Raw genomic sequence first — 72,089 nt, forward strand, 5'->3', positions numbered from 1 at the left:
TTCTTGAGCCCAGGAGTTTGAGGGTGCTGTAAGTTAGGCTGATGCCATGGCATTCTAGCCCTGGTGACAGAGTGAGACTCTGCCTCAAAAAATAATAATAAAAAAATTTTTTAAAAAAGGAGAGAGGCCTGGGGCCCCATGCTCTCCACATGGTGACTGCCACTCGAGCTGAGTGGGGGCCCCACCACCACTGCGGGCCTCTGTACTGACCAGGGAACTGCTTGGAAACTGAATAGTAAAGTTGCATGGGATAGCAGGCTCAGCAGGGACCCACTAGCCTCGGTTCCAGGGTTGCCACAGCTGACACTGCTCTGAGCGCTCAGGTCTGTAGCTCCCAGTCTACACAGGGATCAGCTTCACTGAAACTGCCCCAACAACACCCCTTGCCAAGACAGGGAGGGAACAGGGAGAGCAGATGCTCTCACATGTCTGTAACTGGGTGCCAGGTGCCCCCTCCACCCCCCACCCCACGCCAATCAGGGAACTCAAATAAAGCTTGAGATGTCCCATGGTAGCAGCCTCAGCAGGACCTATGTGAAGAGACAGCCATAACTATCCAGCAGCCCAGCCCCCATGGCTCCATGCCTTGACCAGTGGAACAAGCCCCCTGACCCCGTGTGCTGCTGCACCAAGACCCACACCCCTGCAGACCTGCACACCAACTAGAAGAACAAGCCTCCCCACCCTACCCACCACATGAAGTTCCATGCTCCTAGGACCCTATGCTACCGGCAGGCTATGCCATCCCACCCTGTGGGCCAAGTAGCAGGTCACACCCCTGCAGACCCACATGCCATGCAGTGGGCCATGCCCCCACTGAGCACTGACCGGCACAAAAAGTCTACCAGCCCTGCATGCTGGCTGGTGGGCCACACCCCCAGAGCACCACATCAGGTCATGCCTGGGGTCCAGCTTTCCACCACAGACCTGCTAGCCACAAGCCACCCCCTGCCATGAACCACCATTACACGTAGACCTAGATAGAGAGAACACCCGTAGCCCTGACACCTCTAGCCACTGACTAGACAGCCTCCCCAAACATCCACTGTCACCAACGTGGGGAGACCTGGGCAAAGCAATCTCCTGCAATGCCCATATCAGTGGAGAAGGAATCATCCAGCCACTACAGTGAGGTACCACCTTACCCCTATCAGAATGATCATTATTAAAAAATAAAAAAAACAATAGATGCTGACATAGATACACAGAGACAGGAATGCTCATGCACTGTTGGTGGGACTGGAAAGTAGTACAACCATTATGGAAAATAGTATGGAAGTTCCTCAAAGAAATAAATGTAGACCTACTATTTGATACAGCAATCCCACTTCTGGGTATCTACGCAAAGGAAATGAAGTCCTTCTATCAAAAAAAATAACTGCACTTGAATGTTTATTGCAATCATTCCACAATTGCAAATATGTGGAATCAACCTAAGTGCTCATCAATTCATGAGTGAATAAAGAAAATGTGTTTATATATATAGACACACACACACACACACACACACACACACACCCCTCTACCATGGAGTACTATTCAACCACAAAAAGGCACTCCTAATGTTTGCAGCCACTTGGATGGAACTGGAGACCATTATCCTAAATGAAGTATTTCAGCAATGGAAAACCAAACACCATATGTTCTCACTAATTAGTGGGAGCTAAATGATAGGTACCCACGGGCACAAAGCAATACAAAGGACATGAGAAACCATAAAATGTGGAGGGTTGGGTGTGGGATAAACACTTATCTTTTGGTACAGTGAACACTATTCTGGTGATGGGTATACAGAAAGTCATGACTTAAGCATTTTACAAGGTATCTATGTCACAAAAACACTGTATATCCTTAATAAAATAACTAAAATTAATATTTCTGTAAAAAAAATTAGCACGAGGCTGTTATCCTGAGGCTGTTCCCATACTGTAAGTGCCTACATAATGAACTGCAAGCTAACTTAGTATCTAAACAAACTAAACCTAACTTAGGAGTAAAATTGGCAGCCAAGTTTCAGCCAATCACAGGCAGCCAACTGAGCAGACCATTCCCAAACAAGGCATATGCCTCATCACACCATGCCCAAATAAGGCAGATGCCTAACTATAGCTAATCAGAGGGTTTCTCTACTTTGCTTTTGCTTCTGTGTTTGGCCTATAAAAAAATCTTAGCTATCCCCAATTGCTGGTTGGAGCTCTCTGAACCTCTTCTGGGTTTGAGTACTGCCTGATTCCTTAATTGTTTCTTTCTCAAATAAACTCAGCTATATTTAATTTGCTTAAAGTTTTTCTTTTAACAATACAAGATTTGAAGTTGAAGAAGCTGGCAACTCAAAATGCCAACAGATACAGGCCAAAAAAACTCCCAAGAAAAGCTTGCTCTTTCTAGTTAAATATCCAAGAATGGAGCATCCCAGCATGATTGAAAAATTGTACACATTAACGGTTCTACTCCAGCCAAACACCACAGAAAAAAATCGTGACCTCTCCCCTCCACCCAAGCCAGCAAAAGCTGAGCGAAGAGCCTAGACTTTCATGCTTGTGGGGCTACAACAAAGCACCCCAACTCCCCTACTGGAGTGGTATCAGTGGAGGCCAAGTGGGGAGCTGAGATTTTCATTGCCCAGTTAGCAGTAAACAGGCACTGGCTTGGAGTCAGAGGAAGCTTAGTGAGTAGTCATAGTGTTCACCATCGCCCATTTATAATAAGGCTACCCCACTGTGGTGTCAATGGAGATCATATGAGAAGCCAGAACTTCCACCCCCACCCAGCAATAATGAAGAGCATGACGATTGTGTCAATGGAGGCTGACTGGGGAAGGTAGGCTTCTGTTCTCACTGGGCAATAATAATACAGTCCCACTCACCCCACCATTTTCCGAGAAGTGTCAAAGAAAGTCAGGTTTCCATTAAAAATTACTTGTCATACCAGGAAGATCTTAAAACAGAATGAAAGAAGACAATCAATAGATGTCAACACCAAGATGGCAGGGATGTTAGCATTATCTAACAAAGATTTCTAAATCATCCATGATAAAAATGCTTAAAAGAGCAATTATAAACACATCTTAAACAAGTGAAAAACAGGGAGGCTCAGCAAAAAAACAGAAAGTGTCAGTAATGAAATAGAAGCTATAAAGAAGAGCCAAATGAAAACTTTAGAAAAGAAAAACACAATAATTGAAATTATTAATAAAAGCTCAATGGATGGGCTCAAAGGCAGAATGGGAGAGACGGAAGAAAGAATCAATGAACTGGAAAACAGAACAATAAAAATTACCCAATCTGAGTAACAGAAAGACAAGAGGCTAGAAAAAGAATGAACAGAGCCTCAAGAACCTGTGGGACAATAACAAAAGATATAACTTGTGTCACTGGAGTCACAGAAGCGGAGGGCAGTGCTAAAAAAGTTCACAAAGAAACAATGACTAAAAATTTCCCAAATTTGACAAGAGATATAACTATAGATTTAAGAAGCTGAACAAGTCCCAAACAGAATAAATCCAAAGAAATTTACATGAAAACACATCATATTTAAATTTTTGAAAACTAATGACAAAGAAAAAATTTTGAAAGCAGCCAGCAGAAAAGCAACACTGTACCTATAAGGGAAAAAAAATTCAAATGGCATCAGATTTTTCATCAGAAACCATGGACACTCAAAGGAAGTGGCACAATATTTTTCGAGTGATAAAAGAAAAGCATTATCAACCTAGAATTCTTTACCCAGTGAAAATATCCTTCAGGAATAAAAAGGAAATCAAGACATTCTCAGATAAAGGAAAATTAAGAGAATTTATCTCCAGCAGACTTACCCTAAAAGAATGGTTAAAGAAAGTTCTCTAAACAGAAAGAAAATGATTTCTTAAAGGGGATTTTGGAACATCAGGAAAAAAGAAAGACTATAGTAAGCAAAAAGAAACAAAAAAGGAAATAAAGAAAAAAAGTAAATATAATACACTTCTTTCTTCTGTTGAGCTTTATAAATTATATTTGATGGTTGAATCAAAAACAAAAACACTGAGATGGTTATAAATGTATGTAGAAGAAATATTTAAGATCATTATAAACAGAAGACAGTAAAGGGATATAAAAGGAGATACGGTTTCAAACTGGAAAGAGACTGTGGTAAATTATGTATAAATAATGTAATACTAAGAGCAACCACTAAAAATACTATAAAAATACTCAACAAAACAATACATAAATTAAAATCGAATTCTACAAAATGTTTCACTAAACCTATATAAAGGGAAGATGATTCAAAGCTCAAAGTAGATAAAGGATTTAAATGTAACAGAATATGAAAAGTTCATTAATATAGCTTCAGATTCTACATCACAACAGACTTTTAAGAAACTACCACTTGAACTTTGGAGTGGTATCAAAAAATATTCAAAATTATCTGAAAGACTATTGAAATATTCTTGCTTTTTCTAATTACATATCTGTATTTGTATTTATAAACTTTAACCAACACAACATATATATGCACACATATATAAATTAAATGCAGAAGCATATGAGAGAATTTGGGTGTCTCCTATTAAGACAAATATTAACGAGATTTTCAAAATGTAAAACAATGCTGATATTCCCACTATTTTCTATAAAATACAGAATTTTTCTCAAAAAATGTTATTCATGTTTGCAAGTAATGAGCTTATTATTGTTGTTTCTAATACATTAATAAATATTTTTAGAATTTTTCAGTTTTCATTTCTAATATAGTAAATAGCAATATGTACAAAAAGTGCTATGCTAGTAAATATATAACAACCAGCACTCTAGGAAAAAAAATGTTTATATACACACACATATTAGTTTATCATGTTTCACTGATATGAAGAATATATAACACAAAATTTACAAATGATAATAAAATATGTGTGCTTTATATTGTAAATTCCATATAGCTAATTGATTTTCATAGAATTCTTTCATTGACTTTTGCCTAACTCTTGAATTTCTAGACAAACTATTTTTGCAATTCAACTATGACTTAATAAATAGAATTTCATCCCAATCTACTAACTTTTTTCTCAACATCTTTATTGTCATTAAATCTGATATGTGGTCTACTATTAGACCATTTCTCAATCTTGTATAAATTGTATTCATTAAACTAAAATTTTCAGCTTCATTGCTAGACACAAAACACTTAAGTTTAATCTGCTTTATTTTCTAATTTTCTTAAGTCTAGAAAATCAACAAAACAATAAATCAATCTCTGATATGAAGTATTTGCCAATTATAAATACTACCACCATGGGTCCATTTTAAGCCACCACATGTTGTCTGTAAGACCTGTGCAATAGCATACCATTATATAATATTTCTACCATATAGATCTAATGGATACAAATGACAGCAAAAATATAGACAATAGTAAAATAATTAGGAAGTAATTAGTTTTGAGTATTTATTATATTTGTATTAATAGAATCTGTTTAATTGCAAGTTTATAGAATGTAATTTGTGAACTCATTGTTAAGCAACCATCTAACAAAATTCTTGAAATTTTAACAAGGAGCTCTTGTGAGCCAGTACAAAGTCAGCTCCAGCACAAAACTGTATAATTCACAAAGCAAAAGCTCTTTGGGGTCCTCTCAATAATTGTAAAGAGCCTGAAGTTGTCCTGAGATCCAAAGTTTGAGAACCACGGTTCTAAGAATGATCTGTAAACTGATAGCTGATTAAAGGAAAATAATCAAAACTGGAGGCTGAATGAGAGAAGAGGTTTCAGAGGAAGAAAAGTGCAGAGAAATGAGAAAGGAAGCAGCAGCCAGAGAGAGAGGGTTTTGTTAATGAGCAGTAATGGCATGGCCCAATGTTTTCCCTTTCTCTTTTCTTTTATTCCAACTCATCCCTGCTTCTTATCCTCTGACCTATGATATTTAGATTCCAGATCTCCTTGCTATATTTCCATGCCAATACCTACACCATTACCACACAAGCACTGATGTCAGATGAAATTTGGAGACCAGGAATGAAGGAAACCAGATAGGGCAAGAGAAGGGAAGGGCAGATAGTAAGATGCTGCATTAACTTCTGCACTTCCAGCAAGTTTTCAAAGTCCCAGCGGAGGAGGGGAAAGAAAAAGAGAGCTCTATGATGGTTTGGCTATTCATTCCTGAGTGTACATTATGAGCACTCATTAAGAGCTGCAAATTTATTAAATGGAGAAGGTTTTATGAAAGACTTGAAAATTTGGGAATCAATTGAAAGAAGTATAGTTTAGTGAATTGCCAAGGTATAGGAAAGAAAATTAGGAAAAATTGCAAAGGTAGCAATATAATAATTGAATCAAAAAGGAAATTTAGGGGGATGGGGTGGGGGTAGGTGTAGCCTCTTTGCCTCATTGTCCCTTAGTGCCGCCCGGACATCGCACAGGTCGCCCGCACCATGAAGATCTGAACTTCTGAGTATGTCTTTGACCACCCATGGGAAACTGTTACCACAGCTGCAATGTAGAAATACCCAAACCCTATGAACCCGAGTGTGGTTGGAGTTGATGTATTGGACAGACATATAGATCCCTCCGGAAAGGTGCACAGCCATAGACTTCTTAGCACAGAATGGGGACTGCCTTCCATTGTGAAGTCTCTTATTGGTGCAGCAAGAACCAAAACATATGTGCAAGAACATTCTGTAGTTGATCCTGTAGCGAAAACAATGGAACTTAAATCTACTAATATTTCATTTACAAATATGGTTTCAGTAGTTGAGAGACTTATATACAAACCACATCCTCAGGACCCAGAAAAAACTATTTTGACTCAGGAAGCCATAATCACTGTGAAAGGAGTCAGCCTTAGCAGTTACCTTGAAGGACTGATGGCAAGTACCATATCTTCAAATGCTAATAAAGGCCGAGAAGCAATGGAATGGGTAATACATAAACTAAATGCCGAGATTGAAGAACTGACAGCTTCAGCAAGAAGAAGCATAAGGACTCCAATGGCAGCAGCAGCATTTGTAGAAAAATGATAATACAAGTTGGTAGACAACGTTGCGTCCCCCAGGTCTCTCCAAGCTGACAATATATTTATTTGTTATTTAAAAAATACAACTATATTTTAGGTAGAATTTTTTTTAATAAGCTCATTTAAGGCTATGTGACTTTTGATCAAAACAGAGATACAGGGCTTCTAAATAAAAGGGATCATCTGAAATTAGTTTTGTTTGAAATGGCTGTCTAATTTTAAGGTTTCCAGTATTTATATGAAAATTTAACAGTTTTCTTAAAAGTACTTGGAAATTGGTATTGACATTGAATCTCCTTAAGGTAGAATTTTAAAGCTTTTCATGCATTGGAACTCTACCTGGCTTTGGACCAACCCCAGAACAAAGCAGAGCCACCTCTTACACACGATTGCCCTGCTGCTGTAACTTCAACAGCTTGCATGAGAGAACTCACTTTAAAAGGAGAAATTATGTACTTCTAAAAGATATTAATTTGTATAAAATAACTTGCTCTGCTATAAACCACCATTAAAAACCAGTGTTTTGGTTTTGTACTTAAGTATTTTTGGAGTGAAAATTACCTCTGAAGTAATATATAACTCCAACAAAAATAAAGTTTTATTGTATTAAAAAGTAAAAAAAAAGGAAATTTAATATTCTTGATTATTTATACATGATTTAAATTGATATTATGTAAATACACTGAAATATATAATTTAAGCTTTATTAAAATTAAATTTAAGAAAAAATCTAACTGAATTATTTTTTAAGTTTTCATTTTTATAGTCCAAATTAGTGCTGAGACTGAGAGTACTGGAAGACAACTGGGGCCTTGAAATGGGCATTTTAAATATAAACTTATTAGCAGATGTAGTATCTTGTGCATTTTTTACTCTAGGCTTTTTGGATTCTCAATAAATACCTTTGGATAATATTTGCTAATGTTAAAATCAACACTATAAAACTCAGAAACCATATTATCTGACTTGTACGCAACATCAATGCCTTTTATTTTTCTATGCAATGGATTTATTTTAGACCTGCTTATAATTTTTCCTTTAAAAATATATAATGTTAAATGCTAAATTTTGCCACAAGGTGGCAAATCTCTTCCTAGATTCTAAATCAACTGTATCATGTAAGCAGCTCTAAAAAAAAACAATTTCCATAGAGAATATATTATCTCTTAATTGTTCTTTTAAAGTGAGTATTACTGAAATAAAACCACTTTAGGGAAAGGAGAAAAAAATCTTAGATATACACATAGATAGACTCATTTAATGATTTGTGTGTTGTGTGTGTGTGTGTGTGTATGTGTGTGTATGATAAAGAAACAGAGAGAAAGAGACTGTTATCATAATGTATTTATTTAGAAAATATCCAGGCTCCTGAGTAACTGTAATAGAACATGGTACCTAAGACAGCTACTAAATGTAAGGTACCCTGAATAGGTCCATCCATCACTTTCATAGAAATCTATGATTGCTCCTTCTTCACTTGTACAGGAGCATATCTCCCATTCAATGTCCAGTGCAGGGTGGCATACGAAGTCATTCACTTAAGGAATGGCATTATAGAGAATCCCAAAATACAAAACATTCATTCATTCAACAAATATATATTTGTCCAGATTATATTCTAGACAGTACAATAGACAATAGAGCATAGTGGTTAAGAACATACACGCCCTCCTGCCACCCCCCAGAGCCAGATTGTCCAGGCTTTAATAGTGATGACACTTCTTATTACTTGTACAGTCTTAGGTAAAAACTTAGCTTATTGCACCTAGATTTCTTCATATGTGAAATGGATATAATAATATAAGACTGTCAAAGGATTAAATGACTCAATATATGTAAAGGTTATAGAAGAATGCTTGCTATATTTAAGTGCTTTTGAAGTATTACCTATTATTATTAGGCAGTGTAGTGGATTTAAATCATGTTGGCAAATCCCTTGACACTCCTCCTATCAAAAGTCTAATTCCCTTTTACTCAGATCTGAGTTGGCCTTAGTGAGTCATTCTTAATAAATAGAATGTAGTGACTTCCCAGGCTAGTTAGAAAAAGTGATACAACTTCAGTGTGGTCTTCCCTCTCCCGCAGGATGCCCATCCTTGGAATTCCAACCCTTGGAATCCAAGTGTTGTGAGGAAAGAAGGGACAGCACAAAAGGAAAGGCCACATGGAGGTGCTTTGGCCAAAAGCCCCAGCTAAAGTTCCAGGCAACCATGAGCATCAGCTGTTAATGAGCATGTGAATGAGCTCACAGGTGATCCAAATCCCCAGCCTTCAAACCACCCAGGTGTTGCTGAGGCGAGCAGGACTGAGCTCTGATTATATAGCAGATGCTGGAGTGAAATAAATATTGGTATTGTTTTAAGTCACTGAGTTTTGTGATAGTTAAGAATCAATAGATAACCAGAACAGGTACTGTAGCCCAAAAATAAAAAGACCAAACTTCTTTCAAAGACTAGTACAGCATAGTACAAAGGGAAGTATTATTCTACTAAGAAAAAGGTTGGGCTTTAGATCCTGACAGTCCAAAGTCCCAATCTTCTGTGTTTACTGCCAAACACCTCCCTGAATTTCTGCTTCTTTTTCCAGAAATTCAAGATCATAATAAAGTCATGCCTCACTTAACAACAGGGATACCTTCTAAGAAATGCATTGCTGGACGATTTTGACAATGTGTGAACATCATAGAGTGTACTTACTTACACAAGTGTGTATAGACTAGATGGTCCAGCCTACTGCACCTAGGGTATATAGTATAGTCTATTGCTCCTGGCCTACAAACCTGTGCAGCATGTTACTGTACAGAATATTGTAGGCAACTATAACACAACCGTAAGTATCTCTATTCAGTGCCTGACCAAACATCTCTAAGGATCGCTACAGATCCTCACAAATCATCTCCCTGCCTTCAGTCTTGCCTCCCTCATATTTACTCTGGACACCAGGAACAGAGTAATCTGTCTGAAATGACAATCTGCTTCTGGATCCCTTTCCCTGTGTTCCCATTGCCCATTCCCAACAGTTACTTTCTAAGCTCCTCAATCTTGCTTTCAGGGCCCTTTATGACCTGGTCAGTCCTCTTTTACCTCTTCTTCTCCATCCTGAGCCTACACAGCTCTACACTCTGTGGTATGGACTCTATGAACTTTTTCTATTTCTCTTCTTACATTCCCTTCTGAAATGCAAATAATTCCCGGGACCCCACAGAATCCAGTCTCTATGTGGTATTCCAACCACAGGTACATGAGCCTTAACTCTAAAAATCTGAAGGATAGAGTAGAACTTACCTATGGGGTTCTTAAAGAAGTGGCATAGGAGTTTTACAAAGAATTCCATGGAAAGCTACCTAAGCATCTCTTTTACCTAACTCTTCTTCCCCAGAAGGTTTCCCATTCTGATCAGCTGGTAAAAAGTCTCTCTCTCTCTCTCTCTCTCTCCAGTCAGGTAGCTAAAGAGCCAAGTTAATCTACTGTAGAAAGGTCTAGGACAGCCAGACAGACAGAGAACCCAGCAGTTTCAGGCCTCTAGACATCCTTCATTTTCTCAGAAGGGAAGCACATAGGGAACTTCCTGGGTAAGACAATCTCCTCTCTGTGTGTGTGTGTCTCTCTCTCTTTCTCTCTCTCACTTTCCTTACTTTTTTTAAAAGCAGCCCATTACTAGGTTGTGCAAAAGACCTAATAACCATTATTAACTCCTCTACCTTAAAAGTCAAGTGTACATATTCATATATTCATAATGTTTTGCCCTAATACACTTAATTCTACTGTGCTGTTTCTCACCTCCAGACCTTGGGAAATACTATGCTACCTAGAACAATCTACAACCCACCCCTATCTCTATCCATTTCACCTTCCTAACTCATACTCATCCTTCAGTTGTGAATTTAGATGCTCTTACCTCCAGGAAGTTTTCGCTGCCTACCCTCCCTGAAGCCTGGGTTGGCATACTTCCTTGGTGTGAGAACACCTATTTTACCCAATTATGATGCTTACTGCACCGTATGATTAGTCTATCTGTTTGGTCTATCTCCTCCCAACTATACTGGGTATACCATGAGGGCAACAACTAATTCGGTTTTGGTCAGCACTGTATCTCTTAGTTCATAGTGTGGCACCCATTAGTATGAAATATATACGTATCTGTGTTGGTGAAAAGAATAAATGAGATAACATACATAAAGTGACTAGCACTGAATCTGACATGTAATTGCCAACTCCAAGTAAAATTGCCTCTTTCTTCTTTATACTTCTTTATGATTAGATACCCTCTTGAGAGATCCATCGAAGCACTTAGAATATTTTCATTTAGAATATTTTTTATTGATGTAAATGCCTATCTCTACCTAACTGCTGACTGAAGTCAGTAAATATATTTATGTTTTATGTGGCCAGAACCCGGAATTATTCTTCATACATACAAGGTGCTCAAGAAATGTGGGCTGACTGAATGAATGGGAAACAAATACGGAAACAATTTCAACACAGTGTGATAAAGGCCAAAATCTATACAAAAGACAAACAGCAGCATAGAAGAAAAAATGCCAGGTAACCTTGGAAAACTTATGAAAAACCACACGGAGGATTTAAAGTGTGAGCTTCATGAATAGAGATTTTCATAGGAGAGGGAAGAAACAGCGGGAACCAAGGAAACAAAGCATTTCACATTTATGACAAGTGATTCATTCAGCACCTGGACAAGAGGGAGAGAAACGGAAAATAAGGAATGATGAAGCTAGAGTCATAGGCAAGGGCCACATCATAAAGGTCCTTGGGTGCCAGCTGCCAGGCTAAAGGATTTTACATTTTATTAATATCTCATAAGTGACTTAAATAATAAAGGATTTTGAGGTGAATTATAATGCATGTAGATTTGTGTTCTTGAAAGCTCACTCTAATAGCAAAGTAGAGAATGGATGTCCAGTGTCAGGGATACCAATCTGGAGCTGATTGTATCAGTCCAAAGCAATATATGTAAATGCCTTAGGTATGTATTTGCAGTGATGATGGAAGAGAAAAGTTTTAGAAGATACTTAGAAAAACAATTGACAGGGTTTGCTTCTGACAAGGGGTAAAGTATGGAGGAGGGGAAATATAGGACAAATCCCAAGTTTTTGGCTTTGAGTGACTAGTAGGTTGCAATATCATCACAAACCAAAATAGAAAGCGGGAGGAATAGCTAGGTAGAAAGGAGACAGGCACTGAAGAAATGATGATTTTGAAGTGCTGATTCAGAGAGAAACATTCAACTAGCTTTTGTAAATAAGCCTAAGTGGTGTACTCCTTCCTTTTCTGTTCCACAGAGTGTATCTCTTCATTTCTAGGGAAGGGAAAACTGGAGGTGAAGGTCAACATTACCATTTCTCCAGCTGGACTGTGGTCAGAGGGCAGATGCTCCTCATTGCTAAGCAGCCACAATAAAGTCAGTGCTTCTACCAATGGGTCACTACAGGGAGGTACCCTTCCTCAACTTGTTCTAGACACCACCTAACATGGCTTTCCACAAATGAATACAGATCCCAATGAAAGTATAATATAAGAGGATCTTTACTGAGTAAGAATTCTTCAAAGCTATCCCAAAGTTTCTCTAGAAGCTGTACATCTTTACCTATTAATTGGGATACAATGCAAGTTCTTCTGCCTTTTATCTAGGGTTTGCATATATCCGCATTATTGATCACCTCTCTAGGTCATTAACCTCTCCTTAGATAAAACATCATTGGTTGTTTTTCAGCATCCATGCTCTATTCTCCCTTCCTAACAGTTTTCTGGTTTTCATTCAGATATCCATCTCCAAGCCCCATGCAACCCATATATTTTATATAAAGCTGAGTCAAAGTTCCCAACTTCAAGGTTAAACCCTGGTTGACTTAGAACAGTAAACATATTCTATTTCCCTGACCACAGTCATTGGTGTATTGTTGGGCATGTGACTTAAACAGTTAAATCAGGATAAATCTCACGACTCTTGGTTGGAATATTCAGACAAAAGTTCTCTCTCCCACTAGACCAAATAGGGAAACACATATAGCTGAATACTCCTAGCAGCCCTCCTACATTCATGAGGCTAATTGGCGTAACACCACAGAAAGCAAAACAGAACCGTTAAGTCTTGCAATCTCCCCAATCCTAAAATCTGTCCTACTTCTGGATTTTCAGGTAATTGAGCCAATAAATTTTCTTATTTCTTGTTTCAGCAAGTTTGAGCCATTGTTTCTATTACTTATGCCCCCAAAGCATACTATCTAATTCAGAGCCTGGTATTGAAATGTGAAATGGCCTGAGAGAAGCAGGGTGCAGGGCAATATCCCAGGCTGAGTAGTTAGCCATCCTGATTACGAGGTTGGAAAAAAATGTTAGTTAAACTATTAACTATTGTAATGGGAAAGAAATAGTCTCTCTTCACAAACACTGCATTTTCCAAAAGAGAACACTATCCTGTCTCTTAAGGCCTTCTCTAATAGTGCTTGAGTGACGGTGATTGGGCCAATTTTCTGAACTGGCACTCCTCAGTAAAAATTTTGGAGAATATTGCTGGCTCCAACAGCTTGTGCACTATATCCTAAGAACATAACTTTTTTCCTCTTCTCTGGATTTTAGCTTCCATTTCAGGACAAAATAGAAATCTCATTTGTCACCTAGTTGCATAGTTGCAACTCTATGTGTATAACTATATCTATACCCATAGCCATAGCCGTACCTCTACATATAGCCACATCCATATACATGTGCATGTCTGTATCTCTATATATTTACATATACATATCTATATCTATGCATATGGCTATGTAAGTATATACATATAGCTACACACATACTAGAGTCTTATATAGCTTAACAATGGGGATATGCTCTGAGAAATATATCATTAGACAATTTCATCATTGTGCAAACATCATGGAGTATACTGACACAAACCTAGATGGTATAGCCTACTACATACCTAGGCTACATGGTATAGTTTATTGTTCCTAGACTACAAATCTGTACATGTTGCTGTACTGAATTCTAAAGGCAATTATAACACACTGGTATTTATGCATTTAAACATATCTAAACATAAAAAGGTAATGTGTTGCATTATGACAGCTACAGTATCACTAAGCAATAGGAGTTTTTCAGCTCCATTATAATCTTGTGGGACAATGGTCACATATGCAGTCCATCATGGACTGAAGTATTGTTATGCAGCACATGACTGTACTATATTGTTGTAACATTAGAATTATTATAACAATTAAATAGGTTAATATATGTAGATGCTCAGTAAATAATGGTTGAGTGAATAAAACATTCCTGCAACATTTTAAGTTCTCAACAAAGGCTACGTATTATCATTTGTATTTATTGTAGTGCAGGTAGTAACAACAGAAAATCCTAACTTAAGCTTGCTTATCAATAGGAAATTTATTATCTCAGGTAATTTCAAGTCCAATATCAGAGTGGACTCTAAGTATGGTAAATCAAAGTCTCAATGATATCATCCAGATGCTTTAACCCTCTTCACCTCTATCCTCATGTTGGCTTCATTTCAAAGTGATTGATTCCCTTGCCATTGCAAGATGACTTCGTCCATGTTGGTCAGGACCCTGTGGTTCCTTGTTTATATGCCACTGAAGAGAAGAAGAGAATATTTCCCCCCAAGCATAAGAAATAAGCCTTCTCTTCCCTTGACCTTTCTCTTGGCCCCTTCTTCACATGCCTATGTATTAATAGTAAGCAGCCCAAAGTTGCTCTGTCCAACTTAAGAAGAAAGATATATTTTAGAGGATGTTGATTGACTAGCTCACAGAAATTACAGAACACTTGGGGACAATGCAGCCAGGAACAAAACTTAAAACCAAACCACAAAACTAGTCTTATGAGGATGCTGCTACAACTAAGCATTAGACCCTTTACCCCAGACACCAACATGGCAGGCATGGGAAACAGTTCATCTGATTAGCAATGCCTAGGGCATGTATATATACATTAGTTTCGAGGGAGGCTGAGAAACCAAGCATGTGGCAATTTAGCACTATAAAAAGTGGGAAATAGGCTCTGACTTCTTACAAAGATTATAGGACAGGAATTCCCTAGAGTTGTTACAGGAGTTTCTGCTAACTCAGCCACCCTCATGGTAGGATGCCCCCTGAGGAAAAGAGACTATAAACAAAACGAAAGGGCTGACTCGCCAAACTCTGTAACATTCCAGGATTCAAGCAAAAGTGAAAGCAGCTTCTCCATTTCAATTGGCAGAGGCCTGCTGCACTGTGGGTCTCTGGTTCAATGGAGACAGGTAGTATTACTGGAAGATCTCCAGCTTGCATCCATGGTGTCAGAGTTTAACTCAAGAAACTGCATGACTAATCTCTGTTAGGGCAAAGGCTAGCGTACAGCTGTCAAAGCAAGCAGCGACTCAGCCAGCAGCAAAGGCAGTGACAGCAGCTCAACCAGCAATAGAGACAAGGAGCAACAACCAGAACAGATTCCCTGGGGCACTGAATATACCTCTTGGGGACACCAAGAATGCTTAGAAAAGAGAAAAATTTACAAGAGACTAGAATTCCTTAACAAGGAATTTAGAGTTTGAAATGAGCAGGAATTGAATATTAATGTTAAAAACCCAATGTTTCAGAGACATATGGATCACATGTGTGATTAGAGAAACATCTGGCATCTTATTTCCTGGAATTGGAGCTTTTAGAAGGAACAGGGAGCGTTTTTGCTAACTAGTTTCCTTTTTTTCTCCTGTGGAACATGTGAAGCAGCTTTCCTGGAATGCTCAACCACCAGATTTTTGCAAGGTTGCTTTCTTCTAAATATTAAAATCTCAGCCATCAAGACACATTCTCAGACACACTTTACTTGGTGCCCCGATATACAATTACTTCACTTCCCTCAGCTCTAGCCACTCTTATCACATCACTCTATTTTATTGTCTTCAAAGAATATAAATCTAGCTAATTGCTTAAAACTTATTTCTTTTATTAATCATCCCTGCATAAACATTCACCATGAGAAGAGTGACCTTACATATCTTGTTATTGATAAATTCCTGTAGAATTAGAACAATAACTGGCACAAATGGTAGGTGCTCAACAAATATTTGTTGAGTGAGTATTAAGATCTGGCTCCTCACAGAGCTGAGGCCATTTGATACAATCATATAAAAATTCAAATTTTATGTCTTCAAGTTTTTATTTCAATTCAAATAACACTGTTTCTCATTATTAAGCAACTTCCATATAATACCCTTTATACCTTTCTGCCTGGGATACTCCTTTACCCAACTACACCCCTTATCTCCTTTCCAGAAACATACTTCACCTGGTTACTCCTTCCCAATCTATCCAGTTGATCCAGTCTTTCAACATGGAAAATGAAACCAATGAGACATCAGAACTAACACCAGAGAGTAAATCAGAATAGTAATAGAAAAGCTAAAGACAGAACAGACACAGGATAACATGTTTATCAAGACAAATATTTTCAGGAGCCAAAGTTAGGATGCATAAACTATGCTAGAACTAGCTAATGGTCAAAGTGAAAGAAAAAAAAGTGAAATCATTTGGGCTAGATACTATATGTATTAAATGACATGAAGAACTCAGGAGTTCCTGGAACTGAGTCCAAAGAGTCGGTTTTCAACCAATGTCTTCCCAAGAATGGCTCTTTGAAGGTCCAAGCTCCACCTACTACAGTAACGGACAGTGCATGGTGGAGTGGGAATCTGAGCATGAGTTTTGGAGACAGACAGAACTGGGCTTGAGTCTCAACTGTGCCACAAAAGATAACATATCAGAATAACTCCCTCATAAAAAAAACAAGCTAATTAACCTCTCAGCAAGTCAATCTGTGAAATATCAACTATAATAATAGCACTATCTCATGGGATTATTGTAAGGATTAAATATATTAATGCAATGTGTTAACTAACTTTTTTATGGTAATAATTTCACAATCTACACAAATATCAAATCATGTTGTACACCTTAAATTTATATAATTTTGTCAGTTGTATCTCAATAAAGCTGGAAAAAATAAATAAATAAAAATCAGTAGGAAAAAATTCACAGAGAAATATGGATCAAAAAATGAATTAATTAATGGACATAAAGTCAACAACACAGTTCTCTGCTCAATTAACTGCTATTCATTCAACAAATATCAATATACATTATTATTAATAATGCTTACTTCTTTTTAAAGTAACTCAGCTGCTTAGTTGACTCAGGAGACAATAATAGCTATTGTTCCTTTCACCACTGTATTAAGCACTTAATAGGAATGATAATTTTTATTTTTCACAATAACCACATGAAGAAGAGCTATTATTGCCCCATACTGAAAATAAAAAAAGCCAGAGTAACCCAAACAAAAGACTCAGAGGTAACTCAGATGTTTAAGTCCTCCCTGAAGAGTTGTCACAAGCTCCCTTAGATAGGAATCCTGGTGTTGACCACAGACTGGAGACTTGCTGCCCTTCCAACTCTGTTTTCTACTTGGAAACTTTGTTTTTCTTTTTTCTTTTTTTTGAAGGGCAAACTGGGATGTTGAAACTCTTGGCACTGGAAACTCAGAACAGACTAAATTCTCCACCTATATGCCAGGAGTTAAGTAAATCTCAAACTTACTTAAGACAAAGACTTAAATGTACAATAATGTCCGATTCGTTAGTCTGCCTAGTTTCATAAGTTTCATTTAATTGGATTTAATTCCAATTGAGGGAAGCAGGACGATATAATATTACTGATAAGATCTGATTTGAAGTGGACTTGAGTAATAAGCAGGACCTTATCTCTCTCTTTCTAGCTACACCTTAACACTCCCTTCATTCCAATCAGCTTGGTCTCCTAACTGTCCCACAATATCCCATAATCTGCTATGTCCTCTCTCAAGTCTTTCACTTTGCTTGGTGTGCCCTGCCTTACTTCTTTACGTATTCAGTTTTTACTGACCCTTAAAGGCCCCGTGCAGTACCTTCCTCATACGTAAAATCCTTCAAGATGTCTCAGGTATCAAATGCAAATTGAGAACACACCAGAGGCTAGACTATTAGAAAGCTGAAAGACACACAGGACACAACAGAGTGAAGTGCTCAGGAAATGGTGTCTTATTGTATGTAGTGAGAAATCTACTAGTTTGAGAGACAAGGATTAATTGGCTCTGTGACTTCAAGATCATTAAGCCTCTGTTTCCCTCAGGATTCTTAGCTATAAAATGGACGCTTTTCCTCATGATCATTATGCTTCCTTTCAGTTTTAAGATTATGACTCTAACTTTGAAGAAGAATTTGATCTCTTTGTATGTTTCCAGTAGGATTTCCATACATGCTTTCCTTATGCTATGTGATGAGTGGAAAATCACTAATCAGTGGTAGCAGTATTGAAGAGTGTCATCTCTATGCCATTTTAAATATCATATAATTCCTACCCTGAGTTTAGAAAACTGTCATAGGTCCACTGAGATAAAGTCAGCTGTCATGTTGCCCTGTTACTACTTTTGTCACCTCCCATTACTCTAAGAATAGATCATTTGTGGTTCTTTCTCTGGACTCAAAATTTCATGGCAGTGAGAAAACAGAGGGCAGGAGGAGTACAGATACTAAATATTAAGACTGAGTAAAACTCCTATGGAAAACAATATACATGAATTAGGGAATCTATAAAATTAAACCAAAATACAGGCAGTCTCCAGGTTACGGACAGCCCTACTTACAGCATTCCATACTTACAAACAGGCTCCCAAGGCTTCCCATGAGGATAATTTATAATTAAATAATTAACTTTGTAAGAACCGGTTACCCTCAGTCCCAGGAACAGATAGGCAGAGTCACCAAGGCTGCAACAGACAAAGGAGTTTATTTTCTAGCCTAGGCTAGGGTCCAAGGCTCAGAGCACCAGCGCAGTGGTCTCTCCACGAGCCCAGACCCCGCCCTGGGGTGGAAACAAAGCTTTTATACTTATCGATAGGTTACATGTATCGGGCACACCCCCCCACCCCCCTTTTAGTTCATTTGTTCCCTCAAAAGTGGCCAATAGCTTTGGCTCCTGATTGGCCAGTTTCCAAAGCCGAGGGCTTTGGCTCCTAATTGGCCAGTTTCCAAGCCAGGGCCCTCAGTTGTTACCAGCGGCATTCCGGGGAGGGGGAGGGCCTGCGTTGGGGAAACCAAAACTTAGGCCTTTCCTAAGAGGTCCAGTCTGTCATGGAGTTACTCCTGTTTTCCTTCCTGCTCTACAACTTAATAATTCAGAAACTAGTTTCTTCCATACATGTAAACAAACCCAGAACGCGTAGGCGGTTCACTGGTGTAGCATCTTTACACTAGTGGCTAGTCTCATAGATAGAGAAGCAGCTGATAGAAACACAAGAACATGAAGAATCAGAAAATCCAAAACCAAGAAAGTTTCTGACAAAAGAATTAGCTGAAGCCTTTCATATCATTGAAGCAAGATTTGCTAAGCTTGAGGAGCAAGATCCTAACATTGAGCAGTTTGCAAAAGTTTACCATGTACTTAGGGAGAACATCAGCTGCTACAAGGCCATTTATGATGAAAAAAAGAAAAAGACTGTGCAAACAACCTTCAATACCTTTTTCGAGAAACAGACCTTAGTGGTAAGCTCCCCTCCTCCTGGAACAGAATCAAATCCTGATTCCCCAGCACCTACTCTGTCCTTTCCAGCATAATCTCTATCATCAACTTCCGATCAATGTTAGCCCACCTTCTGGCCTCAAAAATGCCCTTTCAAGTAAGCAAGATATTGATGAAAAATTAGGTGTGTTAACCTTTAATATTCTTCTCTGAAATTTCTCCTATCTTCTATCTAAATTTTTTATATGAGTTTCTTTTTGTGTTCTGTTTGTTTGAATTAAAGAAATAGCACAATAGTTTCTTCAACTTATTACAGTACAGGGGTATTATTATTATTACAATAGTACACTGAATTATTATTACCACATATAAGCCACTATAGTATTATTATCATTATTACTACTGTACATGCATTATTCATCAGAGATCTGAGTTACATACAAATTCAACCCAAAGTTGTTCTCAAGAACATATCTTGTCTGTAACCCAGGAACTGCCTATAATTAATGAGGGAGTTATTTTTATATTATTTTAGTTATAAATTATTGAGTTGTTTTTTATGTTAGAAACAGACAACAGATTATGAAATACCATACTTTGTTTTAAGATCTTAGATTATGAATTGTTGACAGCTATTTGCAAAACCTAAGAAGGCATTTTATCAGTATCTACTATTCATTTTCAGCTCACCTCATTCCAATTTGCTGCATTAGTTGTATTTTTTGGTTTTAAGTAAAAGAACCAACTCCAGATAGATTTATTCAGAAAGCTAATCTATTGAAAGAACGCTAGGTTATCTCATGGTGCCCAAGGAAAGTCTAACCAGATCAATACCAGGGACCTTAGTGGAACTTCATGGACTTTAGTTTTCTTTACTTTTAATCTAGTTCCTATGACTTCCAACCTGCGTCTTTCCCCTCACCCCAAATTTTAGGAAAGAGTATCTGTTGGACACAACTTGGGTCAAATGTCCTCCTTGAGCACAGCACATCAACTATGACAAAAAAATCTTTGTTAAAAGAGTAATCTATTACAAACATAGTCACTGGGGGGTCCGGCCTTGTAGAAGAGACCAATTTTCAAGAAGGGGTAAATGTTTGGATCTAGGAAGCCACCTCAGGAAATGCCTGCCCTTTGCACATGCTTTTTTCTACTGTAGTTTTTACCTTCTCCCCCTCCCGTTATCAATATCTATTTACCATTGTATAAAATTATATCTTGCCCTTCTAGGAATATGTATTCATATAAAATTAAAATAACGAAAGGGGAAGAATAAACAATCTTCTATTCTACAAATTCAAATGTAAACAATTCAATTGTAGGCACTGTATTAAGGTACCCAAGAGCTGAACTAAAATATTACATAAATAGACACGAGCCATCAGATATGGTCTGTGATAATGTAGTAACTTTACTTTGACCAACCACAGGATACTCTTTCTTGATTACTAAAGATGTTTACTTCATTTCTTGAAAATAAAATCTAGACATTTATCAATACCAGGTATTCTGGAAGATAAAGAAAACATGCAGTATGTATGTTATGCTCTCTTCAGTAATCTGTGAAGGAAGTTCTTCTTGCACAATTTCAAGGACTTAGGTCTTTATCCTAACTATGGTGTCTATACACTTTACTTCTTGAAAGTTTAATTTTCCTTTGCTTCCTAGATATTGGACTATCAGGTTTTCCTCATCACAAGTCTCTTTTGCTACCACCTGCTGCCCTGTCCACAAATGAGGGACATATTCCAAAGCTCCTTTTTATCTTTTCTTTTCTTTCTTATTCCTGTTTACTTACAGAATTCAAAGATACAATTGCCACCTCAAGGCCAAGACTGCCAAGTCTATCCTGAAAACTACTTATGTTTTAGTCCACTGTTTCTGTATGATCCTATTTTTCTGTTTCATTCACACAGAAAGAGCAACATCTCTCAAACCAAAACCATGATTATGCCACAAACCAGATTATCCTCCTCATTCATTCTGAGATTACCACTGTCAGTTTTTCCAGTCTTGGGGCTGCTCTAATGCCTTAGAAATCATGGAATGATTTTAAAATCAAATTGCACAATTCTAATGATGAGCAAGCCTGTAGACTGAGTTGAATCTTGGAATTTGTCTATCAAAGAACGGCTTTCCTGAGAACTTTATCGGTCTTCAGATGCGCCAGTCTAACAAACCCAATAATCATTTGGGATAAAATTGCTTCCCAGATGGTAAAAAAAAAAACACTAAACAATTTCAGGTGTTTTCTAACAATGGAAAGTTCTGAATTATGTAGGACGGATCTGCCACAGTGTAGTGATCTATCTTCCTACTCTTCGAATCAATTGTCATCCTCTAAAGCACTGCTAATTCTGGAAAACAATCTATAACCAATTAGAATCAGCCCAAACTACAAGTCCCATGACGAAAAGCAGGAGCCCAGAACAACGTTGACCGTAGTTCCTCCTGGGAATTGTAGTCTTCTACAGGTAAACTTCTGTCAGGTAAACCAGGTATCGTAGCTTCCGTTTCGCAAAAGTTCTCTTGGAAAAAATAAAGCTAGTACAGGTCATGTCGGTTTCCAGCCATAGGACTAGATTTAAACTCACTACCAAAGAGCCGGGGCGGGACAACTCTAGTTCGCGCCTCCGGGGCCCGGCGCCCTCGACGTGATGTCACTTCCGGGAGAGGCGTCCCAGACTCGCCCCTCCTTCCTCCTCGCGGGGAGCCTGGGCCCGACAGCCGGGCAGAGGCGGGGAGTAGCTGCTTTAGAGGCGGAGGCTCATGTGGAGGCGTCTCGGTGCTGTGAGAGGAGGCGAAAAGCTGCAGTTAAGGAGAGTCCGGTTTCACAGTCACCGGGAAGAGCGCTCGAACGGGATCGCAGAGTGGGCTGAGGTAGGGACAGGGTGGCAGGCGCTGTCCCGGTCTCTCGCGCGGGTGACACCTGCACCCTTCGTGGCTGGCAGGCGGCTAGAGGCTCCTGGGGAGTGTAGAGGAGCGCCTCTGGAGTCTCTCCCACCGCTGGCCAGAGGCAGGCCCCCGCCGACTCCGCCGTGTGTCTGGGAGGCGCTGGCCGCTCACCCGGCGGTGGAGGCGTAGGGTCTCTGGGCCCCAGGGAGCCCCGGGAGCGGTAGGTCTCGCCGCCCAGAGTGCCCAGAGACCCTTGGCTGAACCCGACCTTACCGTCCTAGAGTCGAGCTGTGACTGGGATTTTCCACTTAACTCTGGCCACCCACTTCTCTCGCCCACGGGGTTGCTTAGAGTCGGGCCACCTCACCTGCTCGAGGTTTTCCAGGGTGAGACTGAGATGATTGTCCAGGGAGCATCTCCCCGCAAGGGCAACAGTGAAGACGCTCCTAATGAGCACAACACATTTTCTTAACGCTTGAGTAGCGCTCACTGCTTTGGACGTCAGTGGTTATATTGACATGCGACCTCCCCACAGCCCGGAAGCCTCAGGTAGTGGAGTGGCAAAGGGCAGGTAGATCACACAGGCCTTAAGAAGGTTGAGATTTCAGACTTAATTTACTTCTTTTTGGGGAGGCCATCAGGCGGAACGGAGCAGCGGTGAATCAGCAGCTCAAGTTTCTTGAATCTTTATAATGGGGAGGTTGCCCGGAGCCAAGTGCTGAGTGAAAAATCTTTTTTCAGCCTCTTTCCAAGTCTAGATGACTGGTTTCTTACCTTTCTCACCAGTAGAGTGTCGTGGATGAAGTTGAGCAGGCAGACCTGTTGTTGTTATGTGTAGTCTTGTCATTTTGTTGGTCTGTAGTTACTACAGTTTCTTATGTTTAAACCATTTTCTCTTTGTATGATTATGGTATTATTCTGATACAAGATATACTAGTCGTTTGGTGACAGATTATTGAGTATGAGTTATAAAGATGTGTTAAGTACCCTCAGTGTATTGCAACACGGAATAAGTGATAAGCTGGAACCTGAAGAACAGTTAAACTTTTAATCATTTAATCTTGTTGGATATAAGTTTAATGTTCATTGAGTTTTATTGGATTTACTTGCTCAAGTTTATTTTAAAAATACTTTTGTTCCTGGAATCCTGGGTTCTATAAAATGTAGCTTTAGGGGCAGTTGATATTTCCTATATAGCATCTAAGCTTCTGGTTTACTGTTACTACTCTGTGTAAGCCTTGAGTTTCACTAATTAAATCAAAAGGTCATGAGAATAATTTTCCTCCCTTTCTTTTCCCCCTTCTCTCCTTCCCTCCTGTACTATATGTAGTACTTCAGGATGATAAGCATGGAATAAAGCTTAAGGAGGGTCTTCACCACTCTCTCCTACCAACTCTTTTATATAATCAAAAACAGTTAAAACGAACTTTACAGAAATCCTTCACAAGGAAATAAAGTAGTGGACGAGGCAGATAACATGTAACATGAGGGTCAAGAAAAGGTGTGAAATAGTTTTACTGTCTTTACCTTGCCAGTGGAAGTCCTTAAAGAAAAGGATTTGAGGTGTGTTTGCATTCCAAATAAAATAGGAGTGTCATAAAATTAAAAAGAACATTTTGTTTTCTTTTGGATCCTGCTCCAAATTAAAGACTAATCTTTAATATATTCTTCTCATTTTTAGATAGTGAATTCCTAAGAAGAAAATAATGGATTGCATATTAGTTGTTCTCTAAGTATTTGGACTCAACCGTGTTTAGGTTTGTTGCAAAGACCAGAAGAAGATGGCAACTCCTTATGTTCCAGTTCCTATGCCCATAGGAAACTCTGCTTCCAGTTTTACAACCAATAGAAATCAAAGAAGTTCTTCTTTTGGCAGTATCTCAACAAGCTCAAACTCTTCCAAAGGCCAGTTAGAAGACTCGAATATGGGTAATTGTAAACAGACAAGTGTTCCTGATCAAATGGATAGTACTTCATCTGTCTGTAGCAGCCCCCTCATTAGGACTAAATTTACAGGTGCAGATTCTTCCATTGAGTATTCTGCTAGACCAAGAGAAACTGAGGAACAAAATCCTGAAACAGTGAATTGGGAAGATAGACCATCTACACCTACTATACTGGGTTATGAGGTGATGGAAGAAAGAGCTAAATTTACTGTAAGTATATGGACTTCCGTTATATAATAGTAGAAAGTGAAAGATTGGCTAACCTGTGTGTTTAAATCAGTGTTAAATTGATTAATGTAAGCCTGTGGTTATCATTTCTTGAACATAAAATTCTAATGGTTTTTATACCACTAAATTCTGTCATACTATAGTAAACTTTTGTTTTTAGCTTAATGAATTTTCACAAACCAGACATATCTATGTAACTGAAACGAGCACATAGATCAAGAAACAGAACATTACTATTATCCTAAAAGCACCCTCTGCTCTCTGCCAGTCAGGACCCACTCACCCAACACTTTTCTCATAAACTAGATTAATTTTGTCTTATTTTAGTACTTTATATAAATGGAACTATGGAATATATACTCTTTGGGGTTTGTCTTTTCTTTAGCATTATGTTTGTAAGATTCAATCTTAATCTTGCATAAATTGTAGGTAGCTCATTTTTATTACCGATAATATTCCTTAATGTGAATATGCAAAAATTTATCCATTCTTCTGTTAAAGAGCATTTAGATAATTTCCATATGGGGGTTCTTACAAATACTACTGCTTTCAACATTTTAGTACTTGCCACTTGGTAGACACATGGATACGTTTCTGTTTGATTTCTACCTAAGAGTAAAATTGCTAGATCATATGTCTATCTTCAGAAGATATTGATGAACAGTGTTCCAGAGTGGTTGTACCAATTTACATTCCTATAAGCAGTATATGAGAGTTCCATTTGGTCTTTACCTTCCCAGCATGGTGTTTTTAACATCTTTTTCATTTTAGGTATTCTAGTGGGTATAGAGTAATAGTTCACTGTGGGTTTAATTTTAATTTTCTTAAAGGCAAACTAAAATGAAGAATTTTTTTTATTTTTGGGTCATTTGGATATTATCTTGTGAAATGTCTGTTCAAGGTTTTTGTCCATTTTTCTTTTGAGAAGTCATCTCCATTTGGATTTGTAGTTTTCTGTGCATTCTGGACGTAAGTCCTTTTCCAGCTAACATGTTTTGTGACTGTCCTCTCACTCTGTGGTTTGCCTTTTCACTTCCTTAATAATATACTTGATAAACAAAGTTCTTAATTTTAATATAGTCCAATTTCTTTTTTCTTTTGTGGCTTGCACTTTTTGAAATCTTTGCCTATTCCAAGGTTACAGAGATACTGTCCTCTGTTTTCTTCTAAAAGGTTTATTGTTGGACTTTTCACATTTAGATTTGTTAAACTATCTAGAATTGATTTTTGACCATGGTGTGGGTCAAGCCATTTTTTTTTTTTTGGCGGGGGGAATCAATTAATCAGGCTTTTATTTAAAAGACTACCCGTTCTCCTTTGTATTTTCAGTGTTGCCTATATCATAAATCCTGTGATTGTAAATGTTTGGGTCTACTTCTGTGTTTTATTTTTTCATCCTTTACTAATTTCACACTGTCTTAATTAGTAAAGTTTTGTAATAGGTCTTGATACCTAGTAGTTTAAGTACTCTAATTGTAGTGGTGGTCTTCAGTACTGCCTTGGCTATTCTTGGCCACTTTCATTGGGATCTTGTTAAATCTATAGATTAATCTAGGGAGAACTGACATCTTTGTAATACTCAGTCTTCAAATCTATGAACCTAATCGATTGACTTAATTCTTTAATTTCTTCTAATAATGTTTTGTTGTTTTCAGTGCAGAGATCTTACATCTTTTGGTTAGATTTGTTTCTGGATATGGATATTATTTGATGTTCTTATAAGAGATATCTTTTGTTTTGTTTTGTTTTGTAATTGTTCATTGCTAATTTATATACTTTGACCTTGTATATTTATTTATTATGTATGTTGACCTATATAGTTTTATGTATTGAGTGACCTTGCTAAGTCACTTATTATTTCAAAGAGCTTGTTCTTTTGGCTTTTCTTGCAGTAAAGTTTTTATGTTTACTTCAATGTTTCATACTGTATATTTATGACAGAATGGAAGGACCTCCAAGAAAAAACTGTCGAGATAATTTATGAGAAGACATTCTTTAAAATTAAGTTATCATAAGACTGGTGATATGGGAAATTTATATGGAACTGTCTTTTTTGAGAGCAGTTTTAGAAATTATAATAAACTGATGGTTTATTTCCTTATGAAGGAATGAGCATTCATTGAGGTGATGCTGTGGTCTGAATGTGTGTTCCCTCAAAATTCGTATGTTGAAGCCCTAACCTCCAAGGTGATGGTATTAAGAGGTAGGACCTTTGGGAAATGATTAGGTCATAGGGTCAAAGCCCTCGTGAATGGGATTAATGCTCTTATAAAAGAGGCTCCAGAGAGCTCCTTTGCCCCTTTCACATGTGAGGACACAGTATAAGATGTCATCTATAAACCAGAGAGCTGGCCCTCACCAGACACCAAATCTGCTGACATCTTGATCTTGGACTTCCCATCCTCTAAAACTGTGAGAAATAAATTTCTGTTGTTTATAAGCTACCCAGTTTATGATATTTTGTTACAGCAGCCCTAACAGACTAAGACAGGTGATATATGCAAAAATGCAAATATGTAGCCAAATTTAAAACAGCGGTGTAAAAATATAAAGTCTTTCAAGACAGTACAAATGAAGAAGTGAATGACGGATGTGAAATTTGTCATATTCACTTATTCATTAACTCAGCATTTTTTGATTCCCTATTATGCATCAGGTACTGTTCTGGGTAATAATGGTACAGCAACTTGAATGAATGAATGAATGATAGATAAGTAAATAAAAAGACTGCTGGTATGTCACATGGTGATAAGTACTATAGAGAGATGAAAGAAGGAAGGAAGAGAGAGAGTTTCCGTGAAACGGGTTGGGATTTAAATAGTGTTGTCAGTTATGGCCTCACAGAAAAGATGGTAGTACTAACAGGGAATGAGTGAGCCATGAGACTATCTGAGGAAAGAATTTTCCACACAAATGGGTCAACTAACAAAGATTCTTGTAGCTGATGGCAGAGTAAGCAATGTGGAGAAATACAGGAAATGAGATGACAAGTAAAGGCAGGGGAATGTGGCACACAGATCACATACAGCGTGAGGCTATCGTAAGGACTTTGGATTTACTCTGCATGAGATGGGAATCCTTGAAAAGTTGTGTTTGTTGTTGTTATTTTAGAGATGGGGTCTTATTCTGTCACCCAGGCTAGCGTACAGTGGCAGGATCATAGCTCACTGCAGCCTCCAGGCCCTGTACTCAAATGATCCTCCCACCTCAGTCGCCTGAGTAGCTGGGACTACAGGTTCACCTTACCATGCCCAGCTAATTTTTAAAAAAAATTTTTGTAAAGATGAGATCTCGCTATGTTGCCCAGGCTGGTTTCGAACTCCTGGCCTCAAGCAATCCTCCCACTTTGGCCTCTAAGAGTCCTGGAATTACAGGCTTGAGCCACTGTACCCAGCCTGAAAAGGTTTCTAAAAGAAAAGTCCTGTGATGTGACGATGTTTTAAAAAGTTCATTCTGGCTAATGAATTAAGACTAGATTTAGGGGAGCAAAGAGTAGAAGCAGGAAGAAGATGGTAGGTTCTTGCAGTAATCCAAGGGAGACATGATGGTGGTGTGAACTAGGATGGTGGAGGAAGTCCTGAGAAATGATCAGATTCTGGATCTATTTTGAAGGTAGAGCCAACAATATTTCCTAATGATTTGGAAGTGGTGTGTGGGAGAAAGAGAAGTCAGAGATGACCTCAAAGTTTTCAGCCTGAACAATGAGAAGAATGTGGTTGCCATTTAATTAGATGGCAAGTTTTGAGGGGAAAGATCAGGATTTGTTTTGGGACATGGAAGATTTGAGATGTCTATTGGATATTGAAATGGAGATGTCATGTATGTGAATGCGTGCACATGTATATGGGGTGTGTGTGTGTGTGTGTATATATATATATTGAGTTTAGGAGAGAGATCTGAGCTAAAGATACAAACTTAGAAGTCTGGGTATGTAAAATAATTTTTCCTAGATATATTCCTTTGACTTTATCTTATAACTTATAAGAAAATAGGTTATAACTTATAAGAAAGTATCAGGACCAGCTGTTGATTTGGTGATCCATAAAATGTCAAGTCTTTGAAAAGGGTATTTAAAAACAAAAAGTGGGATCGGTGATGAATAGGGTCAGGAAGGAGGTATAAGATGGGTTTCTTCAATTGGTAATCCTTCTTGCTCATGGTACCATTAATAGTTACATGGGTGTGTTCACTTTGTGAAAATTTGTCAAGTTGTATGCTTTTGATTTGTGCATTTTTCTGTATATATTTAAAAAAACAAGGACTTAGATATTAAGAAACTTAGATACTAAATTTCAAATAAAGAGTAGAAACAACTACTATTAGAACATAGAAAAGGGAATGATCAGTACCATACATAAAGTTTTCATTGAAAGCACTACTTAAACATGTAGAAAGATTAAAAAAAAGCACTTTTTAGAAAAAATAAAACACAAAAGTCTGTACTTTATCTTTCCTAGAGAGACAGGAGTGTTCAGGGGCCACAGTGGAGAATAGCTTAGTTAGAAGGGAGAGTTCATTTTCTAAAACAGGAAAATAAAGTTGATGTGGATTATTTTTAGATAAACCTCATTATTATATGAAGTGAATTTTATCATACATGAGTCATTCATACTGAAAAGTTTTGAGGTCAATTTCTCTCTTTTAATGAATGACTCCTAAAAAGAATGTTTCTTTTGTATCCCCATTGCAACTTTCTTATTGATAGATCAGGACTTTCTGCAGGCTTTAAAGGGTATCCAATTACCTTGTTCCCCACCCTCATATGTTATAAAGATAAATTACTTGTTTTTTACTTCAAACCTAAAGGATTTATCCATAAGTCTTGCTGAATCTCCCCCTTAAGAGCCGAAAGAGGAGTCTGTGTGGGAGAAAAATCAAATGGTAAGGATGATCTACAGTCCCTAGATAGTTGTCTTTAGAGCAGCACTGTCCCATACAAGTATAACGTGAGCCACAAATGTGAATCACATTTATAGTTTTAAAAAAAAACAGTCGAAATTATTTTTAATATATTTTATTCAACATAATATGTGCAAAGTATTATTTCACCATGTAATCAATATTTAACTTTTTAAATAAAAACCATTTACATCTTTTTCACAACAAGTCTTTGAAATCCAATGTGTATTTTGTACTCACAGCACATCTCAATTTGGACTAGTCTCATTTCGAGTGTTCACTTGTGGCTAAAACACAGCTCTAAGGCTGCAGTTGAAAATTATTGTACAGCAGACATCAAGAAAAGAAGTTAACTTTTTGAGAGAATTTCACTCATTTAGGAGATATTTATTGAGTACTTCATATATACTGTGCATTTAGCTTAGCCCAAAATACTGTACCAAAAGCTACTACATATTTCTCTGAGATTTTTATCATAAATAATACTCATAATAAATTCTAAAATTATACTTATAAAAAAATAGAATCTACTTTTTTCTTATGTGCTTTTTAAAATATGTTGACTTGCTTCAACCAAACTTTTCTTTTCAATAGCTTAGATAATTGTACATATTTACAGAAATGTAAACTTTCATCTATGTGAGGGGTTTTTTTTCAGGCTGGTATGTCATCCTTGAAGATAAAACAACATTAAACTTATTTGAAAATTTTGCTTGATAGGCTATTAAGTTTAAAAAAATTAAATTGTGTGGGATTAAAGTGGCTATTTTTCAAAGCTTCTTAAAGCATGATTCTTTTATCAATTTTAGAATATGGTGATATAAAACATATTTTGGAAGCTGATGAATTCATTATAATTAGTGTGCACAGAAAAAAAAAATTTGTCTCAAATTTGTTATATTTATACTCCTTAAGACAAAAATCTTGTTTTTGTTGCCAGCATTGATTATTTGTACTTTTGATGATCTAAATGATTTTTTATATTTTATACATAATGTTATAGTCTGGGTTATCAAGTAAAAGTTTTAAAAATATTTTTTAAAAGTTTTAAAAATTAAAAGTTTGAATTTGTACATATCTTTACCTTTATATATGTGTGTGTGTTTATGTATATATATTTATCTCTCTCTCTTTCTATGTCTTTGCATAGGTATATAAAATACTGGTAAAGAAAACCCCAGAAGAAAGCTGGGTAGTTTTCAGAAGATACACTGACTTCTCTAGGCTTAATGACAAAGTAAGTACTTTAATAAATCCAAAACTGACATTTCAATTTTGAATTATTATGTTCCCTACGCTTCTGCTATATTTGGATTCTTTTCTTTGTTAATTATTTGAGTCAATTCAAATTTTTGCTAGTTCATAAGAAAAATAAATATTTCTCCTTAATAGCTTTAAATCCCATCTTTACAAATAACTTCATTTTTGTGGGAAAAATAAAGTTATTTTTGGTGTAAAAATGTGATACTTTAAAATTACTAACAGAAATAATCTTGTGCATTTGAAATAGGTGTATATAATGAGATCCCTTAACTTATAAAATTATATACGACTACAAGAGAATAAACAAAAGAATATTTTTAACATGTATTAATATTTTTTTGCTGCATAACAAATTACGACAAACTTTGTTGCTTAAAATAACACCTATTTATTATTTCGTGGTTTGGATGGGTTCATCTGGGTTTGCTGCTTAAAATCAAACAAGGTCAAAATCAAGCTGTTGGCAGGGCCGGGGCTCTTATCTGGAGGCTCTAGGAAAGAATCAGCTTCCAAGCTCATTCAGATTGTTGGCAGAATTTACTTTCTTGAAGTTGTAAGGTCCAGGTCTCTGTTTCCCTGCTGATTATCAGCCAGAGATCATTCTTATCTCACAGAGAATGTTCTCTAGTACTTGCACATGACCCCACCATCTTGAAAGCCAGCGACAGTGGTCCAAGTCCGTGTGCTTTGAATCTCCAACTTTCTCTTCTGCCACCAGCCAGAGAAAACACTCTAGTCTAAAGGGCTCATGTGATAAGATAAAGCCCACCCAGATAATCTCCCTATCTTTAGGGCAGCTGATTAGTATTAATAACTTTAATTGCAGCTATAAAATCTCTTTTGCTATATAACATAGTACCATAACAAAATCATAGAACCACCACCAGAGGCAGAGGTCATGAGGCCATCTAGAATTCTGTCTACTGCACATATGAAACAGAGCAGATAATAATAAACTGCAATATATTAAGAACCTTTAAAATAAATGTAAAAAGTGAGCCCAAATGTAAAAGATACAACAAATGCTATGAACAGGGTAATTCACAAAAGAAATATAAATGACCAATATAGCTGAAAAATGATATCACAAGAAAAACTAAATAAACTATTTTTCATCTGTAAAATTACCAGACATTTAAATGGTATTATGCAGCATTGGAAGTATGAGCCTTCCTAGAGGACACCCTAAAGTTTTGCGTAATTTGACACAATAAAGCACTGTCATAAATATGAGAAAGACATACTTCTAAGGATACTTATCACAGTGCTTTATATATTTTTGTTTGGCTTCTGTCTTACTTAGTTTTTAATAGTAAAAAATTGGAAGCAACCTAAATTTCTAAAAGTGAGGAATTAAGTAAATTAGAGTTAAGCTATGATAATACAAAACAGCTGAGCTGCTTCCAGAGCTAGAGGAAAACCAGATGGGGTCAGGATGGATAGGGAGGACATTTTGGAAACCAAAAGAAAGACCATTTTTCCAAAAGAAGTAGGTGGTTTGTGTTTTGAGAAGCAGGTAAGATCTTAGAACATGCAGAAATTACTCCCCAATTTTGACAGGTTTTTAATAGAGAAAGCCATACTGGTCCTGTCCTCTCCCATTTACCACTTTTTCTGTCCTCCCTTAGACTACTTGAAACTTCTAAAGTTAGTACATTCTTGTAATGTTTGGTGGTAGGAAACCCATGTAACTTTGCAACTATCTAGCTGCCAAAAAGTTTCTGCCACTCTGAAAACCTCAGTTTAAATAAAAAAGTAAAATATAGACTGCTAAATTATTTTATCTTTTTTAAAGTGCGGTTGAGCCACACTGCTCTGTCCTCAACTGATTTGCCCTCAACATGTGGTTCATAAGTGGCATCCTGAAATTGCCTTTCACTGTCTTTCTGGTGATTTTTTTCATTTCTCTCCTTTGTTGGGTCTTGTTTTCTCTATCCCTTATCTTCCTCTTTCTTTGAAGTGCTTAATTGTGGGACAATTCCCTCTTTTCTATGGAAAAATTTTTAAGGGAAAAAATAACTATGTATTTGGACATACCACATTTAAATTACGAAGCTTAAGATTAATAAAAAAGATTTTTTATTTTTTCCTGATGACTTTTATTATTTTATTTTCATTGCAGATATATTAAATAACAAAGCTCCAAAGACAAAAATATCACGTCTTGAAGTCAAATCAGGGTTTTCAGTTATACAAGTTATTTTCTGTTTTTTGCCTTATTTATTTTATTTTCACATATTTATAGAAATATAGACAGTTATAATTTACATTTTTACTTAATGTTTTACCCTGTCCATTTTTCCCTTTTTCTAGCTTTACTTGTACTTACAATATTTAGTTTTATATTTAAATATAGAAATGTAAATGTACATGGATTCATTTCATTCATTTATTTTTGAACGTATATTGACTGCTGTTATGTAGCAGGCACTATGCTAGACATTAGGGATGCACCTATGACTAAGGCATAATAATTGTAGTGTAGTAAAATGATTCTCAATCTTAATTACACATTGGACTCCCCTGGAAAGCTTTTTAAAATTAAAATTTTAAATTAAAATTACAGTCCTCAGGCTTCACTCCAGCTAATTAAATCCTAATTTGTCAGAGGTAGGACACAGTCATTAATATCTCTTAAAACTCCTTGGGTGATTCCAATATGCAGCCAAAATTTAGAATCACTGGTCTAGTAGGAGAGCCAAATTAAATAAGCACTATTTACATTGTGATAAATGTCATTAAAAAAATAAATTCATGATTTGACGATGTGTGACAGATTGTCTTTTCAAAAAAAATGGCCACAGCAATATCTGCAGTCCCATATGCTCTTCTAGACTCTTGACACTGCCCATCAAGAGGTAGAATTTATTTCCCCACCCCCTGAACCCAGATGAATTTGTGACTACTCGAACCAATAGAGGACAGTGAAAATGATGCTATTTTTTCACGCCTATATGGGAACTAAATCTTAAAAACAATTGATCTCATGGAGAAAGAGAGTAGAATGATGGTTACCACAAGCTGGGAAGGGTAGCAGGAAGAGGGGGATAAAGTGGGCATGATTAAAGGGTACAAAAATATAGTTAGATAGATAGAATGAACATATTTGTTATTATTTGATAGCACAACAAAGTGACTATAATCAACAATAAGTTAGGGTATACTTTAACTAAAAGAGTGGAATTGGAATGTTCCTAACACAAAGAAAATGATAACTGCCTGAGCTTATGGCATTGATCCCCAATTATCCTGATTTGATTGACACACATTGTATGCCTGTTATCAAAACATCACATGTATCCTATAAAGATATACAACTATTATGTACCCATAATAATTAAAAATAAAAAATAAAATTTTAAAAGAAAATGATGCTATGTGACTTTCAAGGCTAGATCACAAGAAGTATACAGTTTCATTCTGGCTTTCTCTCTTGAGATGTTCCCTTTTGAAGTCTAGCCTCCATGCTATGAGAAAATTCAGGACACCTGGAAAGGCTAATGTTAGGCTTGTGGCTGACAGCCCCAGCTAAGGTCTTACCCGGCAACTAGCATCATCCATACATGTGAGTGAGTGATCTTAAGACAATTCTAGCTCCCAGCCTTCAAGGCTTCCAGCTGAGTCCTCAATTCGTTGCAGAATGGAGATAAGTCATCCTCATGGTACTCCATATGAATTACTGGCCCACAGAATTCATAAGCTTTAATGGTTATTTTATACCACTGAGTTTATAGGTAATTTGTTACACATAGTAATTTGAGCAGAATGTATAAAGGGAGACTTAACCTAGTTTAGAAGATTGGGAATGTCTTCCCCAAGAAAGTAAAATTTAAGCCAAATGTGCAAAATGGATCATAAACCAAAATATGACAGTTAAAACTATAAACATCTAGGAAAAAACATAAAAGAAAATTTTTGCAGCCTTAGAGTGAGCAAAAATTTCTTATGATCTAAAAGAGCATAAACCACAAAAGAAACAGTGGATGAATTAGGTAACTTAAAACATCTGTTAAGACTGTTAAATTGAAAAGTCAAGCCACAGCTGGGCGAAGATATTTGTGATACATACATATCTGACAAAGGATTTGTATCTGGAATCTAGAAAGAACTCTTGTAACTTAATAATAAAAAGGCAACCCATTTTTTTTAAAAAGAGAGAGTCAAAAGATTTAAACAGATAATTCACAAAAGAAGATATGCAAATGCAAATAAACAGATGAGAAGATATTCAACATCATTTGTCAAGAGAGGAATGAAAATTACAGCTACAATGAAATAGTACTATACACCCACTGGAATGGCTAACATTGAAAAATAATGCCAAGTTTTGGCAAGGATGTTGAAAAACTAGAACTCAATGTATACAGAACTGGTAGAAATAAAGAAATAAAATAAAGGATAAAAAGCTTAGCTCAATTTGATTCTCTTATTTTGAGTTTATTTCATGAATAACTTCATAGTCAACAGGATAGATTTTGTAAAATTGATATAATCAAGTTAAATATTATATTTGTTCTTTTCTTCTTTTTCAGTTAAAAGAGATGTTTCCAGGCTTTCGATTAGCACTTCCACCAAAACGCTGGTTTAAAGACAATTACAATGCCGACTTTTTAGAAGATAGACAATTAGGATTACAAGCGTTTCTTCAAAATTTAATAGCTCACAAGGACATTGCTAACTGGTATGTAACAAATTGAAATAAGAGATTATAAAAGCATTCCAACAACTGACATAAACTAAAGAATAAATCTAGGACTGTAGTTATTTAAGCACAAAACTATAGGGTAGGATTGTAACTTCTTATCCTCTCTGTTAAAGCACTTCATGGGATTTTCTTTCTTTCAATAAGGACTTTATTTGACATTTCATTTTTATTAAAGCTTATTTTTAAAAGTCTGTAGAGAGAAAAATTCAACATATCATGTACTAAAACCACCCAGTGGTAAACTTGATTTTAGTATTTTAGCAATAATTTAAACAATATGGCTCACATATTAGTAAATGTTTGGTTAATATGACACTATATAATTTTGAGGGTAATATTCTTTATATTTCTCTAAAATAATGCAAAATTATGAAAATTATGGAGTTGGCTTAATTTATATAGAAAGTAGAGTAAAAATACCAAAAAAAAAACTTAAAAAGGAAAAGAATGGAGCTATAAGCATTTTTTTACTTCTGAATATATTTACAAGAAAATTGCTTAGTGATTTAATATCAACTGGATATCTAATTTTGGAACATAGATGATCAGATAAATTAGAGCTGTTTTAAAAAAAAATAGCATTTACCATGCAACAATAACATATTATAGATACTCATGCCTATAACTGTCTTTAGCAGTTTTTCACATGAGGAGGAAAATAATTAAGAAAACCATCCTTCTAACTTTATCTACCCCTTTTTCTTAGTCTTTATGTATATCACCTTTTTTCTGCATAACACACACATACTATACATAATACATCTTGCTTTTTATGTGTGCTACCTAAGCTTGATGACTTCTCAAGACCGCCCAGCTAGCTCAGTCAGTAGAGCATGAGACTCTTGATGAGTTCTCAAGATCCCTGCCATCCCCCCTCATTTTTTTTCCTCTTAATAAAATAACTACAAACCATACCCTTCTCTCTACACCAGATTCATATATGCAATTGCCTCCTTGACATCTTTTTCAGATATCTCAGTTACCTCAAACCTAAGAAATTTAGTCTCCAGACTTTTTCCCCCAGTTTTCAGCATTGTCTACCCAGAATCTGAGTCATTCTTGACGCATCCCTCACTACCCTTATCCCCTCCCTTGCCTTTTAACTGCCACTCAAATCAATCTACTTTTCTCCATCTTTGCCATCACCACCCTAGTCTAAACAGTTATTTCTTACCTCAGTTACTATAGAAGCTTACCCGCTGGTCTTCCTCATCCACTCTTATTTCTCTTGCCCATTAGAGCCACAGTGATCTTTTGTGATGCAGTTTGACTAAGTTATTTTTTTCTGGTTCCCTGCCTACCTGACTGTTTTTTCTAACCTCAAGTTTTGCTATTCCTTCCCATTCTCTTTACATTTGCTATATTGGTCTTCTTTTAATTCTACAAAATCACCTTGTTCCTTTGTCCCTTAGAGCCTTGAAATATGCTATTTCCTGAAAAGACAGCCTTTTACACTACTACCCCACCCAGCCCTGGCCTAGGTAACTGATATATCCTTTAGATTTCAACACAAACTTCACTTCTCTAGGTAACTGGCCTCCTGGCTGACCCCTCACCCACCACCACCACTACCATCAGAGACTAGGTCACTTCTCCCACAGTGTCTGTACCTGCCCTTCTCAACTGGTTCTGAGAATCAGCTCCTAATGCTTTAAGACACCCATTGTATGTAATGAATCAACTCTCTTCCTATGCTTCTAGGATGATATTAGCTATGTACCAATCCTAAGAGAATTGAGAAAATAATCACTTAAATAATTTTCAGTAGAATTGAATTCTCATATGAAATTCCACTTCAGAAAGGCTAGTTGGTACTTTTATAACACTTCAAAATGTAATTATTTCTGTGATTACTTGTGTTTCTTCCACCAGATTGTAAGATATGTAACAACAGGTCGTGTGGCTATTCTATTCACCATTAAATGTCCAATGCTTAGCACAGTGCTAACACAGTTGACTCTCAATAAGTACATCTTGAATGAATGACAGAACTGTTGTATTGCTTATTAGAAAAAGATTGAAGTAAATATGACAGTGATTATGTGGTCTAGGTAGTGGGAACATGGGTGCTCCCTACTTTTCTATACTTTTTTATCTCAAAATATAAAGAAGAAAGATTAGTGTTAATTCAGGCACACAAAGCAGGAATAACTAAAATCATAGAGAAAGGCTTTGAAGAAAATATACCATACCATAAAAGAAGACTTTTACCACTAAGACGTCAACATATCGTATCTCTTTTCTCTTGTCCCTTATTTAGTAAACTTTTATGTCTCTATATTGAAAATATTGGTGTGAGTTAAAAATCAAATCTATTCTGTAAATGACTATCCTCTATTTTTATCTAATGAAATATTAAATAATATGAACTGTATTAACTGATTTTATGATTTCTTTATTTTTTAAGTAGTGAAAGTGTATCTTAGTTCAAATATTCAGATGCATCTTTTTTTTTTTTGATTACTGATAATCTTAGTTGCTAAGGTGGACATTACTAGGGCTATTCGATATGCTGTCATTTCTAAAACTGCTTAGCTGAGAACGTGCTAAGGGTCTTGCTCAATTCATAAAGAGAAATTTCAGGGAAAGAAAAGTTTCTTGGCCAGGTAAGTTGGGGAAAGGTTTCATTTTATATCTCTAGACTATGAAAGATCTAAGAAATCTTGCATGAAAGAATCCAATGTGCCTCACATTTATTTGCCTACCCACTTTTGTCAGATCATCAGACATTTAGGAAATGTAGTAAGATAACTTCAACTGAATTCAAAATAGGGTACTTATGCCTTGGCACCCACTATCTTGTTCATGGGTAATGGGTAGCATTTTTTATTTCAAATGTAAGAGGTTTCTTAATAACATATTGTTTAAAACATGAGTGGGGGAAGAAGAGCAAGGATTATTCATCTGTATCATAAGCATTTACTGTGTATCATGCCAAGAAGGGTATCGGAAAAGAGAGGATAAACTCACTGGTCTTAAAATTCATTTAGAGAAATCAGGCTTCTGTTTGAACAAACTAAGAGCATTTATGAATTGCCACTTGGTATGATAAAGGTTATGAAAGTAACAGAAACTAAGAGAAGAGGGAGATCAATGCTGTTTGCAATGATCAAGCAATACTAGAAGTAGGATTTGAGAGCCTGGAAGGCATGATTAAGTTATAGGTAGGAAAATGGATATGAGTCAGAAACAAATAACTAGAAGATATGTAGAAAGTCTGAGGTTGCCAAATAGCTATTAATGGATTGAAGGTCAATCCATTAAAACTGGCATAGTACTTTCCTGCATTTTTTTTTTTGAGATTATATTTTCTCACCCCTCAGTACTGTTCATTCTGCGAAATAAATACCTAATTTTCAGTGTGTCATGGGCTGAATTACGGCAGTGATTCTGTCATCAGTGTTGTTAATGACTATTGTACTACACAGCCAGGATTTTAACCATCTATGTAGTCTAAATTCAAATAGCAGTTGGGTCATAAGGTTGTTCACCAGACAAAACCTTGATTGTATCTAAAAATGTAGGGGAAGAATAGTAGAAGATTCTTTCATTTTTTACAACTAAAAAGGAAGAGGGGAAATCCCTTCCAAGGGAGAAAAAAAGAAAGACAAAATTCCAGCACTTCTTTATGAAAGCATAAAACTGCATTTAAGAATCACTATATAAAGCATCAGTTACCTGTTGGGATGCGTGTTAGTATTCTGTTACAGTTGGAATGGCAACATAGAAAAAATCACTATCTTTAGATGGCCAAATAAGTATTTGATATTAATTGGTTATACATCAAAATTGTTTATTAATTGTTCTTTCACCTTCCTTTCTTATAGCCATGGCACCTTACAACACATTTATTTCTTAACTTTCAATGTTGGCTAAGAGCTTGTCATTACACAATGAACAGCTCTTAATATTACAACTTCTCCAGCTATAACAAAGCAGAAGTGAAAGAAAATAAGAACTGAAAGGATATTTAAATACTGTTGGTTTGAATGTTTTAAGAGAATATTATTTCAGATGCATTTAGAAAATACAAAGTGTACAGATTAACAATGTTTATATTTCCATAGTAAAAGGATTTACTAGAGATTTTATCTGTTCAGTAAATATTTATTTAGAGCTTACTATAAGATGTTATGACTACATATGGATGAATTAGATGTTGATCCCCTTTTCAAAAAAACTGTTAGGAAGAAGAAACTCTCCAAAAAATCATAATGGATAGAGAGATCTCTTTTAAAAGAGGAAAAGATAGAGAACTTTTTACCAGGAGAATTAGAGAAGACTTCCCAGAGGGTAGTATTTGAGCTGCACTTTAAAGATTTAGTGATACTTGGATCAGCAAAGGGAAGATGTAGAAGAACTTTCTAGATGAGAGGAAATGTCATAATCAAAATGCAGAAGCAAGAAGGTACAGGTCCTATACTAGGAGCAACATGCAGCTCAGTTTATCAAGGTGAAGAGTATATAAAGATAGTCTTATATTTGCACAGTCTGTCATAGTTAAGATGTAGTTATTTATTGTTTTACACTGTCTTAAGCTACTTGGAAATCATTACATTATTAATCAGCACAGCAAGTATTTTACTATTCTCTGTTTTCATAAGCACTCTACATATATCCTATTTACCAATTTTTTTCTCCTTTTTAATTCTTTAAAATACAGAGATTGAAATTATGTGTTTTTCTTTATATTATCATCCATCTATAAGGGCTTCAGTACCAAAATTCTGAGTTTCAAATTCTACATCAATTAAAAAAAAAAAAATCTTAAGGATGGATCTGAATTAACAGCAGTTCATGGCTTAAAAAAATAAAATTGTATCTAACTGTTTTTTGATGAAGCAATTGAAAGAAATGAAAATATTAAAAAGAGAAAATTCTTGGTGGATATAATAGCCATCTTCACATATGTGGAAGATTGTGATGGGAAGAAGAGTTAATCATACACATTTAGCTTTAAGAGTAGTTCTTCTCCAACTTAGTGTGCTTGAGCATCACCTGGGGGGCTTGTTAATGCTGACCCTGATTCAGCAGTTCTGGGCTGAAGAATCTGCATTTCTAACAGATTTCTAGGTGATGCTGATACTGCTTGGCTAGAGACCTCATTTTTAATAGCAAGGCTAACACCAGAACCAGGAATAACAGCGAGAAGTTGGAAGAAGGCACTATCAGCTCAAGTAAGAAAGAGCTGCCTATCATTTTAAGCTGTCCAATATAAAAATTTTCTGCCTTTTGAAAAAGTGGGTTTCTTTTTACCTTAAGTATTTGAAAAAGGTAAATAACTATCAATGGTATTAAATAGGGAATTACTAAATGGGAAACACTTGATTAAATGACAACTTAGTTCTCTTCTAGTTGTAAAAATTCAATAATTCTATACTTCTTGAACAAGAATACTTGTAACTGTTTTTTACATTTTCAACCTCAACTGTCTTTTCATAGGATATTTGTTAATATCTCTAAGTTGTTTTATATGTAAAGATATTCTTAAAAAATTAAGAAAACAAAACAATAAAATAAAAATTTTTCAAAAGATATTATGAGGAAAAGTTGGATTAATCTTAGTATTTATATAAAATGATACAAGAATTCTGTTATATATGTAGTAGTTCATATAACCCTATCTCATAAAAATCAACACATTATTGCTAAGATTGGTTGGATGGTTTTTTGCCACAAAATGTTAGTTTGGTAGAAATTAAATTATTAATAGTTATAAAATATGCAATAAAGCCAAATAGTTTATAATCAGATACATGTAAACTCTTACCTAATTAAATACTAATACCTAAGTAAAACTCTGTTTTCTGGGCTTAATGTTAATGGCAAAATAATTTTAGGCAAATTGCTTAACTGATTTTAATCAGCATCCTCCTTTGGAAAATGAAGTATTTGGGCTAGGTATTCTCTAAAAATCCCCTTTTAACTCTAAATTTCTCATATCCCTCTATTTTTATTGTGGTTCTTTATGAATCTTGAATTTACAGCATCAGAAAGTCAGATTCTAACCTTCTTTTAACTCTTAAGATTTTTGTTTTACTTTTAGTCTTGAGCCTACTTTCTTGTGAAAGTAGGAGTATTTGTTGAAAACTAAAATCCATCTCAAATTCGAGAATTATACTATAATTTTCATGTATACTAGTGGATAGCTATCTGTTCTGATATTTTTAATAGATATATAAATTTTCTAATTGAATAGCTCTTATTAAAAAATATATTATGTGTTGAATGCTTATTCTGTGCTCTGCTAACTGATTTGGAGATGATTTAGATGACAGTCCAGGAACTTGTCATCTACTTTTTAGTGGAGCAAACTGCTTGGTAAATAGACAATATTAATAATGTAGCACAGTAAGTCCCATGAAAGGGATTTAGGTGCTGTGGTAATACATACAAGAACACTGAACCTAGTAGGGAGTAGGGAAAGGGGATTTAGTCAGAGAAGACATTCATGGGTTGATAGTAAATAAGCTGAGTCATGATGAATAAGTAAGATCCACATAGGGGTGGGAAGGATGGGCCAGGATAATAGCAGCAAACATGAGTAAAGGCATAGAAGCATGAAACAGCAGGATAGGCTTGAGTATATACTATTGCCGAGTGTCAACTAAGAAAGTAAGTTGAAACTTGAAGGTAGGCAGGTGCTTTATTCCAACACCAAGGGCTTGACTTTGTTCCCTCTTGCTAGAGGAACCACAGATGGGTTCTTGAAATATTCTGGATTAGAAGGGATAAAATTGATGGTAGGGACACCAATGGGGTGAGAGATGATCAAGATCTAAACTAGGACCCCACTGCCAAGTTTTCACATCCACCACAGGAAGCTAAGCAAGCCTCACGGCCACCCACCCATCTCATCCACTGTGACCCTCTCTGTCACCAGCCTTAAGGCCTGAGTTGTATTTAATCCTCAAGGTTGTATTTAATATCTATTTTTTATTTTCTTTTAATTAGTAGAGAATACTAAAGAGAAATACTGATACAACATTTCGGTCTGAAATCCCTCAGGAATATTTTTATGCAATGACTTCCTGTGCTGTGTTTGGTTTTGGCAGAATTGGTATCAGTAGTTTTATACGTTTTTTTAACTTAGTTCTTAATTGACCTTTTAATGAATTGTATATATTAGTCTTAGGGGCTTTTTTCCCTATAAAATATAAATTTTGAGGTAAAGAGCACATTTAGCTATTAAGTTACTGATCTTTTTTAAAAAATTTTGTGAAACATAAACAGATACATACCTGTGAAAGAATTAAAAAGAGGGAAAAGCGACAGCAAATATAAGCTGAAGATTCAATCAATGGAATAGTTTACTAAGAGCATAGCTTGAAAATACAGTAAAACTCTTTTAAAGAAAATTTTTTAAAGAAAATATAAGAAAGAGTTGAATTTGGTGCAGATTTGCTCTAATAATAAAAACAATGCTGAAAGGTGCCATCAGTGGTCTCCTCATCTATCTTCAGGCAATTTATGACAACACCTGATCTTAATTTTAATATAGTTTTCCCAAACACACTAAAAAGGTATTCCACATAATAAAAGGAACAGAAAAATATAGAATCTTTCCTTGCCTTTTAATCAAGATTTTTGGATTTTTCTTTTAGTAAGTTTCTTTCCTTTCCTGCTGTCTTTCTTACCTATTCATTACAATAGTCAAATAGAAGTAAAAGTATTAGAGATTAGGGGTCTACGTTGAACCTATCAGTGAACAAGTAAAAAAAAAAAAAAAAAAAAAAAAACAAGTTTTTTTTAAAAATTGATTTCCATTTAATTTATAGGCCATTTAATAATAGAGACTCTTTGGTATTTATATACCAAATTGAATTCACTTGATTTGTTTATAAACCATGCACTGATAAAATATAGATAATCCCTAAGCAGAACCATGGCACACATTGACAGTCAATATTTACTTGTTCAATAAATATTAAAATTTGCTAGTTAGTGATTCTCAAGCAAGGCTTCCTTTCCTAGGGGGGAAAAAATGTATCAGAATTTCTAAAAAGAAAGGTGGTATTTTCTCAAACCCTAATATCTCCCAAAGATTTCTGTGTGCCCTTTCCTTGGATAGAAATAAGAGTTGAGGGTGTTGGTTATCTTCATCTACTGAGTTCTTCTGGAAATGTAGTGAACCACTGAAAAAGTTTTGTAAAGTTATAAAGCTAGTATCAAATTTTATTCTTATGCTACAGATTAAAGTAAGGTATGGAGTATAACATTGGAATTATATTGAAAAAAACTTAGGGAATCCATTGGATTTCATTTACGTAGAACTCTAGTGAGTCATAAAGATTTTTAGGGAAGGAGAATGAAATAGAACTGCTACTCCAAAAAAAGATTCCTCTAGCTGGATATATTCCTAACATCACTGTTGATCTTGGGTAAATTTCTACTATAAACCAAAGGTATAAAAAGAGATATATATATATATATATATATAGAAATAGCTAGATAGGTAGATATACTTCTTTACAAATTTTTCCTTTCCTAGCAGCAGCAGTCCAATAATCATAGTAATTTGTGAACCAAAAAATGTTATTAAAGTATGAGGAAATCAGGGTATAAACCTATAGGAAAATAATGTCTCACACTGGGTTATCATATACTGAAAGTATTAAACAAGACCCTTCCATATGTTTCTTAGCATTGTCCTTTCAATCTTAAACACTGTTCCCTCAGGGTTTCATATAAACTTTTGACTTCTCAATCCCAGATCAATTTATTTCCTATGGATCATTCTTATCTAATAATAGGTATTCCAATGTAAATAATAGGTAGATGGATGTATAATACCTAAACCAGAAGACTGTGTGGTATTGGTGCTCTACTCTGTACTATTAGACCAATTACAGTATTCTAGAGGCCACAATTAGAGAGGGATACAGACAAGTAGAAGGTGTTCAGAAATAAGTGTCACACAAGGAGAATCCAAATGAATGAAAACATAAGCCAGAAGAATTTAAAGGTAAAAAACAGCATATGTTTACACTCAGAAGACAGACTGAAGGTCCAACTCCAGCACTTGCACTTTTTGACATTGGGCAAGTCATTTTCTCTCTCTGAACTTTGGTATCATTTGTAAAGTAGAGATTATGCCCATAGGATATCACAACAACCTCATATGATTGTTGTGAAAATTAAAACAATAGCATATGTGAAAGCCTTGTGTGTGCCAAAAATGTTAGTGTTGCTTCTTGGACACATACGGCTACAGGAAATAGGATAACATTCTTGATATATATTTAGGGTTATCATGTGAAAAAGGACTTAGGTTTACCCTGAGTGGCCCTCAAAACCAGAACTGAGAATCAGAAGCTTCTGGGAGAAAAATTCTAGCTCAGTGAAAGAATTAATTTTCTAATTTTCAGTATTATTCAATGATTATGAATACTCAAGTCTTTTCCCAATCTCCCTGAATGTGTGTTATTTTTTATCTATGTTCTCAAGAAATTTGCTCTTCTGGGTGCCACATCACCACCAACTTTTTTGTTCTGTCTTTGAGATCTTCTGGATTATTTTCTTAATACCACTTCTCTATATTCATACTGATTTTCCTTTTGGAAAATTTCACTAAAAATCCCATTTATCTCTTCATGAATACCCCATGTCATAATCAGTCTGCCTGACCTAGTCTAAACCAAAAAGCCCCATTCCCTTTTCAGCATTAAGTTGACATCTCCTTTATATGGTACATCAACAAATCATATTCTTGTCCTTTTACAAATGAAAAACAAATTTTTCTCCACATTTATATTTTGACTTGTATATAATTGTCTATAATTATCTGTAATTGTATGTAATGTACATAATTGTCTCTCAGTCCAAAATTGCTTTTTAGAAAAGGGGGAGTTGTTATAATAAAATTTGGTTATCTACCTCCTTAACCTACTTATGAAAATTACAAAGTATAAGCATAACACTACTGTATTGTCATTATTATTTTAAAATTTTGGTTATTCAGAGATGGGATGGTGAGAATTTTTTCTCTTGAACTACCTGGAGAAAATATTTAAGTAAATTAATGTAATAAACATGATTGCAAGGTCAATCTTTAACTTGTTTCAGGGTAAATGTTTTTCAGTTTGAAAGCATCTCCTGAAGGAGAAACAAGGGAAGTATAAATTAGAAATTGCATTTATTCATAAAAGGATAATGACTTTGTTAAACTAGTTCAGACTCATATTTCTTTGAAAGTCATAAAGAAGCTATTCACTATTTATGTTGGTCTCTTGAACCATTATTTTGAATTATGTTTTATGTCTTGTAGTTTATATGTAACAATAAATTTGCAGTCTCTTTTTGTTCATAAGATCATAGAAAATAGCTTAAAATCTTTGTATCTTCTATAGTTTGATATTTGTATTTGGCTACTTGAATTAAAGCACATAACCAACTTGCTTATTTTGGTATATCAACAAAACCAACTTGCTTGAAAACACTGTATAGCTTCAAAAGAACTTTTGCTTTTTGCTGTCTTTTGTGAACTTATTTGTACCCTAGCTAATTTTTTTTTTTTCTTTTTTTTCCCCTTTGAAAAGCCTTGCAGTGAGAGAATTTCTTTGTCTGGATGATCCACCAGGTCCATTTGATAGTCTAGAAGAAAGCAGGGTAAGTGCTGTATCATATATCACATGAAAAGAGGAACAAATAATACAGTACAATAACTACATTGTTTCTTAAATGGAATGGCAAACAGCAAAATATTATAATTTCAGACTATGATAGTTTTGCACAGAAAGCATTTAATGTTTCAAAGGTTTCTTTCATTGAAATACATGGACTTAGTTCAGTGAAAAAATAAAAATTCAAACATGTCATATTGTCAATGAAGCTGTAAAATTAAATCCTGCATTCTTTATTTTTACTGTTTCAAAAAAATAAAATGATTTGGGAATTTATTTTTATTACATTTATTAGTACTATTTATATTCTCAGTTCTCATCCATCTAAGTGTCAAAGTAAGGAACCTACAGCTAAAATCAAATTTAAAACTTATCTTCAGAGGTAGAAGTGATTGTCATCAATTCAGCTCACATTTGATGCTACTCAAATTACATTAATTGACGTGTTAAAGTGGCCTATTTTTTGAAGCAATAGGCTAGACTCATAAAACAGATTTGGTAATAATAGATTAGCTGGGATTTTATGCAAAATTTTGCCCCAAATGTTTAATGGAGTTTAAGTGGAACAGATTTAACTGGTAGATTTTTGTAATGTTTTTCAATCAAACTGAGTCAATTCTTTGTGTTAGAGTGAATGCCATAGCCTTTTTAAAACAGCTTTATTGAAGTAAAATTTTCATCTGTAATATTCACCCATTTGCTATTCCATTTTGTTAATAAATATATAATTTAATAATCTTTTAGTAAATTTAAAGAGTTGTGCCACCATCACCATAATCCAGAATATCTTAAAATATTTTCATCACCTCAAAAATAATTCCCATGAGTCATTTTGCAGTGCAGTCATCCTGCTCTTCCAGGCAGCCACTGATCTGCTTTCAGTCTCTACACATTTGCCTTTTCTGGGTATTTTATATAAATAAAATCATAAAATATGTGTGTATATAATTAGTATACAATATACATAATCTTTTACATATACAGTGTGCATAATATAAAGTATACGCAATCTTTTGCATCTGGCTTCTTTCACTTAGCATGCTTTAGAGGGGATTCCGTGTTATAGCCTCTATCATTATTTCATTACTTTTTATTACTGCATGGGTTTTCATTGGTATGCATATGCCGCATTTTGAGGGACAAACAAAATGGGACGTTTTGCTTGTTTCCAGTATTGTGCTATTGAGTAATGCTATGAACAATTTCATATGACATTTTGTGTGGACATGTTTTCATTTCTCTTGGGTTGATCACTAGGAGTAGAATTGTTTGGTCATATAGCAAGTTTATGTTTAACTTTTTAAAGAAACTGATAAACTGTTTTCTGAAGTGGCTATACCATATTACCTTTCCATTAGTACTCTAAGAGAGTTCCAGTTTCTCCATGTCCTCACAAACATATTATTTGTTTTCTGAATCATAGCCATTCTTGTGGGTGTGCAGTGATAGTTCATTGTAGTTTTAATTTGCATTTCCCTAATGATTTTTTATATTGATCATCTTTTCATGTGTGTATCTCTTAGTTCAAAATATACATGAGTTAGTGCGTGTCAGGTATTATAACTGGGTAGGGGAAGAGGAGAAGTTGATTTGTGTCAGGGTTTCTCAACATCCACACTATTGGCATTTGGGGCTGGATAATTTTTTGGTGGTGGGGGGTAAATGAGGGGCCGACTTATGTATTGTAGATATTTAGCAGCATCTCAGGCCTCTGTCTACTAGACAATAGTAGCACCCCCTCGTCATGCCAATCAAAAATGTCTCCAGACATTGTCAAATGTCCTCTAAGTTTAAAATCACCCCTGGTTTAGAATCACTGATTTAAATAAATCACCAAAGCAGTATTAAGTTTATACTCTCAACAAAATATTAATAATATGGAATGTATCTCTTGAATTTTTCTCTAAAATAAATGCATTTTCCTGCAACTATACTTGAAAATAAATGTTTCTTTGGACAATAAATTTGAAGAAATTTTGTGCTAGCTCTTCTCTTTCAAAATAAGGTTTACAGTGACCTTACAAGATATGTATCTCTTTCATCTACAGACTTACTTAAGTAGCATCTCACTTTAAGAAAAATTCTAAAATGACTATTAACCTCCATCCCTTGGAATATAAAATTAAACTTATTCAAATGATAATGAAGCCTCAGTCCTATAAATCTTTAACCTATTGAAGGTTCTCCCTTCCCCGTATTGAAGGTAGTCATTTCTATCCTCTCATATACCTGTACTAAAAGAGGGAATAAAGGTTAAAGGTATAAATTAAGTCTACCTTCATTTTGGGAAATTCAGATCTATTACTTATATGGAGAGAAAATAATTGGAAAAATGAGGTCTTACTATACTAGCATTAATGAATAGTTTCTAATTAGAAATGAATTATCATTTAAAATAATTTTTTTAAAAACATGAATTATGAGTACAAATAAAGCTAAAATTCTTATCCATTCTCCACTTAAATTTTGATCTTCAGTTATTATACAAGTTAAGAACTTAATTTTCTTATTTCTAAATTTGAGAAACCCAGAAAAGCAGATAAAGAATGCAATGTGAGTTGTAATAAATAATGAAACTGTTTTTTTAGGATGATTTGCTAGCAGATTTTCCAGTACTGATGGAGCAGTTTGTTCTCTGTCATATCACAGAAGAAAATTATATACATCACAAGTTCTCCTTTAATTAACATTATAATTAATTACATAATACTGTTTTTTATGTTTTGTTTTCTAGGAATACATGCCATTTTGGTCTTATGAGCAGGGCTAAATAGTTCCATCAACAACATATTCTTCCAATGACTATTCTATTAACAAAGGCACAGTCTTCATTCCTACATACACCTTTCCTAAGATACCCCCTTACTGGGATGGATTTTAATCTTAGAAGAAATCTAAGAATTTACATAAGGTATATTCCTAGGAGTGGAATTGTTTGGTTGTTGAATATTTTCCTTTTCAACTTTATTACATAATGCTTAATTATTCCCCAAATTTGTTTTACCAGTTTATACTTTTACCAACAATATATTTTCCTATTGCTCCATATCATCACTAACAGTATTGTCAACCTTTTAATTTTTGTCAGCCTGATGGATATAAAATAGTATCTTGTTACTTTAGCCTCATTTTCTCGATTGCCAGCCAGCTCAGATATCTTTTGTATGTTTGGTAGCTGTTCGGGACTTCTCTTCCGTAAATTTCCTGTTCACATCCTTTGTCATATTTTCTATGGTTTTTGTTCTTCCCTATACCCCAGGACATAAAAATATTCTCCTAATATCCTTCTAAATAGATTTGAACTTTTGCTTTTAACACTCAGGTCCTTGAATTGACTTAACTTTTCCTGTATGGATGACCAGTTATCCCAACATCATTTATTGAGTTCATCTTTCCCTTACTAATTAAGAATTCTTCTATCCTAAATCATTCAGTATGAATGGGTCTGTCTGTGGTCACAATTCTTTTTCAGTAGTCTATTTCTTTATCTCCCTGCTAGTACTATACTGTGTTAGTTACTATAGCTTTATAAATAATTTTAATATCTGGCAGAGCCAGAGTTCCCTTCCTTATTCTTCTTTCAACTTGGCTATTCACTATTCCATATGAATTTTAAAATCAACTTGGGAGTTCCATGAAAAAATCCTATTGCCCTTTTATTTGGAATTATGACACATTTATGGATTACTTTTGAATAGCATTGTCTTTATAATATTGAATCTTTCTAGCAATAGATCTTTGCTTATAAAGGTATTTTTTTTCAAGTTTTTAAATAAAGGTTTAGATTTTTTATCTTAAACTTCTAAGGAAAGCCATAGAATTTATTCTTGTTTTGTTGATGTGATAATTGATATTTTATTACATTCTAAATTATTACCAATGTCTTATTGATTTGTGTATATTTATTTTGTGTGTAATATCCTTGCTGAAATCTCTCATTAGGTTGTAGATCCTTTCAGTTTTTCTATATAGGTAATCATATCCTCTGCAATATTAACAGTTATGTTTTTGCCTTTCTAATGCTTAATATCTTTCATTGCATTTTCCTGTATTATTGTACTTGCTATGATCTTTGGAGTTAAATTGAAGTCATTATAGTAGAGTTCCCTTTTCTCTCTTCTTTAAAGGAAATGATCTTATATTTCACCACTGGATATGGTGTTTTCTGTAGGCCGGTGGTAGCTGGGGTTTATGTTTGTTTACTTATTGTCTTTGTTTTTAGGTTAAGGAAGCTCTATTCTTACTTTGCTAAGAGGTTGTAGAGTATATGTATTTGTGTGTTATTAATGCTTTTGCTTGCATCTATAAAGATTGATCATATGGGTTTTTTTTCTTTAATATGTTAGTGTGACGAATTACATTCATAGATTTTCAAATGATAAAACATTCATTTGTGGAGTTAATGCATACATTTACTATTTTTTTAATTGCTGGATTTAGAATAAAATGATTTTATTTAAATTTTTGCATCTATAATTTTCTTTTTGTTACTGCCCTTGTTGGATCTGGCATGAAAATTATATCAGTTTTATAAGTTGGGTAATAGTCTGTCTTTTTCTATTCTCCAGAACCATTTGTTTGTTCCTTGAATGTTTGTTAGAACTCCCCTATAAAACAACCTGGATCTGATTTCTTTTTTTTTTTTTTTTTTGAGACAGTCTCACTCTGTTGCCCAGGCTAGAGTGCCGTGGCGTCAGCCTAGCTTACAGCAACCTCAAACTCCTGGGTTTAAGCAATCCTTCTGCCTCGGCCTCCCTAGTAGCTGGGACTACAAGCATGTGCCACCACGCCTGGCTAATTTTTTTCTATATATATTTTTAGCTGTCCAGATCATTTCTTTCTATTTTTAGTAGAGACAGGGTCTCGCTCTTGCTCAGGCTGGTCTCAAACTCCTGGCCTCCAGTAATCCTCGCATCTCCTCGGCTCCCAAAGTGCTAAGATTACAGGCATGAGCCATTGCACCTGGACACTGCTGATTATTATCGTTGAGACAGTGCTTGCAGTCTTTACAATCTGTATATATGTGGTACATTTTCTACATTTTCCATGTATGCTTAAAAAGAATGTGTATTTCCAAATTATTATACTCACAGTTCAATATATGCTCATCAGATCAAGCTCATTAATTTTATTGTTAAACTGTTTTAAATCTTAACTGATTTTTTTTCTGTTTAATCCATTAATTACCAAGAGTATTATTGCATTTACCCATTATGGTGCAGATTTGTTAAATTTCCTCTTGTAATTATGTGTTAATAGTTGAGATATTCCTGGTAAATTATTCCTTTTATTATTATATAGTGACTCTTTGTGACTTATAATATTTTTCACCTTGAAATGCATTCTGCCAAGTATTAATACAAACTATAACTTTTGGTGGGGGAAGAAGAGCAAACATTTGCCCCTTTCCTGATAAGTATATTTCTAATCTGTCTGTTACCTGTGAGTTTATTCTGATATGTAAAGTAATTACCAATATATTTGTATTTATTTGTACCATTTTATTTTACGCTTTTTGTTTACCTTGCTTTTTTAATGCTGCTTTTTTCCTTCCTCTTTTTTTCCCTTTCATGTTTTTTAATCAGTTTTCTTCCCTCTTTTTTCTCTACTCTTAGTTTCTAAGTTCTGTAGTCGCTGTCTTTTATTTGATGGTCATATGTTGTTCTCATCTAATATTTTAGAATCAAGTTGTTTACAGCCCTCTCCAAAGTTAGCCATTATGATGTTTCACATTGTCAATGCTTTTGATTTACCTGAGTGTCTACCATTTTCATTCCTTGCCATTCTTTCTTTCATCTTGCTCTTTCCTTTGGGGTTCAGTTAACTTCTTCTCAAAAGTACTAGTTTACTAGTTCTTTCAGTGAATGTGCTGGTAATGTTTAGGTCTTTGATGTTTGAATTTCTTTTAATCTTGCTCTCATTCTTGAAATGTGATTTAACTGAGTGTAGAATTCTATCTTGATAGTTATTTTTCTCAGTGCTTTGAAGTGTTTACCATTGCCTTTGACATACACTGTTGTGTCACATCTACTCTCAGCGTATTGCTGTCCCTTTATAGTAAACTGTTTTTTCTTCCTGGTGTGTTAGAGATTTTCTGTTTGAGGCCAGGCACAGTGGCTCACGCCTATAATCCTAACACTCTCAGAGGCTGAGGAGGATATTGCTTGAGGCCAGGAGTTCAAGACCAACCTGAACAAGAGTGAGACTCCGTCTCTACAAAAAATGGAAAAATTAGCCTGGTGTGATGGCATGCACCTGTAGTCCCAGCTACTCAGGAGGCTGAGGCAGGAGAATCACTTGAGCCCAGGAGTTTGAGATTGCAGTGAGCTATGCTCACGCCACTGCCTGCCATTGCGATAGAGCAAGACTCTGTCTCAAATAAATAAATAGATTTTCTATTTGATTTTGATATTTGCAGTTTCACTATCTTGTATCTAGGTATGTATTTATTTTTATTTGTCTTCCTTAGAATGCATTATTCTTCCTAAAATTCACAAGGCATTGGCCCATGGTTTTAGATTCTTCAGGGAGACTTTACCTCACCCACCTAGAGACCAGACTGAGGCAATCTTTCTTGAAGTATTTCTATGTTGATGAGTGACTTTTATTAATAATGATTTAGCTCTTTTGGGCCGTTGCTTTATTCCTGAGTACCTCATTTTTTGTTACTAAAACCCAAAATGTGCCTGGCTGCAGATATTCCAACCCAACAGTCAAGGTTACCATAATACAGCTTTTCTTCCTACTCCCGGCAGCTATAGTTTCAGTGCACATGCGTGTGGCACTTGTTTTAATTTCTCTTCCCTTTTGACCTCCAAGATATACCTTTGTTTCCTGTCCATTTAGCTATTTTAAAAGTTGGGATGTTAACTAGGTGTTTTATAGCTGGAGACTTTAGTTTATCTATTCTACCATAGTGTTATTAATGGAATTTATTCATTGTTGATTTTATTTTGTTTTTCAATATGATCTTAGATCCTATTTAAGTGATAATTGAAAACTGTTCGTTTTTTTCATAATGGTGTGAATATATATAGATTTTTAAATGTAAGGATGTTTATAATGTCATTATATGTGGTTAGTTGACAAAGCAAGCCTCAGAATGATAATGTATTATATATTCCCATCTATATAAAGACAAATATGTGAGAAACTGAGAGTAGTTTGGTTGGAACGTGAGGTATGTAAAGTACCAGAGGAAGGCAAAGGTAATGGAGCAAGCTGTGAAGTTGGGGTGAAAGGCTTGTAGCACATCATAAGGTACCTCGTTTGCCAAGGTGAGCTACTCGCCCTTGTCCTTTAGGCAGCGTTGAATCATAGGTAACATGCTCAGATCTACTTTTTAAAAAACAGTTTGAATTGGAAGAGTACCAGTGGGTAAGCCAATTGATTTACTGATGTTAGAGTTTATTTAAGAACTAACAGCAGTAGAAATAGAGATAGAAAGTAACTAACAAAAACACAAGAAATGTTGATGAAGTATGAGAAAGTAGAAAACATTGGATTGCCCTTGAGCCATAGAAAATAGGGAAATAGAATAATCTAAAGTGCCAATCTGGTAGCTCGATGATTAGGTATAAGAGCAGATGTTCCCTTGGGAACATTTTTTATTTGACTTGCTATTGATGCATCCAATTGAAGAGGAGCAATAGGCATTCAATAATGCCTATGTAATCAGGAAAGGTCTGGGCTGGAGATTAACAAAAACAATCGGAAGTTGATAGCATAATTTTGCCCAAATTTGGGTGATAAATTTTTTTATGGAGTTCATTTTGAAAGGAAGGCAATGAGTTAGTAACTAGAGAGACTCATGAGCAAGAGAGTGGTAGAGGTAATTTTGTTTTTTTATAGAGAGATTTTTAGAATTTTCCTAATAAACTTCAAGCAAGTTTATTCGGTATAGGGGCCAGAAGAGGGCAGAAAGTTTGAAAATTTGAGAGAGAGAATGTAAGTGATAGAGCAAGCTTCCGAAGAAGTTAAGCAGGTCTTACCTTGAAGAGCCACATGTTCTTGAGGACAAGAATAGAATCCAAATATAGTTAGGATTCTGAGAGTCAATTATTTTTTTTTTTCCTTGATGTAGGATTCAAGATCATCTGCTGGCTTTGGGAGTAGCAATAGTAACATAGTGCAGAGTATTTGGGCTGTGGGCAGGTAAGGGTTTAAAATAGTCACAGAGGACACGAGGAGTGGTAGATAACTATCACTAGATAATAGCTACGAACAATTTAAAAAAATGACCAGCAGCACTGAAAGCTTTATCAAGGTGACCAAAATAGTTTCATGGCATCATACATTGTGATAGTGTGATTTCATGAATTCTAATCTTTATTTCAGCTATATTTAGCATCTTGGGTATAAAGTATACGGAATGTCAGTTTTGAGTGAATATGGTGAAAGGATTGGCAAGGGCCAAGCAATGTCGAAAGTGCTGCCACAGAAGTTGCTATTACAGTAATATGTCTACTCTGCTAATACAAATGGAATCAATAGCCACGGTGTTTTTTTAAGTGTAATCGTGTAGGACTAGGCAAAAATAGATTGAGGAGAATAGAAACCAAAGCAGTAAATGCTAGTTATTTTTGTCCCAATTCTACACTACAAGGATATCACATACTCACCCCAGGCACACAAGCTTATTACTGTAATAATTCTTAAGAAAAAGGACTTGTAGTTGTAAGTCCCCCTGGTGGATGGGGACTAAGAAAGCCAAGATAGCATGGCCTAAAAAGATAAGGGTAGAGAACAAATCATTTGGGGTTGTAAACATATAATTTTGATTATCTATGTTCCTTGACTCTTCAGTAATGCTCTTAAGAAAGATACTGCATAGTAATTAATTTTATTCTTTTTCTGCACGTGTTTGGTTTTGTTTCTTTAAGGCTTTCTGTGAAACTTTAGAAGAGACGAACTACCATTTACAAAAAGAACTACTTGAAAAACAAAAAGAGGTAGAATCACTGAAGAAACAGCTCAATGAGAAGCAACTTCATATAGACACTTTAGAGCACAGAATCAGGTTTGTGTTGTGATACTGGTATTTTTAGTCTGACTAATTAAACTCTTAATACTCCGGGTTAAATACTCTTTGTATTTTAATATGATTTAGGAAATTTCTGATTCTGAAAGTTAGAGACTGTTAGCATACTTCCTTGAAGATTGGGAAAATTGTTTTGATTTTTTTATTTAGGAAACTGAACATTTAAAGGATGGGAAACACCAGGAAAATAAGCCTCTAGCTGCTCAACAAGATAAACATTATTCATTTTAATCATTGTTAAATTATAATTAAGTAAATAGCCACTATTAAATAGAATACCATTATCCTATTTAAATAATATCTTAGTTTATGGGCTTTTATGCCACCTTTTCACATATAAAAGCTCTAGTTTGCTTTCTCATCAGCATACACTGAATTGATACTAAAAAAAATCATTTTAAATTAATCATAGCTACTAATTTCTCTGTTGACTCCCAGAATGAGCTATTTATTAGCCATATGACTACATTAAGATTTAACAACTGAAGACTACTGAAGCAACATGCATTCGCAACAATAAATATACCTATTTTATTCGTAGAAAATAACTTGTTGCTGTAACATATTTTTAGAACACTGTCTTTGGAACCTGAAGAATCACCGTGTCTGTCAGGAACAGAAGATGGTGGACAGATCCTAAAGGTGGAGTCCTCTGCACTTGAGGTTGATCGTGATGTCTTGGATGAAGAATCTAGGTATACAATATTTAGTTTATTGTAGCCTGATCCTTTGAACAATTGGGAGAAAGTGGTCCTAATATTCTATAGAGGTTTTTTGTTTTTTTTTATGAACTCTGTTATTGTATCATGAATCTGCTGAGCAAACAGAGAAGGACTATAGATAATTTTAGGCTCTTCCTAAAAATGTGTCTTTGGCATTAGGCTATAAGTTTTCTCATTGCTTACTTTGAATCTATTAACTGGGTTCTGACCCAGGTGATGCATTAATTTTGTAAACCTTGACAAATTACTTTAATCTCCCTCAATATCACCCTTTTTCCATTCAAAAAGTACAATACGATAATAGCAACTACCCTGCCTTGCCTAATAGGAATGATGAAAAGGTAATATATTTGAAAGCACATAGAATTTTTATTACATACAAATCCAGTGTAACTGTTAATAGTTTCATGGTAATGGTTGAACTATAATTATGAGAACAAATTTTATGTTGGTAAAAGTAATTACAAACTAAATTTTTGATGGTAAATGGAGTTTAGAGAGCTGAAAGAGTTTAAAAAATAAAATAAAAAGCACATCTCCAAAGGTGTTACCTGGCAATAACTTATATTTCTGCTTGAATATTTAAATATTCATGTACATTAAGTACTTTTAAGTATGTAAATATTCTTCCCATAAAGTAAAAGATTTTTAAATGTAAAAGTGAAGTGAAATAGCATGCATCCAATCCCTTCATTTATATGTTTCTCTGTTTTTTGCAGAGCTGATAATAAACCAGGCTTAAGCTTTAGCGAATCTGAAAATACTATATCAGAGATAGAAGTAGCAGAAGTGGCATATGATGCTGAAGAAGACTAATATATCGTAAGCAGTTCCCTCCATTTTTATGTTTCAGCAAATTTACAATAGAGTGGCAAATACTGTTTAAAAAGAAAAAAAAACTGTAAAACATTTACAGAAGAGAGCAAGAATGCACATGTATAAAGTTTATATGAAGTTTTTTTAAGTTATTGGGATGAGAAATATATTCACTGCTGCTTTTAATTGTATTTTTCCAACCTTGTATTTAATACTCTAAAAAAAAAAAATCTCGGTAGAATTTTGTTATCAAAGTCCACGTTTAAATACTGTGCATAAATTATGATGTTTCGCCTGTATATTACTCAAAACTAGTGTGTGTATGTTTTAAATCACCAGTTATATTAATGAAATGGAAATTAATTGCATGTTACTACCTAGGTGATATGTATTTCTTTGTATCTCTGACATGTTATATTTTCATTAATAGTTTAAATCAATGAATATCATAGTAAAGATAAAAATGAGTTGAGTTTTAAATGTTGATATGTTTACTGTCTTTAAATAAAAATGGCTTATTTGAAATGTTAATGCTATTTTAAAAAGAAGATGACTTTCTAATACCAAAGAAAAAGCATTTGAAAGAGCTGTAATCCTATAGCTAAAGAGATAAAATAGCCTTGATTTTAAAAGCTGATTCGTTAATATCAAGATACTATAAGTGTCTCAGATTATTAGCATGTTGTACGTGTTTATTTTCCACATAATCTTTATCTTAAATCTACACTGTAGATTCAGTGAGTTTGCCGCTTTCAGGACACTACCTCTTGTTGCTAATCAAGGCAAATTCTTTTGAAAATATAGATTCTAATCAGATAGGGAGATATATAAAAAGGAAAACAAAGTAAAAAGCCATATATACTGCAAAGTTTCTAACTAGCTTGACTCCTGGCATTGCATTTTTATTTCTATATATGTGAAGATGTTGTTATACTGTACTACGGCTGATTTTCTTTTTAATACGTTTAGCCAAGTGATGCACTTTATGATAATTAAACTATTTTGTGCCAAGTTTAATTGGTGAATTTCTTTAGTAAGTAGAGTTAGGAGAAAGAATTATGTAGTGCCTTTACTATTTCACTTTTTACAAAAGTCTCCTAGGGTCTAGGAGATAAAAAATGTTTATGTTTGTTTCAGTTTTGTGTACAATTATTGGAAGTGCCTTGTTTCATTTTTATAGTGTGAAGTTACTCATTTATTTTTTATTTCTACTGCTTTGCATATTGCTGTTAATATGCATTGTAATCATGCCATCAGTTTGAAATCCTAGTTGGTATATTGAACTGTATATGCTTTCTAAAAACTGAGGGAAATTTTGGGGGGAAATAGAATAACAATCTCCATTTTTTTCTCTACCATTAATGTTTAGAAGTTTATCAGTATCTTGATGTACATATTAAGATGTGTCTGTTTGAAATCCTACTGACAAAGATAAACACATCCAATGGCTATTACCCTTTGATCTAAAAAGGAGACTACTTTTTACCAAAGTATGAAAAATTTTAAAAATCTTTGTCAAAATGCATAAGTATGCTGTGACTTGGAATATTTTTCCACAATGTATTAGAAATGTGTTTACTGTCATTAGAGACAGAAATAAATATAATTAGTCTGCTTATTCATTTTAAAATTATCATTCTCGACTTTTTAAAAGGCTTAAACAGAACAATCATTTAATCAATACCATTTTGAGTCTAACAAAATAAGATGATCTTTGCCAAATTCTAGATATTATAGTGCTGCCTGATTTTAAAGTGAACCATACACTTTTATAATTTGGCTTTTCAGAAGATTATATTTAAAATTCTGAATGGGTAAAGAAAAACTTCTGTTAATTAGGTAAACCATTATTTATATTTAGAATTTACTTTTTTTTTACTTTTTTAATGCATTTTACTCCCAGTATTATATTCATTTAATAAATTATTTTTTCAATACAACAGTAGTTGTTAAATACTATTTTCCCCCTCCACTTTCTATGTTATTCTCCCTACCCCCTACATTATTGTAAATTGAATTATATTTATGTGCTGCATTTCACACATGTGGAATGAGTCTATGATTTTTTTTAAGTTTACACTTTATATTACTGATCATTTTTTTAAAGTCTTTGTAAATAGGTGTAATGCACTTCAAATGTAACCAATAATAATAAATTGAATGTAACTAAAACAGAAAACATTTTGTGGATAATCTTTTAACTTAAACTTTTAAAAATTAAGTTCACATTTAGGTAGTACAACCATAAAACTTAGCATTTTAAAATGTATTTTATCTACATTGAAATTAGCCATTTAAAACACATTTTTTAGAAAGCCTTGTTTCTCAGATAAATCATCTATGTAGCTTCGTTCAACTGTGTGTGATATTAGAAGGGAAAAGTGGCCTTAGGTCTAAAAATAATTTGTTTTGAAATATATTTTATTTACAGGGATAGAGGAGTTTTTGAATTATGTCAAAACAACTTGGTATTCCCAACTAGTAGAGGAATCTAAATTTTATCCTCTTGATCTTCCGAGAGCTACATATTTGATCCACATTTTGGCTCTTCATAGAATTACCTTTAATGCACTGCAGTGCACTTTGCTGCTATGCTGTTGGCTTCTAGTAGCAAAAACAATCATCAAAATGTGTATTTTCAATACATATGTTTTTACGGCTGATGGCTACTATAATGCACAGTGTACCTTTTATGAGCACCCATAGGAGAAAATTCTCTTAGGTCTCAGTAGCAGTAAAACCTGTGCTTCTCCTAAGCAGTTGATTTATTTTTGTCTTAAAGACTCTATTACTCTCTTTGTTTCTCCTTTGTTTTGTCTTTTAGACAGCTCTAAACCAAATAGTAGTTCACCTCTAGCTACTATATAGAATTGTATGAGTTATGCTTTTATGTGGTAATTATGGCTTTTTTATCTTTTAACCCTATTTTTTCCCTATTTTAGTTGGTCTATATAGAACATACTTGTTCTGCTAAAGTGTCAGACTTGAATGGCATTTTAGGCTACATTTAGGTAAGAATTTGTCACAACCTATGCCTGATCTAACGCAATTACCACCATCAGTGAGTGATGTCAGTAATTACAAAAAACTAAATTATTCTTCTCTTTTAAAAATGGCTTGAAGTAAGATCAGTCAATATGGAGTGTAAATTAGAACTGCTAGCTAGTGGTAAGCTGTACATAGATTTCTGGCAAGAGCATAGTGTAAAGTCAAAATATCATTTCTCAATCACAGCCTCAAATTTGAACCTCACTGCCACTATCTTATCCTTTACGGAAAAATAGATCAGTGTCATTATCTCCACTCGAAAAAAACAACAAAAAACAATGCAGCCAATGTATACTCAATAAATGAAAAGTAGTGCTTTATTGTAATAGATATTATGAGACTTGGAATAAATCTAAAATACCCTAATATAATATTTGCAGCCTATCTAATTGTAATCAAAGAGTTATTAATGTTAGTCAAATAGTGGCTAAAGTCCTTTGCTGAAGTGTGAAATGTAAAGCCCCACCTTCAAGTTAGTAAGCCTAGAACTCTGGAGAACTCTTTCTCTAGAATTAACTGATCTACCAGTCCAAGCCTCTACTTCCTTTGGATAGCAGACACTATTGATTGGCTCACTCAAGAGATATTTGCATTCCTGTTCTGCTTTGCCACCTCCAAGATAGAAATTAGAAAAACTAAATACTTCTTTTGTCAGCACCACTTGTAGCTAAGTTTGAGCCTGTGTCACAATTATGAACAATGAGATAAATGGAAGTCTGCTGGAAGCTTCTGGGAAATCTTTTCCTATAAGAAGGCAAGCACACTGCTGATACAGCCTCTCCCCTCTTCCTCTTGTTTTCATCTCAGATGGATGTTCAGAGGTGCTACTGCAACCATCTGCAAACATGAGGTGTGACAAGCATGAGGGAAGGGTAAGAGAATCACAAAGACTTAGCCACTTGTTAAGCCACTGCACGTTGTAGGTTTTGTATTAATTGTATCAAGATAAGAGCTATCTTAAATGTATTGTAGATTGTAAGCTCAAGACAAAAAAAGATTTTCACAAAAAGACTTCTGTTTACAATAGTATACATTTTGTTAGCAAAGAAAAATTTAAGAAGAAAAAAATTTTCTTGAAAGCTAAAGGGGAGAAACCATCTATTAGAAATTTTAAAAATCCCTTCTGAGGCTCTTTTTGGCAAATGAAATATGTATGAAACAAAATCTATTGAGCTACATATGTGTATGTATTATTATAGTAATATATATTAGTCTGCTTGTGCTACTGTAATAAAATGCCACAGACTACTGGGTGGACTAAACAACAGAATTTTATTTCCTCATAATTATGGAGCCTGGGAAGTAATATCAAGGCTCTGAAAGGTAGGTTTCATTCTAAGGCCTCTACTCTTAGCTTGTAGGCAGGCACCATCTCTCTGTATCTTCATATGATCACTTCTTTGTATGCTCTTGCTTTGAGGGAGCATTCTAGTGTCTCTTCTTATAAGGAGACCGGTCCTATCAGATCAAGGACCCACCCTTATGACCTCATTTAACTTTAATTATTTCCTGAGAGGCCCCATCTCCAAATACAGCCACACTGGGAGTTAGGGCCCCAACTTACGAATTTGGGAGGAGACATAACCACTCAGTCCTTAACAGCATAGTATGGAAGTAGTGTCATTAAATGTTTACAAAGATAGTCTCCGTTCAAAAAATTAGCCTATTCTTTGATTTGTTCACTCAACAAATAGTGATCTATGTGTTGGCCCTGGGTTATAAAAATTAAGAAACACATGATCCCTTCAAGGAGTTCAGAATAATAAGGCTTTTTATACAGACTGATCTGTATGAAAGAAGGGACATCTGTTTGGGAAAATATTTTACATTTTGTTAGCAAAGAAAAGGGGGAAAAATTGTTTCTCTTTTAAAAGCTAAAGGGAAGAGAAACATCTGTTAGACATATCAAAGGTGCCTTAACTTCTAAGACTCCTTCCAGCAAACCACATATACATCTGTGCATCATTGTGGTTAATATGGCACAGGTATTCATGGTGAATTACGGGGATGTGAGACCCGGAAAACAGGGCAAGATTGGCAAAAAGGAGAAGTCTAGTACTTTTTAGCTGCTTCTTAAAAGTGGAATAGAAGGGCATACCAAGCAGAAGGATCAGCTCCAGCCTACTCAAGTAGTATTGTTTCATATACCATTAGTAAACATTTAAATTTGTCAAATACAGCTGGTATACACAAATTTGGGAACAACTAATTCTTAATAATCATACCTCTCTTGGGGGAACCAGAGTATACAGGTGTCCTAAAATGGAAACCACCAGTCATGAGCATTCAGGGTGCCATAAGTGTCAGTAGCATATTTTATAAAGAAGATGGAGAAATTTGACAGGTCAATGACATGTCTTCCAGGGTTGGGGTACGTGGGAATGATTTCTCTTATACCTTAAATCTATCCGATTCTCTTTATTTCCACTGCCATCACCCTAGTCCAAATCACCAAAATATCTCAAATGAACCATTACTGCAGTCTTTTAATTGATCTCTCTGCTTCCACCTTTGCCCCCACTATAATCCATTCTCCCACAGGAGCCACAGTTTTCTTTTTGAAAAACCTAAATCACATGTTTTCTCTCTACCTAAAAACTTTCAAAGACTGCCCATTTCACTTACTGTAAAATTCACGCTTGTTTACGTGGCCTCCAACCGTGATTTCCCCTCGGCCAACTGTGCTCTTCTAATGCCAGCCCACATAGCTGCCTTTTGTTCCCTGAGTCCCAAGCTCTCCTGCCTCCCAGCCTTGCCATATTCCCTGTCTAGAGTGCCATTCCCAAACTCTTCACTAGCTGACTTCTCTTCAAGTCTTCGCTAGATTTTTCCTCTTTAGGCCACCTAAAATAGTCCTCAAAACAGTCACCTTAATCTCAAATTTATTATTTACTTTCTTATTAGCTATTTCATCTGCTCTCCTCCCCAGTCCCAGTCCTTCCCCCAAAAGGCAGGGTTTTGTCTATTTTCCTCTAATCCCTGCCCCTTTCCTCACTTAGAAGAGGATTTGGCACATAGTAAGTGCTCAAAAATATTTACTAAGTAATTAGGATTATAAAAGCCTGAATTAGGGAATTATTAGAGAAAATAGAGGTCATTAGCAAAAAATATTTGGAAAGAAAACTTAAGTCTTGGGGACTGATACTCTCAGAGTAAATTGTTGTGCTGACATAGAGACTTACAGAGCGAGGAGCAAGTTAGGGGGGAAGAGGACAGATTCAGCTGGAGACATGCTACATTTGAAATACTATGGGCAATCCAGGTGGAGCTCTCCATCAGGCAGTTGGGTAAAATAGTCTAAAATTTAGGGGACAGGCCTGCCATAGAGAACTGAATTCAGATTAATTAGGGGGTATTACCCCTCTTGTTCTTCTTATTCCTTGCTCACAGTACAGTGATCTAGAACATATTAGGGACTCATATGTTATCAGTACTAAAATGAAGACCAGAAATGCATGACTCCATGTGCACTGTGGTGACAAGTGTCATGGAAATATGCCTGATGGACCCAGGTGTCTCATCTAGTTAATTTGTTTTTCATTTCATAATTAATTTCTTATAACAGATGGTGTTTTTCTTCCTTCAAAGGAGAGACAATAATGGCACAATATCACAAAGTTTTATCTTTGTTCTCTGCTTACTTTAATATCTGATAGTTTTAAAAGGCCATATCTGACAACACCACAGCTAACATAATACTGAACAGAGAAAAGCTGACAGCTTTTTGTCTAAGATCACGAACAAGACAAGACAAGACAAGAATGCCCACTCTCACCACTCCTATTCAATGTAGTATGGGAAGTCCTAGCCACAGCAATTAAGCAAGAGAAAGAAATAAAAGACATCCAAATTGGAAAAGAGGAAGTCAAATTGTCCCTGTTTGCAGGTGACATGATCTTATATGTAAAAAAATACCCTAAAGAATTCAAAAAATTGTTAGAACTAATAAACAAATTTAGTAGAGTCACAGGATGCAAAATCAACATGCAAAAATCAGTATTGTTCCTATACACCAACAACAAACTATCCAAAAGAGAAATCAAGAAAACAATTTTATTCACAATAGCTACAAAAAAAATACTTAGGAAGAAATTTAACCAAGGAGATGAAAGTACTGTACACTGAAAACTATAAAACATTGATGAAAAAAATTGAAAAAGACACAAACAAATGGAAAGATATCTTGTGTTCATGAACAGGAAAAATTAATATTGTTAAAATGTCCATACTATCCAAAGTGATCTACAGAATCAATACAATCCCTATCAAAATACCAATGACATTTTTCACAGAAATAAAAAATCCTAACATTTTTGTGGAACCATGAAAGACCAGGAGTAGACAAAGCAATCTTGAGCAAAAAAGAACAAAAGCTGGAGGCATCACACTACCTGACTTCAAAATATACACGCTAAGGCTATAGTAACCAAAACACATGGTACTCACCTTAAAAAAAGACACATAGACCATGGAACAGAATAGAGAGATCAGAAATAAATTCACACACCTACAGCCGACTGATTTGCAACAAAGGTCCCAAGAGCACACGTTGGGACAGTGTCTTCAATGCATGGTGCTGAAAAAATTAGACAGCCATATGCAAAAGAATGTGACTAGACCCCTATCTCTCACCATACACAAAAATCAACTCAAAATGGAATAAAGATTTAATGTAAAACCAAAACTATGAAACTACTAGAAGAAAGCATTAAAGGAAATGCTTTGCAATGCTAGACTGGGCATGGATATTTTAAATAAGATCTCAAAAGCACAGACAACAAAAGCAAAAATAGACAACTTGGATTATATCAAACTGAAAAGCTTTAGCACAGCAAATGAAACAATTAACAAAGTGAAGAGCAAACCTACAGAATGGGAGAAAATGTTTGCAAGGTATACATCTGACAAGCGGTCAATATCCAGAATATATAAAGAACTTAACTCAACAACAATATAACAAATAATTTTAAAATGGGCAAAATACTTTAATAGACTCTTCTCAGAAGGAGGCATATAAATGGCCAATGGGCACATGAAAAAATGCTCAACATCACTAATCATCAGGAAAACACAAATCAAAACCACATTGAGATACCACCTCACTCCAGTCAGAATGGCTATTATCAAAAAGACAAAGGAAAACAAGTGCTTGTGAGGATGAGAAAAGGGAACACTTATACACTGTTGGTGGGATTGTAAATTAGTATAGCCACTGCAGAAAACAGTATGCATATTCCTCAAAAAATTTAAAATAGAACTATCATATATGATCCAGCAATCCCACTACTGAGTATATGTCCAAAGGAAATGAAAGTGGTATGTTGAAGGGATATCTGCACTCCCAATGTTTATTGCAGCACTATTTACAATAGCCAACATGTGGAATCAACACAAGTGTCCAACAACAGATTAAGGGATAAAGAAGATATGATACACACACACACACACACACACACACACACACGTACAATGGAATACTATTCAGCCATAAAAAAGAATGGAATCCTGCCATTTGCAACATGTATGAACCTGGAGGACATTATATTAAGTGAAATAAGTCAGATACAGAAAAACAAATATCACATGATTTCATTCATGTGAAATCCAAAAAAGAAAGAGTTGATCTCATAGATGCAGAGAGTAGAACAGTGGTCACCAAAGACTAAGGAAGGGGGGTGGCTGAGGAAGATGGGGAAAGGTTAGTCAATGAGTATAAAGTTACAATTAGATAGGAGAAATAAGTTCTTGTGTTTTATTGCACAATAGGGTGATGATGGTTAACAGTAAAGCATTTTATGTTACAAAATAAATAGAAGAGAAGCTTTTGAATGTTCTCACCACAGAAAAATTATAAATACATGAGGTGATGGATACACTAAATACCCTGACTTGATCATAGTACAATATATATTTTTCAAAACATCCAATCGTACCCCATTAATTTGTATGATTATAATGTGTCAATTAAAAAATAGTTAAAGGAAAGTTTAAGAAGAAATTCAAAGAATGAAAAAACTTTGATCTCACTAGTAATCAAAGAAATGTCACTGCCACTACAAGAAGGAAAAATATTAGCAAGAATTTTTATAAAACAGTGTTTTTACTAGAGTAATGGAAATGAACTCTGTGCATCGCTGGTGGAAGTGTGAATTAGTTTTAGAATAGTAATACCTCTGGAGCTGACTTAACATATATCAAAACCATTAAAAATGTTCATAACCTTCAACCTAGCAGTTGTTTAAGTCTATGAACTTAAACTAAGGACATATCTGTGATGTGTAAAGATTTAGTTCAAAAGATGTACATCACATTTATCACAAATACTTCAAATTTCCTTGTAGAGGATTTGTTAAATATTTTATGGCATATAAAAAAGTGGACTTTTTTGTACCCAATAAAGTGATGCTACAGAAGAATATTAAAGGTGTTCATGGTATACTACTACGGTTTGAATGTGTCCCCAAAAAAGCATGTGTTGGAAACATAATCCCCAATGCAACAGTGTTGGGAGGTGGAGCCTAATGGGAAGTGTTTAGATCATAGAGGCTCCACCCTCATTAATGGATTAATGCCAGTCATAAAAGGGCTTGAGGCTGTGAGTTCGATCTCTTGCTCTCTCTTGCCATGTGATGCCTTCTGCCATGTTATGACACAGCAAAAATATGTTCACCAGACACCAGTGCCATGCTCTTGGACTGCCCAGCCTCCAGTACCCAGTACCACAAGCCAAATAAATTTCTCTTCATTATCAATTACGTGTGTTATCCTGTTATAGCAATAGAAAATCATTAATTGAAAGAAGCAGCTTACAAAACAGTATGTTTTAAGTTTTATTATATAAGTAAAAAGATTTGCATTTATGTATTTTTACACAGAAAGAATAAATACAGTAAAATAATAACCATAGTGATCTGTACTCAATGGTATTATGAAGGAATTTTATTTTCTTCTTTTCATTAACCTGTATTCTCTCAATTTTCTACAATAACATGTATTACTTTGTATTTTTTTTAAATTATTTTTAAACTAATAATAACTAATATGTCTATTAATACCAACTAACTTAGGGCAAATTCCTCAACATGTCTGTCTCCTATAAAAGGAAGATAATGCCACCCAAGCTACAACATTAGTGTGGCCTAAATGAAGTGTGAATATGCTAAACCCATTCTGCCACATAAGTAAATGGGTAGAATCTGACATCCAACCTCTGTGTTGAATACCATTGTCATTGGCCATTCAGGAGAGTCCATGTAAAACCTGAAACACAGTGGAAATACTTTATTAAACTGATACTGGTGAAGAGACCTAATGTCATTCATTAACTAACCATGTTATTCTAGTTGGTTACCCTGTACTTTAAATTTTGAAAGCCTGAATAGGTTTACAAATCCAGTTTACAAATGGCTTTTGTTCTAACTGCATTTCCAAGTGACACATTTATTTGATAAACAGTAGTTTATCAAACTTAACTTACAATGCCTTTTTAATCTATAAAATACTGGAAATTTGTATCATGTTTGCAACTGGACAAAATGGCTTTGAACTAGTAATTAAACAAGAATAATGTAACAGCAGATATTTATCTGGACACATGGGGCTTGAAAGAAGCAGTTTAATTACAGATGAAAGGTAAGTGGAGACTTTCATAAAGAATCTAACGGGAGATTTCAGAGGAAGAGAGGGCAAACACACAGAGCTGATACAAGGTCGAAGTCTGCTAAAAACGGACAACTCTGACTGCCTCGACTAAACAGGTCAACAAACAAGGCAAAAGATTGATGCCTTAAGGATGTAAGTCAGCGAGGGCAGCTTCCCAAATCCCCCCTGATTCCTCCTGGAAGCTGACCTGGCGGTTTACACAGTGCACGTGGGGCAACGAGTGTACAGATCACAGGAACAAACCCTCTGGCTCCCGCCTGCCTTCTGCATCAGCAGGCTGGGGTGAAGCTATATCCACCTCCAAAACCCACTGCCATGTAAAGGCGTATCATGTCCTGTCATGGCCTGCCGCACAGGGGCTTAGAAAAAGATAGCACTGGATATTTTTCTTTTGGGGGCATAAGTCTATCAATCACTAGCTTTAATTTTATCTTAGTCATCAAAATAAGGGCTGCTCTTTTGCCTAAAATGGAATAAAAATTTTCCTGTGGTAGCCGGGGAGGAGTTCGAAGACAGAGGATGAAGTGAATTTGTCTCCAATTTAATTAATGAAAGTATATGCATCGTAAAAGAAAAAATTACAACAGCATGTGAACTCAAGCATCTAGGAGAAAAGAAAGATGACCAGAGGAAAGTGGCAGACAAAGCTGAGCCAGACAAAAGCAGGAGAGTACTCGGTTTATAATTTGGTACATGTCAGGATCAACCCTTCACGTACTTGGTCAGGGATTTATTTAGTAGGGTCTTGGAGAAACTGCTTTTATTAATATAATACGTGAACAACTTTATGTTCAAAATAAGACCTTTATTGTATGTGCTGAAAGACATAAATAAAATAAAAGACATTTAGAACTGTCTTTTGTTTTTCAGCTAACTGATAATTACTCGCTAAAGATTGATGTCAAGTACATCAATATATTTACAATACCTTGCTGAAAATATTTTCTAAAAATCTATTGGGGTTGGGCACAGTGGCTCACACCTATAATCCCAGTGCTTTGGGAGGCCAAGGCAGGAGGATCACTTGAGGCCAGGAGTTTGAGACCAGCCTGGGCAACATAGTGAGACCCCATCTCTACAAAAAATTTAAAAATTAGCCAGGTATGTTGGCATGCACCTGTAATCCCAGCTATTCAGGAGGCAGAGCAAGAGGTTTGCTTGAGTCCAGGAGTTTGAGGCTGCAGTGAGCTACAATTGCTCCACTGCATCCATCCAGACTGGGCGACAAAGGAAGACCGCGTCAAAAAAAAAAAAAAAAAAAATCTGTTAGATTTACTTTCTGAGCATTTCATGCCTGCAAAATGTTTCCTAATTTTCTCCAGCTTCTTAAAGCCCCAGAATCTTCCAAGCTCACCTGCTTCTAATCTAATTCTAGTTAAGAATATACTTTAAAATTCGACAGACATAAGTTTGAGTTTGGGCTCTGCCTCTTACCAAGTGGGGCGAATTCCTTTGCATTTCTGAGCCTCGGTGCTCATGCAAAAGGGAGGCAATATTAATGCCCACCCATCTGGTTTGTTGAAAGGAGAACATGTGAAAAGTATGCAAAGTGCTCAGCAGAGTGCTTGGCATCTGCTCTGGGCCAGGAAACAGCACCGTAGTAGCCCCAGGTCAGTGTGGATGTTGTGCAGGTGCTAAGCGAGGCTGCCTCCCGTGCCCACGCAAAGATGTCTGTGCCAGTCAGGGATTTATGCCTCACCCTGTGCCTGCTATGCTGTTATAAAAAGGTAACAATTCAGTCGTCCTGGGGACAAGAAACGAAAGCTACCTGCAATACTGAATTATCCATATGTCTGCCATTTGTAGGCCTACTCAGTGATGGTGGAATCCGTGTTTAATTTCATGGAAATACATTTTTAATGCACCCCAGGTGACAATAAATTGGAGCTCACCTTTTCAGTCTCATCTTCTGTCACTCTTCTGATTCACTGGCCATGCAAGCCTTTTTCAGTTCACTGAGTTTTCTAAACACTTTCCCACCTCCAAACCTTCAAACACAACATTTCCTCTACATGTTCTTTCTACAGAGAAATAAAGCCAAACCTTACCAAGGGAAATCTCAACTACCTGCTTCTGCAGCCTTTCCATTAAATCTTGTTTCATTGAGTGATGTTTACAAATTGTTTTAAAAGCACTGAAAGTAAAAATGAAACTTCCCATGCAAATGCGTCAAACAAATAGGGATGGTATTTAAGGACACAAAGAAATAGGGAAATTAAAGAAGTTGATCTATTTGTGGCCAGGTATCAAATGCCTTTAAAGCTTTTTTAGGGAAACATTTTTCTTTTGGCTCACCCTCACCTTTCAAATATGTCAGAGGAATACTATTGATTTTGTGTGCTGTCAAGACATAAAAAACTGATGTGGAAGGCCCTTCCCAAATTTGTTTTCAAGGTACAAAATGGTCGCTGTGACTAAACATACAGAGTGCCCTTCTGCACTGGTTGGGCCCTCGATCAATTATGTAGGGAGTTATACACTTAAAAATGTTTGAAAGGAAACATTATTTGAGTAACTTCATTCCACTTTTTTGTCATTGGCTTCTGCTGAAGTGGCAGGATACACTCTAAGAAAGTGAATTAAATTTAGAGATATGAAAATAAGAATTCCCTTCAATTCAACCAATATACCTGTACATGCTGAGATTCTTGTCCAGGTACGTGCAGTCCGGAAAAATGATAGCAACACCGTATACTGGCCTTGGGTTCCATCTAAAGAAAGATCTCAGAAATATTTTAGGTATTGCTCTCAATATTTTGTATTTACCCAACACTTTGTAATCTGTGTACCTTCAGGCACTTAATCAGCAAAGATTACTGACCAACCACTGCGTGGTAGGACATGTGCTTGACATTTGCTGCAATGAGCAAGGCCCTTTGTGACCCAGCTACTTCTCCAGTCTCCTCTGCCAACCAATCCCCACCTGGAGCCCTAAGCTCCAGACACGCTACGTCCCAGCTTTGCGTGTGCTACAGCGGAATGCCCAGGAAGTTAGCCTCATGGCACCTTGTCCTCTCCTTGTAGACCACTCACCACCGTGGGCTGCACTCATTCATCTTAAGTCCATCCACCACCATAGACTGACTCTAAGCTGCCCTTCACCGCTTATCACGCCACAGTGCAGGCATGGACACTGCAGGGGCTCAGTACATATTTTCTGCATATAAGAAGATTGTGACCAATCTTGGAAATAACATTTGAAAATGGGGTATTTGGAACTCTTATATTCCAGTCAATTAATACTTTATAATCTACTCACAAGGAAGATGGACCTAGGGGCTCTCATAACTAGAAATACTTTAGAAAGTGGCTGGTCCACACTGATCCTCAGGGCATACATGCCACCCATAGCAAACCTACCAGTCCCACAGAAGCAACTGGGATTTGGAAGGATCTCTGGCAGTGGTTCTAGGATGGCAGTTTGCAGGCAGAGTGTACCTGGCTAGATTCAAACCTTAGAGCATTTATGCCTGAGGAGCCTGCCAGGTCTTCTGCTCCAAAGCCCTCATTTTACAGATGAAATCTCAAAACACAAAGGTTACATGAACACAGTGAGTAGATGATAGAGCATTATGGAAAACAAGGTTCTTTGGCTCCCAGCCTAATGCTACTTTATTTCATACAAATGTTTCCTGCATTTGGTTATATCTGTAAAGATTTCATGGATGAGAGATCATAGCCATCATCTGTGAATTATACTTTGACCACAGCCAGTGGAGGGAGAGTTCTCAATCTTGTCCCGGATTCCAGGTTTCAGTTTTACCTCTAGGGCTTAGGAGGATGAAGGAGATTGCTAAAGAGGGGTCGTGAGCCACATCTTATACCATCAACCAAGGGTTAACAACCTCCATCCAGGCTGAGGTAGCTGCAGGCATCATCCCCACCTCCCTGAGGTGAGAACAGCTGCCCATCCCAATGCCATTCCTGCACACACCGGCTCCACGGCCTCAATGAAGGCTCATCCTGATCCCAGTGGAATAAACTCTGTCTCCTTAAGTGTTATGACTGTGCCACAGACCCTGGGTAAGGATGGAGTAAGGACAGGAGTTAGGTGAATCCACAGAATAAAGTATTTATTTAGCGTGAAAACTCCATCAGACATAGGAAGTAGGTAGGGAAAGACAAAATCTTACATCCTCTCTTGAAGAAATCATAGCCCCTCTAAAAGGGTCTCTATCCTCTCAACCCTCCACTTCCGGCCACAGTATCCACATTCACTTCCAATACAGGTTCCTAAAGAAGGGTTGTGGCCCCCGTGTTTCAGGTTTAGCAGCAGAGAGTGAGCCAGATGCTTTTCATCTTCTCTGTATTAGAACTTGGGAGGGGGTTGAACGAGCCAATCCATCTGTTGCCTCATGGGCAGGTTGCAGCCTCAGGTAAACGACAAGGAGCCAGCAGATACAAATACAGGGAGGCACACCACTGGTAGACCATCATTTACATTATTAAATCAATCTTGACCCAGGAGCCGTTTTCCCCTGTCCAGACAAACAAGATGAACATTTCCCCCTTTTATTTCATCTGCAGAGATTCCTTCCAAATTCAGGGCAGGATAGACCTCCAACATTCAGAATAGCAACATAGTAGTCAAAGAGGCTTATGACACTTTAATGTGCATATAATACATTCCAGGGAAGGTTTATTCCTCGTTTTCACAGGAGCTACAAGTGAGAAGGTAAATAAGCAC

General features: G+C 35.6%; 1 protein-coding gene and 1 pseudogene across 4 annotated transcripts; both read left to right on the top strand.

Annotated features, from left to right (window-relative positions):
- Positions 1 to 6,404: 6,404 nt before the first annotated feature.
- Positions 6,405 to 7,027, top strand: LOC138381782 (PRELI domain containing protein 3B pseudogene; annotated as a pseudogene).
- Positions 7,028 to 22,322: 15,295 nt separating this feature from the next.
- SNX16 (sorting nexin 16) lies at positions 22,323 to 58,632 on the top strand. 4 transcript variants are annotated; one of them, XM_069466305.1, is made up of 10 exons: positions 22,323 to 22,436; positions 23,782 to 24,014; positions 24,133 to 24,380; positions 24,468 to 24,607; positions 30,675 to 30,761; positions 35,320 to 35,468; positions 46,031 to 46,100; positions 54,997 to 55,133; positions 55,727 to 55,849; positions 56,596 to 58,632. In XM_069466305.1, the coding sequence occupies exons 3-10, from the start codon at positions 24,233 to 24,235 to the stop codon at positions 56,690 to 56,692; spliced, it is 951 nt and encodes a 316-aa protein (XP_069322406.1). In that variant the 5' UTR covers positions 22,323 to 22,436; positions 23,782 to 24,014; positions 24,133 to 24,232; the 3' UTR covers positions 56,693 to 58,632. The 4 variants fall into 4 exon arrangements, with proteins under 4 accessions (XP_069322406.1, XP_069322405.1, XP_069322404.1 ...); XM_069466304.1 differs by having other exon boundaries at positions 24,133 to 24,607; XM_069466303.1 differs by lacking the exon at positions 23,782 to 24,014 and having other exon boundaries at positions 24,133 to 24,607.
- The last annotated feature ends 13,457 nt before the right edge of the window (positions 58,633 to 72,089 follow it).

Source organism: Eulemur rufifrons, chromosome 3 (assembly GCF_041146395.1).
Source record: "Eulemur rufifrons isolate Redbay chromosome 3, OSU_ERuf_1, whole genome shotgun sequence".
Lineage (NCBI taxonomy): Eukaryota > Metazoa > Chordata > Mammalia > Primates > Lemuridae > Eulemur > Eulemur rufifrons.

Excerpts from the sequence above, each read along its gene's own strand:
- SNX16 (XM_069466304.1), top strand. The coding sequence starts at position 24,233 with ATGGCAACTCCTTATGTTCCAGTTCCTATGCCCATAGGAAACTCTGCT. Across the intron at positions 30,762-35,319 it reads TCTCTAGGCTTAATGACAAA|TTAAAAGAGATGTTTCCAGG; the intron begins GTAAGTACTTTA and ends CTTCTTTTTCAG. Across the intron at positions 55,134-55,726 it reads ACTTTAGAGCACAGAATCAG|AACACTGTCTTTGGAACCTG; the intron begins GTTTGTGTTGTG and ends ACATATTTTTAG.